The 63,806-nt window shown below is 40.5% G+C and overlaps 3 protein-coding genes across 4 annotated transcripts; all 3 read right to left on the reverse strand.

The window, feature by feature from the left end:
* Nucleotides 1–344: 344 nt before the first annotated feature.
* Nucleotides 345–11,285, reverse strand: LOC120562727 (skin secretory protein xP2-like). 2 transcript variants are annotated; one of them, XM_039806590.1, is made up of 5 exons: nt 10,892–11,285; nt 6,223–6,698; nt 5,154–6,108; nt 2,551–2,616; nt 345–2,288 (listed from the first exon to the last, which is right to left on the reverse strand). In XM_039806590.1, exons 1-4 carry the CDS (start codon nt 10,977–10,979, stop codon nt 2,555–2,557), a joined length of 1,581 nt encoding a protein of 526 aa, XP_039662524.1. In that variant the 5' UTR covers nt 10,980–11,285; the 3' UTR covers nt 345–2,288; nt 2,551–2,554. The 2 variants fall into 2 exon arrangements, with proteins under 2 accessions (XP_039662524.1, XP_039662523.1); XM_039806589.1 differs by having other exon boundaries at nt 5,154–6,698.
* A 281-nt stretch (nt 11,286–11,566) lies between these two features.
* LOC120561543 (matrilin-2-like) lies at nt 11,567–31,286 on the reverse strand. The gene is made up of 12 exons (XM_039804671.1): nt 31,085–31,286; nt 28,273–28,417; nt 27,196–27,768; nt 26,776–26,898; nt 20,089–20,211; nt 19,306–19,428; nt 18,490–18,612; nt 18,186–18,308; nt 15,906–16,316; nt 15,651–15,803; nt 15,207–15,299; nt 11,567–11,809 (listed from the first exon to the last, which is right to left on the reverse strand). The coding sequence occupies exons 2-12, from the start codon at nt 28,397–28,399 to the stop codon at nt 11,754–11,756; spliced, it is 2,028 nt and encodes a 675-aa protein (XP_039660605.1). The 5' UTR covers nt 28,400–28,417; nt 31,085–31,286; the 3' UTR covers nt 11,567–11,753.
* A 1,371-nt stretch (nt 31,287–32,657) lies between these two features.
* LOC120562853 (lysosomal-associated transmembrane protein 4B-like) lies at nt 32,658–49,567 on the reverse strand. The gene is made up of 7 exons (XM_039806771.1): nt 49,265–49,567; nt 47,874–47,985; nt 45,780–45,853; nt 45,274–45,396; nt 44,506–44,604; nt 40,520–40,615; nt 32,658–33,939 (listed from the first exon to the last, which is right to left on the reverse strand). Exons 1-7 carry the CDS (start codon nt 49,358–49,360, stop codon nt 33,814–33,816), a joined length of 726 nt encoding a protein of 241 aa, XP_039662705.1. The 5' UTR covers nt 49,361–49,567; the 3' UTR covers nt 32,658–33,813.
* Between the last annotated feature and the right edge of the window lie 14,239 nt (nt 49,568–63,806).

Here is a 63,806-nt window from a genome sequence, read left to right on the forward strand (position 1 = left end):
TCTTTCCCATTCTGACATTCAGTTTGGAGTTCAGGAGATTGTCTAGACCTGGACCACACTCCTAAATGCATTGAAGCAGCTGCCCTGTGATTGGTTGATTAGATAATTGCATTAACGAGAAATCTTACAGGTGTTCCTAATAATCCTTTAGGTGAGTGTATAATCTTGCTTTCAAAAATTGTGAGATTATATGATGAAAATCATAACTCTCTCTGTCAGTCCTGTACCTTTGGATAATTAAGTGTCTGTCACTCAGCACTCTGTTTAAAAAAAAATGAATTGGGGTATTAGAAATGTGGTGGTTGACTGACATACGGTCTCATTTCATTTAAAAAAACACATAGTATTAGTGATTCAAACTTTATTCTGTACACTAGGTTAGCAGAATCATAGACAAAGCTCAGATAAGGAATATATTACAGAGAAAGAAACGGATGAAAAAAGATAGACATCAAAACAAATTTGTTCCCACAATATCCATCACTACAAAAGCCGAGCACGGTCGCGCATGCAATTGTTATTTTTTTAACGCGGTTGTCTCGAGATCACAAGTTAATTATTTCGTTACCTCGGGATAATTATCCCGTGATCTCGAAAAAACCAAAATCCAATTATTAACTTGTGATCTTGTTGAGATAATGGCATTAAAACAATAATTTAAAGCACGGCCATTCTCCACTTCCGTACATCACATCTTACACAATTGAAATAATTTTCTAAGAACTTAGACTAAGAACTAATAATTAAAAAATCATGTCCTAGGCGATCTCTTAATGTGCGACACATGTATGTAATGCACGCAAACCAAAACCAATGTGCATATGTCATCAGCGTTGCTAGGCCTTAAGAGGCCTTTGAATTAGGCTGTTTTCATCCAACATTCGTACATATCGCTACGAAAAGTAGAGCACTTTAATTCATATGTATTCACAGTATTTTTTGCTATATGCACCTCATTGACTGCTGCTGGATGTCATAAAAAATAAATCATAAAACACAGGGCTTTTAGGCCGTGGAGCAGAGTTTGCGTCCCGGGGAAAACACAAGACATGCACCCAGGAAATGCGTTCTCGTGTCCCATGCAACTAGTTGTTTTGGTGCCTAAACTTAACTGTCACCGCCGCTAAACTTAACTGTAAAGGCTGTTGAAATGACCGGCAGCTCACAGTGTCACAGTGCTCAAAAGTCACCTTTTGTTGGCTAAATTTAACTGCCATGTGACCGGTTGTCACGTGACCAAGCAGCGGTCACCTAATCTCGTAGGATATCATACGAATGGGTGTGAACAAGTTTTTGTACGATATCATACGACCACGTTCGTGAGAATGCGTTGTTGAATTTATAGTTGGAAACGCCTTCATTTTCAGAAAGATAATTAAATGAACATCTGCCAGCTGCGGTGCTGCTTCACAAAATGGCTTCATGGAACAGCAAGACGACATATCAGAACTTGGGTTATCATCTGCATCCTCAACCTGGCAATGATTATGTCATTACTAATCTTTTGTATATGCATCTGATCATCTGCATGCATGTTTCCTTTCTTACTTAAAACAGAAAAGAAACACAGATTTGACTTACAGTAGTGTTTATCAGTATTACACTGTCCACACTGTTACATAACATTTAGTATTGTCATTCCTATTAATTAAATGAACCTTATTAGAAAGGCTTTAATTAAATAATGTTAAAACACCAATTAGAAATGTGGATTTATGGCAGAAATTAGACTTAATAAAACCTAAAAATTCAATCTGTGAAAATGTCATACTTTAAAATCAGTTCAATATAGGGGATACAAAATTAGGCTGGCAGTGTAAACCTAGTTGGTGTGTTCATCCACCCGGTTTGGTGTTTGTGTCACCTTAAACTCTTTGCATAATTTTATTCACAGTTGCGTTTGGCTTGTATTCCTCAGAAGCAGAAGTAATCACACTCTCACAAGAGTTCACAGATTTCACAGAGTATTGCACCCTCTTGTCTCATCTAAGTGTTTTTATAGGCTTTTTTTCTGCATAGGCCTGCGTGTGGAGTACTGTATGTGGCTCCAGGCACTTAAGGTCTCAATAGAAAAACATAATAAAAGGTTTATATTTACAAATGTAGGAAAAATGTCCTAAAGGACATGTTATCAAGGCACCATGCATATTAACATATCTGGTGTACAGTTTGGTAAGTGCTGATGACAATACTGAAAATGTAGCGTTTATTGCTTTGTCTTGTTTTTCTTCCAGTTTCCGTGCAATGGTAGCTTTGGGGGTTTAGTTATTTTGGTGCATCTCTTCAGTCTGAAAGAAGATAAAATTAGACAATTCTTAGACATGTGACATCAATTTCCACAATACACATTCAGAGTAGGTTTGACAGAATTATCGTATCAACAATATTCAACTTTTTTTGCATCAAAATTCACTCCTCAACACCATGTACTTGTTTTTTACCCCCAGAAAAAGTTATTGTATGGGTACTCTACATTCATAGGAGAATATTGAGGATACTGAGTTGATCCTGCAGTATTTGTATTAGGTTTAAGTGTGGTTGTGCTCTCACCGACTCAATCTTCCTTTTTGGCTTTCACGCTGTCTGTATCCTGAGAGGCCTCAGTTGCAGACACCACTGTGAGCACACACACACACACACACACACACACACACACACACACACACACATGAAATCAATACATTATACAATATAAACCACATTATCTTTCATGCTGAGGGAACTTTGAGCTTCAAGAATATGGTTGCCTTGTATGTCCAAAACCGTTTTTCAGGAAATGACAAAAACGCTACTTTGAGAACATTTGATTGTGCTATTTACCTCAAATGAAGTCAGGAAAAATCGCCTCGTCACCGCTTAAATATTTGTAAAACCCATAGACAGCCATAAAGAGTGACCAATAGCATTGATATATGAAGAAAAAAAGAGGAAATATGAAATCTGGAGATACAAGGTTTCTGCCCGAAAGTAACGGTATGACTTCACCATCACCAAACTAAAGACCTAACTACTGTAACAATGCACCACAGAGGAGAAGTAAAGAGCTAACATTTCTTCTTAGCCACATCTGGTTCTACTAGTGATTTACCTGGTGTCTGAGCGAACACACACACACACACACACAGACACACACACACACACACACACACACACACTAACTACTGTGCAGTAATTTGTCTGGCATGCCCACAGCATAGCCTCCAGAGAAAAAGTCTCATAAACGTTATGCAATACTGTATGTCTTTCACACCAGACCAGTATACTACACATGCTGCCTGGAGGGGCGTCTCTTCCCTAAAAGTACACCATATTCTCTGAGAGTCTAGAGTGGGGTGCAGGAGGTACAGAAAACCACGAGCTCTGCCCCTACTACTGGAGGTACTATGCATTTAGTGAGATAATATGCAGAATACACACTTGACTGACAACCTGACTTGTTTTAATAGTCATTGCTTTCTAAATAAAGTCAATAATTGTACACAGTGTATCTCACAGATTTTAACCAGAGAATCCCTGTATTTAAAAAAAGGTGTCAAATTCCACATATTGGGGCCAAGTATGTAAAGGAGTGCTGCTGTGTCTGTATCGGTCTTAAAAACATTAGCTTCAATACTGAGGGAACAAATGGCATCACTAGAACAAACTCTAAATGAAATTGAACAGATGTAGTAGCGTTAAAGTAAATGAGGATCTGAGTAGAATCATACAGAGTAATTACAAACACATTGACGATTTTGAATGATGACTGGGATGCAGTCAGGCTTGAAGGGCATTTACATCGTCTTATGTAATTGGAAGCAGCAGTGCATGATTATTCTGTAGTCAGTTGACAATAGAGTACAATGAGTGAGAGTTGCGTGACTGGATCAGTTGTGCTGACAACATGCTCCTGTTATAATCGACACACTCAAGACAAGCCTTCATTTCTCACTCTAAGAGTGTATGGCTGCTTTCTATATCTCACACAGCGTTGTCTGTTCAGCCTCACAGGCAAACAATATCCTGTTCATCCTGTCAGCTCCAACCAATCACAGGACTACAGACAGGAACCTATGTGAAGGATTGGTTTATTGCAAGAACGGTTGAATGGTTCAGAGAGTTTGGTTTTAATAACCGTATGTGCGTTGGATACCCGCTTATTTACCAATGGCTGGACCTCCGATGTGGTGATGTAAAACAATCTTACTTTGGCCGTATGTTTAACAAGAAGATAGATTGGCTAGTGAAGGACCATTAATTCTTTACCTGAATGTAAACAACATCTCATCTTTGTGCACATCACTTAAGTTTCATCTGTCTTTTTTGTCTTATGTTGTGTCTTGACCTCTTTCTGCCTTTTCACCATTTTTGCTTGTTTGCACAGGCTTAGTGCCTAATGCATGTTTGCATAGATTCCGGAGCTATTTCACCCAGTGGTGATGCTGCATTGTCTGAACTCCACCCAGAGACCCAGCCCTCCGATCTGTCAGTATTGGTGGATTATGCCTAATGAAGCAGGTCAAAACATGATTTGACGCCTTAAAGTCAAAGTTAGCATTTGTCAGGAAACAATTTTGTGTTTAGTCAAGTAAATCACTGAGCCATGAACTCTCTCAAGACATACAGAACTCTCAACAATGGCAGCCATCTTCCAATAGAATCCTATTGTCATCCTTCTTTTAGCTGTTAGTCATAGTCATAGAGGAATTGCAGTGTGTCAACTGAAAATGCACAATGTATGTTGTGTTAATCTATTCCCCCCTTTAAGGCTGATTCAGAGAGAGTACCGACTCTAGAGGCATAGTTGGAGAAACAAAGTGTCTCCCCTGTGGTTTCTGTCAGAAAACTGTAGAAGGAAAAGTTAACCCTCTCCCCGATTTCATGTTGTTCACGGAGAAGTCGAACCCAGAAATGAGTAGGGGGAAATGTGCCGCTACCAAGCCACGGCCAAGTGGACCGATCACAGTTGTTGCGGTCTGCTTCGCGCGACATGTAGTTACAGTTCTGGGGAGCTGCACATCAGGCTACGGCGGGTCCGTATCTACACGTACCTACGTAGTACCTACGGCCGAGATTCAACGCAGAACCATAAATCAAGCTTTATTGTTGTAAAAAGTAAAAAGTTAGTAGATAGGATAGAAAGCAATTCAGATGTGCTAGTCAGAGTTCCATACCTTCAGGTGAGGGCTCAGGGGCTGGTGCCGAGGGTGCTTCAGCTGGGGTGGATTTAACCACAGGAGTCTCCACTGGTGCTGCCGCAGACTCTGAGCTCACAGTTGTTGCTGCTGGAGGTGCTGTTGCCTCCTCAACGGCCTTCTGAGGCTCAGTTTGGGCCTCAACAGTGACTGGAGATAATGGAGGCAACTCTGGAATAGTTGCTGCCGCAATCTTTGGATCTATAAGAAGCTGTGCTGCCTCTATGAGTGCTGACGATTCAGCCGGTGCTGAGACACCTGGTGCTGAAGCCTCATCTGGTGCTGAAACTTCACCTGGGGCTGCAGCTTCACCTGGGGCTACAGCTTCAACTGGGGCTGCAGCTTCACCTGGGGCTACAGCTTCAGCTTGGGCTGCAGCTTCCGCTGGGGCTGCAGCTTCCACTGGGACTGCAGCTTCCCCTGGGGCTGCAGCTTCTGCTGGGGCTGCAGCTTCAGCTGGGGCTGCAGCTTCACCTGGGGCTGCAGCTTCCACTGAGGCTGCAGCTTCCCCTGGGGCTGCAGCTTCCCCTGGGGCTGCAGCTTCAGCTGGGGCTGCAGCTTCACCTGGGGCTGCAGCTTCACCTGGTGCAGAAGCCTCGTCTGATACTAAAACTTCACTTGGGGCTACCGCTTCAGCTGGTGCTGAGGCCTCACTTAGTGCTGGTGCTGAAACTTCACCTGGTTCTGAGGATTCACATTGTGCTGTTGAGGCAGGAGCTGGTGCAGCATTGTCAGTTGGAGCCTCTGCCTCCACAGGAGCAGCCACTTCAGCAGGGCCCTCAGCCGCTACAGCTGCTGCCTCTTCCACAATCACTGGGACCACTGCTGGCTCTGATACAACAGGTTCAAGAGCAGGCGTGGCAACTTCAGGAGAGGCCTCTGCTGGCTCTGATACAACAGATTCAACCGCAGGGGTGGCAACTTCAGGAGAGGCCTCTGCTGGCTCTGATACAACAGATTCAACTGCAGGGGTGGCAACTTCAGGAGAGGCCTCTGCTGGCTCTGATACAACAGATTCAACCGCAGGGGTGGCAACTTCAGGAGAGGCCTCTACTGCCTCAGCGGCCACCTCCTCAACAACAGCAGGGGTCTCTGCCTGCACAGCTACAACAGATTCATCAGAAGGGGCCTCCACTGTAGCCTCAACAAGGGCTTGGACCTCCGGAGCGGCCTCAACCACTACAGTTTCTACAGCGGCAGCTTCTTCCACAGGGGGAAGTGCCTCCACCAAAGCTACAGCAGCCTCAAGTTTCGTAGCGGCTTCCGCTGGAGCAGCAGCCTCCGCTGGAGCAGCGGCCTCTGGGGCTGGCTCTGCAGGGGCAGCAGATTCTGGCAGAGGCTCAGGAGCAGTCAGGAGGTCCTCCCCAGAGCCAAGATCCTCCTGGGCCTCCAGGGCTACCAACACGGCCTCCGCCTCATCATCGGCTCCCGGTTGAAGATCGTCTGGTAAGGCAGTCTGCACAGGCAACTGCATCTGGTCCTCAATGGTTTGTGCATCTTCTGGGATGATACCGTTTCTGAGTGCTGTCAGTACAGGGATGACAAGAGAAGCTGGATTAGGATTTACGACTGGCAAGCATGCGGCACTGATCTTCAACGGTCCCTGTGATCGCGTATCCATTTTCACAGGCCCTGTTAGTCTGTGGCAGTAACTACGTGACAACGCTGCGCAACAGAAAAGATTAAAAAAGATTCCTAACTTGATTAAGCTTGAGCTGAGGGGGTCTTTAAGTGAATCTATGCATTGAATGGTTTTGTGAATAAGCTACCACATTTGTCACGACAACATACTTCCATACATTCATAAAGTGCATCCTAACTGCGACATTCAATAAAAAATCAACTGCTATATTGCAGGGTGTTTCTGTATGTTCCTATATGTTCTTTTCTTGAATAAATAAAAGGTGTTTATTTTAAACTGGTTTCAAAATAATAATGGGTTAAAAATCAAAACAATAGTTTAACTCAATATGAAAAGGCAGGAGATGGGAAATAAGGCACACAGACTGCATGCTAAAGAAAACATCCTTTCATTTCCGTAGTTGGAAATGTGATTTATTGAAGCCTGTTTGTCTAAAGCCCAGAGGACATGCAAGCCACTCTCGGAGGAAATGAAATACTTTGGAAAGACACCCTACCTTTATTCTCATTCCCTGACCCCCTGCTCTTATAACTGTGTGAACAAGCCATCAGCCCTTGGATGAAAATACAACAGATAAGGAACAATAGTGGGCTTGGAAAGTCAAATGTCAGGAATGGCAACGCACATCTCAGTTACAGGAATCACAACGGCCTAACAAAAGCTTTCGACGTGTCTTATTACAGTTTCCCTCAACAGTATTTCACAGTTTTACAAATCTTTACAAAAACACTGTCCGAACTTTGTTCACAAATACCAGAAGGGTTCAGATAGCTGAATGGGTAGATAGTTTGGACGCTGCAGCTTCCTGATTTTATTTGTCTGTCTGAAGTGGTAAAGAGAGCTGAGAGTGATGGGTGGAAGGGAATGTGACGGCCTGGCAAATCAAATTAAATTAGCCAGTGGAAGAACACGTAACGTGGAAAAGTGTTCATGTGAAGTGAAATATTTCCAAAAATCACATTTGAGCTAGGAGTGTAGATTCTAAAAGTAGAAGTGTTTTCAGAAATTAAATCCTTATAATGGCGTTTGACTTAGAAAACATTCCTTAAACCGATTTCAAACATGTTCTCCATCAGTGTGTAGTTCTTTAAGCAGAGATCTACCTCAAACACCAACTATCACAGAAAATACAAAGCTGTTGTCTGCACAGCAGGCCACAACGTGTTGTTGAAAAGTCTGTTTGGGTCGAGACAGAGACAGCTTCTGCAGGCATGGATGACCCGTGTGTAAACATGATTTAGCAGCCAAAGATGCCAGGGATCCCAGTCAAAACAGTGCCATGGCTGGCCAACAGCACAGAGGGGAGGGAGGGGGACAAACGGGGGGCCTGGACAGGGGATGGGACCAGTGGTGGCTTGGATGGCAAAGGCATACAGCTGGTTTGTTAGACAGATGGTACACTGTATGATTTAAACCTCCTCCCATTCAGCCATATTTCGAGAAGCCTGCCAGGGCCAATAGTACAATAACTGCTTCTCTTGTTGGGGTGATGTAAGAGCCTGGAAAGGGACCCGAGCTTCTGCAGGTGACCATAGCTGGCTGGCTGGAGAGAAAATGCCCTGACACAAACATCACACAGTGACATAGTGGAAGGTGGAAATGCTTTACTTAAATACAGAGGACCTATACCAGGTATAATACATAAGTATACCACCAGTTTAGGCTTTGGTCAGTCCCTAACTTTGCTCAAAACTTTTAAGCTACATTTTTTCCTTATTTCAATCCAGGTATTAAATGTACAATATGTAGTTTTTGGCCACTAGGGGTATCTCAATCAAAACAATAACAAAAGACAGACTTTGTGTCGTGTCGTGAAGTAGCGTGGGATCATGGGAGTTGTCATTGTAACGTTTTTCACGTTACGTTTAGTCACATTTATTCATGTTATGTAATTTCATTCTAATGAAACAGCGACAAGTTAACGTTAGCTAATGTCACGTTAAGGTAACGTTAGCTAATGTAGCGTTAACTTTCTAACTTACAATTAGATGAATTGACAACCCATACGGCTACTGTAGTCAACGTTATAGTTTGTGGTGAATTCAATCGTGGGTTAGCCCAGCGCTGTTTTCTGTGGTCAAAACAATCATGCTAAAAATAACTTGATGAGTGTGTTGTAACGTTAGAATGTTACCGTAGGAATTAGCTTGGTGGCTGGCATGAGCCACTTGTCATCGTAGCATATCAAGCTGGATCGATGTTGAAATATATCCAATAACTTGATGAGCGTATTGTAGTAACATTTTAACATTACCATAATAATTAGCTTGGTGGGGGGCATGAGCTGGAGCAATTACATGCAAAAAAGGGACACTTTCTAACAAGGACAGTAACTGTCATGTTGTGTTTATGTGGGGAGATGGAGATGGAGTGAGAACATACTGTACATGCAGCTGTGCCAGGCATGACATAGCCGTCTGCCAGTAGGTTAAACCCATGAATTGACAATCATGGTCTGTGTCAGACCTCTTGGTAGGCGTGTGCACAGGCTTGAACACAGAGAGTCCATATGAAAAGCCAAACAAACCAAGGCGATTACCCACAGAGCATGACCGCATGTTTGGATGCAGAGGAATTTCAGCAGCCTGAAAGGGGTTCTTTTCAAAAGGCCATCAGTCTCCTAGCCCCTCCTCTCTCTCCTTTGCAATCCGGCATCTATTGTTTGTGTGAGTTGTAAATTCCAGGAGCGAATTTCAAACACGCCTCATCATGCATACATAGATGTTCATCTAAGCGACTCACTTTTTGAGAAAACCTTGGCATACAAACTTTGGAAGCATTAAGAAGCAGCACACTAAGGTGACCGGGTTGTCTGGGTGGGTCCCTCAGCTGTGGAACGCCCTGCCTGAAGATCTCAGACTGGCAAACTCAGTATCGTCCTTTAAATCTCTTCTTAACACTCACTTTTATCTTGTGGCGTTTTCTTAACCGATGACATTTGTTGTAACTATTTATATTATTGTCTATAGTTATATCTTTAGTGTTGGATCTTTTTTTTAACCTCTTTATTTTATTGTAAAGCACTTGGTATCTGTTTTTAAAATGTGCTATATAAATAAAGCTATTATTATTATTATCTTTTGTAGGTCTGTCCTCGACCAAAGAAATTCTTAGTCGACGAACACTCATGATTTTATCTATCGACTAATCGATTAGTTGATTTAATCGACAGATCTGTAAACTGAGTTTCTCCACAAAGAGTCATGCAAAAGAACCACTTTAAATATTGTGTTTACCAGAGATGTGCTCATAAGTTTCTTGGAAATAAGTAATTCAGTATTTAAAAAAAAAAAAAAAAATCATAAAAAAATGTCTAACCAACTAAAACAAATCTTAGTCGACTAAGACCAAAACAACCAATTGGTTGATTTAACGAATAAAAGTGGGCAGCCCTAATCTTTTGGATCACATCAGTTTGATCTTGTAGAAGCTATTTTTTGTGCGTGAAAAATATCTAAAGTCACAAATCAGACTACTGTGGAGTGGCGGAAAACAGGTTGGGTTGCAACTCTTGCCTCAGGCTGCAGATGGACTGCTAAACACTCCCAGCTGGTTTTTACACAGTGCTACAGTTAGAGTTGTATGCAGTCTGAGCTAAATTCTAACAATCTAGGTTCACCTACATGTAAATGCCCAATTAGCTTTGTGCAATAAGGTTGAGAGAATTAAACACTAACATACAAGTCAGCTCTCAATTCATCAGTAAATCATGCAATGTAGTTTTTATCAACACATTTTTAATGAACATAACCTAGAAATGGCTGATTAAAAATAAATACCATCCACTTCTGGGCACTGATAAGAAAAAGGGTTAACATGAATAATTCTCTGCATGAGGTACTATAGTATGCTGTGCAGCAGCGAAGAGTGAAAAAGCACACAGTGTTCCAGAGCAACCAGCAGCAGTCACACACCCCTCAGCAAGACTTGACTAAAGGAAAGTAACTTAGAGCAACTACTGTACATATCTTGAGTAAATGTATAAATCATATTTTGTGCTAACCAGTTAAAAAACACACAAACAAATATAAATTTCACTTTTAAACATTTCAATTCTACCTAGGTGATTACTTACCCACTGTATCTCCATTGCTTTCCTCTGGCTTTGTACCTGGTCTTTTCTCTTGATCAACAGTCTGTGCACTGGACGAGGAGCACCCCATGTTTGAAAAAAAAAAATGAGTTGATGAATAAAAAACTTGGAGCCTATTATATTAAGAAAACACAAGTTCCTCTGCCCTCTGTTAGCAAAACCAGAGACTGTCTAGCAGTGAAACATGGACAACTATAGCTCTTCAGTTCCTAAGAGTAGCTGGGCACCATTATCTCCCCTAGTTGTGTTTATGCATGGCCTGCTGCCCTCTTGCCCCAGATCTGTTGCGAGAATGCAGCTTAGCAGTGCAGGCGCTACTGCTGAATGCGTTCCCCGGCTGCCTCTGCTTTGTCACACTATTCGTGCAGGAAGGGAAAACGTGTGTGAATGAAGTGTGTCCTCCCCTTTTGTAGGAGTGTCCCCTCTGGAAAAGATCCACCACCTGGTGGTTTAGGGTAGCACATGTACAATTTGTTCTTTGGAGTGGTTCTATTTTTGTATTGTTTGAGTCAGTGAAGGTATGCAGTTATATTACTGACTGAACAGCTTTCTTTTTTTTTTTTTTGACGTACCATAAGGCTTATCCCCTACATTGATCATAAAGTCTGATAATAACACAACCAACAATTGTGAAGTGTAAAATATTTATTTGTCAGTTTACTGTACAAAGCTATTTATTTGATTTGGCATTACATAAAGAACATTACAGACACAAAGACACTGTTGTATACAAAACGTGTAAAAATAGCTTCAGTAGAAAGCATTGCATGTGTAGCTTGTAGAACAGGATTAAAGATGAATGCTACACTGCAGGTTCGGGGGGAGGGGGATGAGTCTCAGCCTTTCATTTGCGCACAACTTGATTCTCGAGTGACTCCAGCTTCTTCGACATGGCTTCAAGTAGGCATGTAAAGGAAAGATGCAGATACAAATGAAAACACAACTTACCAAGTTTGTCAAAAAGAATGTCACTAGGTCGGTCTTATCTACAAGAGAAATTACATTTTAATAGTCACGTTTTTCTGACCCCAAAAAATGACTATTTTATGAGTGTATACATGTGTGAAGGCAGTCAGGTCTCTTGTTGCATAGGTTGAGGTGTGCTTTCCCAAATCCTTTTATTTAATCTTTATTTTGTCAATAGATGATGCTTATAGTAGTCATTTGTTAGTTAAACCATAGTCTATATCCACGACGTTCCACTTCCGGGATTGCTCCGTTGCTGCTTTCTTTGTGTTGGAATTAAAAAAAAAAAGTTTGCAGCTTCAATCCCCAGACCTGGCTTATCTGGCTTGTCAACCCCATTACCTTGTCCTTGAGCAAGGCCCTTAACCCCGACCGCTGGAGCTGCTCAGTGGCCAGCAGATCAGACTGTGGTTGTACTGGGCAGCTTCCAGGTGTGAATGTGGAACTGTTTGAATGTGACAGGTCGTCGTTACAAATGAGAAGTTGTTCTCAATCGACTTACCTGCATATATAAAGGTTACAAAAAAAACTGTTCCTCAGATCTCTGCAGGGTAAATCCAGACAGCTAGCTAGACTATCTGTCCAATCTGAGTTTTCTGTTTTTCTCCCATCCCAGAATGCTGTGTGGACTAGCCAGACCCTCCTCCGCAGCGCTGTGGAGGAAGGTCTGCGAGACTAGTTAAACCTAGCCTGGCTGACAGCAGACCCTTCTCAGTTGTAACTGAGAGTGGGTCTGGGAAAGGTTCATTGACAGTTCATTTCCAAAGGGGCGTCACCAACGGACGCCGCTCAAATGCCTCTGGGCGCAATTGGATAATCCTTCAACCAATCAGACCAACGATCCGGGTGACGCTGCGATTCGGTAGCCATCGTGTTGAATGTAAACAAAAAGCTGCTCGCCGTCGCTGAGCTATCATCGTTGCGTAAAGCCCGCCTCAACGGTTGTGATTGGTGTAAAGCCCACCTCAGCGGTTGTGATTGGTGCCTCGATTTTGGGGACATTGGAAATGGGTTTGAATGGGCTCTTCGCCAGACTGACTTGCAGAGCAAATCTCAAATTTGCCGGAAGTTCGTCAGGGTTTACCCAGGCTAAGTTAAACCATGACTTTGTGTTAATTGTCTGGACAGACAGGTGTCTCTTTGCCTGTAGCTTGCTTGTTGTGAGTTGAACCTCTGTTCGGAAGCTAGAAACAGCTGTATTATTTTTGCCCTGTTAAAAGTGTTCATGTTTGAAGTTATATGTTTGTCATGGAGACTGATAAAAGCCTTAGATTGTCTTTTGTGTTCGATCACAAATCAGTCAGATTTAAAGGCCCTGACCAGTGTTGGTGTTAGTGAGCGTCCGCACCATTCATACTTGTACCCTTTTTTTAAATGTCTATTGGTCTTTTAGAGAGCAAAAACACAGAGGTTTGAACTATTCAAATATGTATATTTTTGCACATTATGTCCATAAGAGGGAAAACATACGAGACACAAAACTTCTTGTATATATTATATCAACATAAACTTTTTTAAAGATTTGTTTACAAAATAAACAAATAAAATAATGTCCTATACAGTAAAACGTAATTTAAAGACTGTAGATCTCTCTCCCTCTTTCCCTCTGCACCATGGTTGGTCAAAAGACTGAGAACTGAGCACAAGCAAGCTAGCTGTAGCCAGCCAGCCAGCTGCTGCTATATGAGTAAAATGAATCATGGCCATCTGGAATGAAGCAACTGAAGACAAATGGATTAGCATGATTCAAGTGGGCAAACGCTATATCTGTAAAGCCGCAGTCCTGGGTCTTCCGGTTTCCCTTTTTAAATGACGAAAACAGACTACCGCTAGCTGCTAGTATGGAGAATTACTGCCTCTTTCGCAGGCGCAACGCACATGCTAGTTGGCCGTCGGCTGTAGTCAGTGCGGTGTGATCAGTGTAATTTTTTATTGCCAAGCACAGAGGTGAGGTGACGCAACAGTCGGCCTCAGTCGCCACTAGTTCTTTGACGTCGGGTTGGTGTGTCAGGGCCTTAATATTTTTATACACATTTGTTTCTGAAATCATAAAACAAAGGACACTTAGGGCCCTATCTTGCACTCAGCGCAATTGCCTTTGTACACCGACGCATGTATCATTCCTATTTTGCTCCCGACGCACAGCGGACTTTTCCCTCCACAGACGCACGTCGGTAAATTAGGGAATGTATTTGCGCTCCCGGGGGCGGTTCAGCGAAAAGAGGAGGCGTGTTCCGCGCAAACGTTACTTGGTGCTATTCTGCAGTTTCAGAAAACTACGCCCGCCACTGACCAGGAAAACCTGGTCTAAAGTCAGTGGCGCTTAGTCTAAAGTCAGTAGCGCGCTATTCAGATGCTATTTTAGGGGCGCATGCTTGGCCATAATGTAGCGTGTGCACAACGCGCATACACTTCTCTCATCTACAGCAGTTCCCATTTTTAAAAACCATACATAATTACAAAGGAAAATATTACTGAAAATGCGCTTCATGTGTTTGGATAGATCAGGAGGCACTTACAGTCCTCAAAAAGTCACAGCATTCTTTGTGGCTTGTTGTGTTTTACACATTTCCATGAATCATGGATGTGTTGATGACATAAATGAGGAAATATTAATATATAGGATTAAGGAGACGTGATGTTGAACTACGGTGGGATTGGACACCTCGCGGAATCTGGTCCGGGAGGATGTTGATGCGCGTGTCCTGATGGAGCGGGTGGACGGAGATGGAGTGGGGGAGGAGGAAGGGGCACAACAGGTGCAGGTGGTGCGTTTGGAGGCCCACGCTCCATGGCTGCAGCAATCCTCTCCAGACTTGAGGAGATACGCCAAGAGGCCGCAGCAACATCGCCACCCGGCCAAGACGGGCATTTATTACATTTTGCCGCATCTCGCATCGGGAGCTCCCGCTGGCATGCGCCAGGCAAATCGGCCCATAATAGCAATCCGCCATGGAACAAGCGCCCTGCTCTTAAAGGGAATGTGAGATGACGCTCTGATTGGTTTATTGCACGTTACGCCCAAACCACACCTAGCTACTTCAGACCAACCCATTTTAGATTTGCGTCGGGCGCAAGAGTCATTTATCCCGTCGGTATAATAGCAACAGCGCCCGAGATCCGCCCACAAAGCTACTTGCGTTTTGCGTTTCATACTTGCGTTTCAGATCGTTAAAATAGGGCCCTCTATGTGCTGAGTTTTTGCATGTAGCTCTCTATTCATTTGCACTGGAAGATTCTTTGACAGAGACCCAATCGACCCAAGTTTACCAAAAATACATGTTAAATCTTAGTGTAACTGTGGAGTCGACAGTTATTCAGAAAAGGATATTATTCTGCATCAGGTTCGTCAGCTTCTTGGTGACCTGGTTTTGAAATAATATCACGTTCTCACACTGGCACATGTTTTCATCGGACGGTTTGTCTGTGGGGAAAAAATACATGAGATGAGAAGATCTTCCTGTCTTTGAATCAGTTTTATTTCACCCCATCTCTTTTAATCTTTCCCTGCAGGTTTCCCTCCCTGTCTCTGCCTGTAGAAAATGTAGTAGGTGTGAGGAGTACATGATTGCAGAGCAAAAGGACTTATCAGTTAGCCTAGGTGAAACAGATAATTGCACAAGGCATAACAAAGTTATAAGAGGTGCTTGAATCAGTGATCGCCATAGCAGCACCAGGTGGCAGTGATGCACCACTTGAAGGAAGAAACAGTTCTATTAGAAATCTGACATTTTTGAGCACTTCTTTTGACAAATTGCGAGTTAGTTCAATGTACTTTTACATATCCTGGACTTGAGCTTCATTGTAATTTCTCCCATTTTGTCAAAATCTTCTGCGTAATAAAGGTGCTTCTCATCAGGCTCTGAAGCTATTTCTCTCAGCTCCTGTTCAATGGCTTTGCCAACACCCAAGGCATATAATGTGACCCCTGAAAATGACAAAGCAGAATAATGACAGGTAAGGCCTATTAGAAAGAACTTAGTTTGATTTAAAATTTGAATGGCAAGGCAAGACAAGACAATAAGTGTACCAGAGTTCTTTGCTTTATCAGCCCATTCAGAGACGTCATCCTGTGATCTTCCATCAGTGAACACAATGCTGACACGTGGGATGTTCGGCCTGGCTCCTTCTTTAGCTGAAAAGCTGAGCTCAAACATGTGACGTAAGGCTGAGCCAGTCATGGAGCCTCTCCCCATGTACTGCATCCGGGACACAGCCTGCTTGATGTTCTGCGCCGTGGTGTACTGGCCTAGGGTGAACTCTGTGCGCACCTTGGTGGAGTATTGAAGAAGGCCAACATGGGTGCCTGTCCTGGAAATGTCCAGTGAGTCCACAATGCCGTTTACAAACTGCTTGACCAGTTCAAAGTTGGCAGGGCCCAGACTCTTGGAGCCATCGATTACGAAAACCAGATCCATGACTCCATCGCCACACTCTGGCTCTGTCAGAAACAAGGACAACAAGTACATGCTTTATGTATTTTGACTTAGGAGACAGTCTATATCAAAGAAAGTTAAGATCATACGCTTGCAGATCTTCCCATCTTCAGCTAACATAAATCCTTCAAAACATCTGCAGATGTATGAGTCAGTGGTGCTGACGCACTGGTGTTCACAGCCATGCTCCACGGTCTGACACAGGTCCAGACCTGTCAGTGCAATTATACAGACACAAGGATCATATTCTGTATATGCAGTACCTAAAATGGGCCAGTACTCAGCAGCAATGAGTACCAGCACTTTGGATGTTTGTCCCTTACTTCTAATTGTTATTAACTATTAATTATTAATAGGCTAATGTTTAAAGTGAAATAGGCTACATATCATTATTTACAGGGACAAACCAAGCAATTAAATGTAAAATCAGACATTCAGTACCCCCATATGGCCCGAATGGAATGATTTTTTGTTTTATAACCTTTTTTCCTTCGGGCCCCCTACTCATGTCTAGAAAAGCTGAGCCCCGAAACTGAAGTTGAGGTAACTCTCGAGATAGAGCCTTACTTTCTTTTTTGATACAGATGAGTTATCAGCACTGTTACGTTTCTCCACCGTTTCATTCATAAAATAGTGATGCCGTGGCGGCAGGAAAAAACGAGGATGATAGCAGCTAGTAGCTAACAGCTAGCAGCTAACAGCTAACAGCTAGCAGCTAACAGCTAACAGCTAACAGCTAGCAGCTGACCTGATGACAGCAAGGGTCCCAGGTTAAGAGGTCCTGGAGGTTTGGCCTACAATTTTAAGCGAGAATACAAAAATATATAGTTTTCATACAGTCTTTTGTATACATTATATATTCTAGTGTATTATCAAAATTTGTTTAACATGTGCCCCAGGTTGGGAACAACTGCTCTAAGCGATGTTGGGTGACGTCACTTCTTGTTGACGTTCAAAGTATTTTCAAATAAAACAAGGCTAGCTCGCCCCTCCCTCCTCCTCATCCCCTCCCTCCTCCTCCTCATCCCCTCCCCTCACCCTCACTCCCTCCCTCCCGTGCTTCCACGCACTAACCCCCCAACCCCCACCCCCAAATCCTTCTTGTCGGTTATTGGCTGGAACACTGTTTGTTATGTTTGGTGGTGCAGGTTGGCCAGTTTGTTTTTGTTGGCGTTTGTGGAGCCTGGGCTGTCTACAGAGACCGCGTTTTTTTACAGTGTGTTCAGGGGACAGACAGCTAGCAGATAGTGAGGAGATGTTTGCTGTATGTGACAAAAAATGTTGTAGCCTAAAAAATGCGTAACATCACAACTTTAAGTAAAGTTTAGGAAGGAGCAGGCTACTACAAACACAGAATATCCCCTTAATCCGGGTGGAGGGTTAAATTAAAAAATGTTGGCGAGCACTAGGATTAACACTGACCTTATAACTGGGTGGAATTCATCCAAAGTGATGTGACATATACATACCGGAATAGGGGACAGTCAAAGCAACATTTGTAAACATGCTGATTAAAGATATTATTCTGAATTGTGTTTATTTTGCCTCACACAAATATCAAGTCTGTCTTTTTTAAACTGTCAAATAAGTCTTTAAAATCAGGCTTTTTTTCACTTATCTACAGCTTAATATGAATTAAATTGAACATATTAAAATGAATCAGAAGCCTCCAAACTGAAACACTTCAAAACTTACATTATTTACTGTACTGTATGTTATCTATTTTTTGTTTATCTATTTTGTAGTATCCCATCAAATCACTGCATTTACATATTCACATCATATCCTTTGGCTGCAGTACACTATGTATTTATGATAATGAATGAGCTTGGACGCATAACAGGATAAGGAGGAAAGAAGCAATGCACACGTACTCTTGCATGTTTTTCCATCGGGTCGGAGTGTGAATCCATTCCTGCATTTACACACACATGAATCTTCTGTATTCAGAAACTCCTGCTCACAGCCATGTTTACCATCAGCACAATGGTCTATCTCTGCAGGAAACAGTCCGTTTAGCAATACACACAGGACAAAAAAAAAACAATAGTTATTAATGTATAAGCATTCATCACACATCACTGCGAAAGAAATGTCTTACTCGGAAATATATAGAAAAAAAATGTCTTTCTTTGTTGAAACAACAACAAGAAGAGGAAAGAAGCAATGCACACGTACTCTTGCATGTTTTCCCATCAAGTCTGAGTGTGTAGCCTTTCCTGCATTTACACACACAGGTGTCTTCTGTGTTCATAAACTCCTGTTCACAGCCATGCTTCCCGTCAGCGCAATGGTCTATCTCTGCAGGAAATAGTCAGTTTATCAGTACAGGCAGGATTGAATTTGAATCTTTTTATTTTGCACAATAAAATCAAGACAACAGATTGTGCTCAGGATTGGGGAGTAAGTACTGAGAAAATAAAGTTTTGCTCTTAACTGTTGTCTAGTCTGACCCATGGAAAGTATTTATAACCAGTGGTGTTAACAGTAAATACTATATATCACATCTGAGGTACAGTAAGTTAGTACGCTTCTTGTGCTACAGTTAACATGCTTGCAGTCATGTTGAACTGTTGGACAAATTGTGCAATCCTATAGTACTAATGAGAAACAGGTTGGAGGACATGTCCAATAGTTATTTCTTTTTTATTTTAAGATTATTTTTTGGGCTCTTGAATTGCTTTTTTATTGATAGGACAGATCAAGTAAGGAAAGTGGAAGAGAGAGGGATGACATGCAGCAAAGGGCCGCAGGTCGGTACCAAACCCGCAGCCACTGCGACAAGGACTGAGCCTCTGTCCATGGGGCGCATGCTCAACCAGATGAGCTAACCTGGTGTCCCTACAACAGTTATTGATGTGTACCGTGTTACACATGATGTAAATCAATAACACATAATTGTGAAAGAAATGTCTTATTTTGAAATGTTAAAAAAAATCTTTCTTTCTTTGTTGAAATAACAGGATAAGGAGGAAAGAAGCGATGCACACGTACTCTTGCATGTTTTCCCATCAGGTCTGAGTGTGTAGCCTTTTCTGCATTTACACACACAGGCATCTTCTGTGTTCATAAACTCCTGTTCACAGCCGTGCTTCCCGTCAGCGCAATGGTCTATCTCTGCAGGAAATAGTCAGTTCATCAATACAGGCAGGATTGGGGAGTAATTACTGAAAATAAAAGAATAGTCTTAACTGCTGTCTAGTCTGACCCATGGAAAGTATTCATCACCAGTGGTATCAACAGCAAATACTGTTTCTCTATCGTATCGAGACTATCTCTCCACCGTTACATATTCCATACTGTATGTACGGGGAGGATCCCTCTGAGGTCAGGTACATGGATACTTCTTTAAGATAAACCGGCTTGCCCAGCCACGCGCTATAACACACCTGTGCTGGCGTGGAATCACTGATAGTTTGATCGGAACCGTCTCCGAGCAGCCTACAACTGGAGAGATAGTCTCTTTACTCAGAGAACCAAGGTTACAACGTAACCAAGCGATATCATATCTGAGGTAAGTTTCTTCTTGTGCTACAGTTAACATGCTTGCAGTCATGTTGAACTGTTGGACAAATTGTTCATGCAATCCTAAAGCACTAATGAGAAACAGTTTGGAGGACATCTACAACAGTTATTGATGTATACAGTGTTACACGTGATGTAAATCAATAACACATCACTGTGAAAGAAATGTCTTATTTTGAAATGTTGAAGAAAATATGTTTCTTTCTTTGTTGAAATAACAGGATAAGGAGGAAAGAAGCAATGCACACGTACTCTTGCATGTTTTCCCATCAGGTCTGAGTGTGTAGCCTTTCCTGCATTTACACACACAGGCATCTTCTGTGTTCATAAACTCCTGTTCACAGCCATGCTTCCCGTCAGCGCAATGGTCTATCTCTGCAGGAAATAGTCAGTTTATCAGTACAGGCAGGATTAAGAATTCATTTCTAAGAAAACTTTTGTTTATTTGTTGAGTTCTGCTACTCTGCTACTTTTAAAATATTAAAATTCAATGGACATACCAAATCAAATTAAATTTACAAATTTACTGTATGTACCAAAAGATGAACTCCTTAAGTTTTTCAGAATTCTTCATATGGTTCCATTGCACCAGTGAGCACAAACAGACAACATCCAGCCAGCTAAATAAAGTGGAGGCCATTTTCCTGCTCTAAAAGTAAAAAAGAAAATCAAGACGTTCTTTTTATATATACACTACCGGTCAAACGTTTGGGGTCACTTAGAAATTTCCATTCCACTCCATTATAGACAGAATACCAGCTGAGATCAGTTGCATTGTTTTTTCGATCAGGGCAGCAGTTTTCAGATTACATTATGCGCTTACATAATTGCAAAAGGGTTCTCGACTGTTGTAGAAAGAAGTGGCTGATCTTTAATGCAACATCTACATTGTTCATTATCAGCAACCATTCATCCAATGTTCCAAAGGCACATTCTGTTTACTAATCTGATATCATTTTAAAAGGAACTGAGAAAACATTGGAGAACCCCTTTTGCAATTATGTAAGCACATAATGTAATCTGAAAACTACTGCCCTGGTTAAAAAAAACAATGCAACTGATCTCAGCTGGTATTCTGTCTATAATGGAGTAGAATGGTAATTTCTGGAAGTTTCTGCATTTACACACACAGGTGTCTTCTGTGCTCATAAACACCTGCTCACACCCATGTGTGCCATCAGCACAGTGATCAATCTCTGGGTGACATAAACAGCACAGAACAGAGATTGAAGCATTGTTAACACTATTAACAAATGACAATATATTACTGTAGAAGATACTAATTAGCATCTGAGGTAAAAAGAAAGCCTAATGTAGCCTGAAATCATTACTTCCCAAGTTTACAGTGTTCCATTTCTGAGGATGAATCTTAATAATACTACTTATACCTGTCTATCACTAACATTATGTCTTCTTCTACTACTGGTAGTGTAGCTTTAATTACTAGAATATCTATTATTAGTTATGACAAATGTTTTCTGTGTGCATAAGACATTTCAGCTTGACACATATATACCTAGTATACAAGAACACAAAAAGAGAAAACCATCATTTGTTTATCAAAAATCTAAATCCACTCTCAGAAAGACTGGTAAATGTGTAGACATGTGACCCCAAGACAAGAAAGATCAAACAATCGATGTTGTTGTGACTTCATGATAATGACACCCCAGATACACCTCCACGTTTAGCAGCTGCTCTGATGATCGCAAAAGCACACTTCCTTCAGGAAATCTCCCCCACGTTACTTTCTGTCAACATCCTCCAGAGGAGCAACAGGGACGTTTTCCAGCAGTGGGTGGAGGGACATCACTGGTAGGAAGAATGCTGGCTTTCAGCTGGATTGGAAGTGCATCAAAATGACTTTACACAATGCTTTATTCACCAAACCCCTTTGGCTACCATGCCTTCCTCAAAGTGGCCCTTTATCCTTTAAGAATAAATATTGTAGAAAAATATTTTTTAAAGATTATGGTACTGTTGATTTGGTAACTTAGTATTAATAGAGAGCCGAAGTCACGCCCTTCTACTTCCGGTCCATGGGACCTATCTTTCGAAAAAAATATGAACGGGAGTGAATGGGGAAAGACAAATTATTTTTTGATCCCGTTTGAATTGAGCCATGAATTACACATATGATGGTCATCAGTTTAATAGATAATTTTGCAAGTCAAGAAAGTCTCAGTTTATTGTTAAACTGTTGAAGTATAAGACTGTGAAAATACATAATTAGAAAGACTACCCACTTCAATGTTTCATGGATGACGTCTGGCTGAAGCTACGATGTCTCTGTGTATCGTACCGGGGATGTAACGTTACTGTAATGAGCAGAGGATCTCGCTCGTTCTTTTGCTTATCTGCTGAAAACACTTGACTGGATAAAACCCATCAGGTAAGATAACGTTACATGTGTTGTGGTACAGAGCTAAGCTAGCTAGCTAGCGAGCAAGTTGAGCATCAAGCTAGGTGACGTAAATTGTGTGAGACGAGAGATGTAGTTCACTGAGTGGTACTACGACAAACCTACGGCTAACTGAGACTTTCTTTGGTTGAAAAATTATCTTTTAAATTGACGAACATCATATTTGTAATCCATGGCTCAATTCAAACGGGCTCAAAAAAGAATTTGCTTCTCCCCGTTCACTATCGTTCATATTGTTTCCAAATTAAAGTCCCAGGAAAGGTCCATCGAAAGGGGAGGGCCTTCACCTCTCTATAGTGATTGACTGTGTAAAAGGAAACAACAGAACAAACCCTCAGACTTTGTTATGTGTGCATTCTCAAAATTTTCATTTGAACTGAGAGATTAGATAACCATACCAAAAACCAAAAGAAAACATCCACATATGTATGCAACAGGGTAACATTTTTGTTAGGTTTAGTTAAGGTTATTGCCATAAAAGTACCATCTTTACTTCCGGGCGCTGCGCACGCGGCGACCAGCAGAAGGAAAAACTTGGCGTCCTTTGTGTTGTTTTAAAGAGTCTCTGTGCATGTTTTATGTTTAAATAGTTTGTGTTTTCTCATGACAAAGTGTGCTTAACACGAACTATCCGTTGGGTTAAATGGAGCATTTTAATCGCTTGTTGGATTTTGTTTGACCTGAATCCTGCTTGCCATGGAACTACGGTGCCGGCCTCGAGGATTCAGTACACCAGGGAACAATTACTGGCTTGGAACTCACCGAGTCTACTCATTGGACAGTACCCGCTTTCTAAACTTCCAGGCGGCATACTTCGGAGGGAGAATTGTAATTCTGCACCGGGAGATGATGCTGGGAAAGTTAAGAAAAGAAAGCGGGGGAAAAAGGGTGGTGTTCGTCAGCGACTACGGAGTAAACAGCTGACCCGTATCGCTCTGCCGTCATTGATCGTGGGGAATGTACAGTCACTACGGAACAAACTCGACGAGTTGCAAGGAAATGTTCGTTTCCTGCAGGATTACAGAAACAGCTGTGCAATGGCATTCACAGAATCCTGGCTAACTGAGCAGGATCTGGATAATGGCTTGAGTGTTGATGGTTTCGGCATTCCATTTCGCACAGACAGGAACGCGGACATCACAGGTAAATCCCGCGGTGGGGGTGTATGCCTTTATGTCAACAAACGCTATTGTACTTCAGTGACTGTTCGGGAGAACATTTGTACACCCAATATTGAGTTATTGTCGGTATCCCTTCGTCCATTTTATTTGCCACGAGAATTTCCACAAATTTTTATAACTGTTGTGTACATTCACCCAAAAGCAAACAACGTCATTGCATCGAACACTGTATCTGATGTTGTTCAAGGACTTCAAAACATTTCACCAGAGGCGCCGAATTTTATTTTGGGAGATTTTAATCATGTGTCACTTAAAAAGACCCTGCCCAATTTTTACCAGTACATCACGTGCCCAACAAGACAACATAAAACGCTGGATCTCTGTTATGGGAATATAAAGGGGGCATACAAGTCTGTAATTTTGTCAGCACTGGGATCTGCTGATCATAATTGCGTACAGCTCCTTCCTATTTATAGACCATTATTCAAGAGAGAAAAACCTCAGACAAGAGAAGTTAAAATTTGGTCAGAAGACTCTACCGCCCGTTTGCAAGGGTGCTTTGATTGTACAGACTGGGAGGTCTTCAAAGACTCTTGTGAACATATTGATGAACTGACTGATGTTGTATGTTCATACATAACCTTTTGTGAGAATATGATTGTGCCTACACGTACATTTAAGGTTTTCTCTAATACTAAACCATGGATGTCAAAATCAGTCAAATCAAGTTTGCTGAACAAACAATTAGCCTATAGGCAGGGGGATAGATTAGAGAGGGTAACAGCGAGGAAAGAGGTTAGAACAGAGATCTTTAAAGCTAAACAAGCATATAAAGTTAAGTTAGAAAAAACTTGGGTTCAGCTTGGTCGGGTATGAAGACAATTGCAGGAATACACCATAATGTAAATAAGAGCACGGTGTGTATTGACGGTTTTAGATCAAATGATGACTTTTCAAATGCTCTTAATATGTTCTATTCAAGGTTTGAGAGTTTTGATTTTAAAAATGAAGTAGAAGAACTAAGAAGCCTATGTAAGGATGATTCCCATATAGTCTTAGAACAGGCAGCGGTGGAGAAAATGTTTCTCACCACTAAGGTAAACAAGAGTCCTGGTCCAGACCATATATGTGGGAGAATTTTAAAGCACTGTGCAAAGCAACTAACCTTAATATTTTCTGATATTTTTAATTGGTCACTACGGGTACAAAAGGTACCTAACCTGTGGAAAAAGTCTATTATTATTCCTGTTCCTAAATGCAATAAGCCTAAAGTACTTAATGACCTGAGACCGGTTGCCCTCACCTCTTTAGTGATGAAATCATTTGAGAAATTAGTGAAATCTGAGCTTTTAAATAAGACTGGACAAGTCCTCGATCCTTTGCAATTCGCATATAGAGTGAATAGAAGTGTTGAGGATGCTTCACTTATGTTGTTAAACTTACTGACTAAGCATCTAGAGGGTAAAAATACTCACGCAAGATTGTTGTTCATTGACTTTGCGTCCGCTTTTAACACTATTCAACCCCACATATTAGCCAGAAGACTGCTAGAGTATTTTAAGTTGAACCACAATGTAGTGGGATGGTTACTAGACTTTTTAACTAATAGAACGCAGAGGGTAAAAGTAAATGGTAGCTTTTCTGATGTATTATGTTTATCCACAGGATCACCACAAGGCTGTGTTCTTTCACCCTTACTATACATTCTATACACCAACATGTGTCAAAGCTTACATGAAAACAGGATATTTATAAAGTTTGCTGACGATACAGTGTTGGTGAGCCTGCTACAGGGGGATGAGTCTGGCCATGGTCCAGTTGTAGAGGATTTTGTAACCTGGTGTGACGATTCCTATTTAAAGTTAAATATTACTAAAACTAAAGATATGATAATTGATTTTAGAACACGCCCTGTTGATCATGTCACTACGATTATTAAAGGGGAGGATGTGGATCAGGTAGAGAATTTTAAATATCTTGGTATTGTTATTGATTCAAAATAGTCATTCGAGCTGAATTGCGAAATGGTCTGTAAGAAGAGTCAACAGCGTTTGAGTTGCCTTAGGAAACTTGCAAAATTTCACGTTGAGAGACGCATGTTGACATTATTTTATTCTGCTTTTATTGAATCTGTTCTGTCATTCTCCATTGGGGTGTGGTATGGAAGCCTGTCGGTGAAGAACAAAAACTCTTTAAACCAAATTGTAAGGTGGGCGAGTAGAATAATAGGAGTAAATCAAAATAATTTAGGAAGTATTTACACAAATCAGCTGTATCGGAAAGCAAGTACTGTCTTGAGTGATCTGTCGCATCCCTTACGAATTGATTTTAAGTTACTTCCGTCTGGTTGCCGGTTTGCAGCCTCAAGATGGAAAACAAGACGGTACAGGAATACTTTTGTTCCGGCCGTAATTGAAGTTTTAAATAATATCAGTACGAGAGAAGATTTAGTTCTTTCATAATTAACATGGATAGAGAACACCTATGTGTTGCGGTGCAGTTTGTCATGATGAGTATTGATGATTATTAATTATTACTTGTAAATTTGTATGTGGAATAATTGTATGTTGTTATGTTTATTATGTGTGGACGACCAAATTCTTTTTACTGCATAACGAATTTACCTACGGGTATGAAATAAAACGACCTTGACCTTGATAAAGACAAATATATTAAAATGTAGAATACAGTAAAAAATAGTTACTAGTGATGGAGAAGGATGAGAAGTCTCTGGTGAAGTAAGACATGTATTATTACTGTTGCATGTTTTCAGGGAAATGTTGAGTCGATATACTGGACAGCAACGGCACTCACAGCTATCAGGTAGGTTGGAACAGATGTGTTCACAGCCATGGTCCACCACAGCACACATATCCTCATATACATATACATATACAATGTATATTATACATAGAGTGACAGTGGAGTTTGTAGAATTAAAACAATGAGCTGCAGGATGTTAAAACTCTGCAGAGCTGATTAAAACTACAGAGTTTGGTGATAATTCTCTGTTAATTCATCACTGAGAATGACCTTTTTCACATACAAGTATTCATGTGATACATTTTGATATAGAAATTTGGATTATAGCCGCTTTAAAGTACTAGCAGATGACCTGCAGTGTCTCTGGAACCATATAAAGATCAAATCAAAGTTTAGAAACAAACTGCTTGGAATTTTGCAATCCCCTTTAGTCATCTCTTTTGTCATGTTGCCTGAGAAAGTTACGGTGCTTGATGATCAAAGAAGACAGCAGTGGCATTAAGCAACCTTGAGGGAGGAAAACTGTGTAAATGTAAAAAAAACTGCCTATAGCCGAAAAAGAGAACACATTTTTTTCTGGGTAAATACATTTTAAAAACAACAGATGAAATGAGAGAAAAGGAGTTCCTTCACCTTTACATGTCTTGCCATCGGGGTTGAGAGTGAAGCCCTTCCTGCACTTGCACCTGTATGAGGCAGGGCTGCTCACACAGATGTGCTGGCACTGATGGTCCACCACCTCACACATCTCTGAACCTAACACACGCACCAACATACACAACACAGACGCTTAAACATAAGGTCCAGGAATTTTGGACCGGCATACATGAAAACCTATGTTGGATTGCAGGGACCCAGATTCCATTCAGCCCAAGATTATTTTTTCTGGGAGATGGGTCAATCCTAAGCAGCATGGATAAGCACATAAGAAGCTGGGTCCAGACTAGTTAATGATAGCCAGACAGCTTATTTTAAGGCGTAATTGGTGCAAATAAACATGCATGAATGGGGAGGGATACAAAATGGATCACAAAAATAGATTTGATTCATCACCTCCACACAGTTTGGACTGGAACACAGAGATGAGGGTTTCTATCTGGCTAAAGTTGGCCACCAGGTGCACATGCTCAGAGTGTGGCTCGCTCCCTATGGCCTTCAGAGTGTTCATGTCCACCCTGCCCACTCCGACAGCAAAGATCTGGATGCCGGCATGCCTCGCCTGAGCCGCGATCTCCTCCACTGTGTCTTGAGGCCGCCCATCAGTCACAACCATAGCGATTCGCGGGATAAGCAGTTCTGCTGGTCGTGCTCCCTCTTCCTCAGTGAAGGCTGTCTCCATGGTGTACTGGATGGCCAGACCCGTCATTGTTCCTGTGGCGAGGTGCTCCATGTTCCTCACCGCCTGCTCCACCTCAGCCCTGGTGGTGTAGGTGTTGAGGGAGAACTCGGGCTGGACCACGCTGCCATACTGTAGCAGAGCGACCCGAGTGGCATCAGAGCCCACCCCGAGGAACTGCAGCAGGTTGATGATGAAGGTCTTCACCTTCTCGTAGTCGTTGGGGCGGATGCTTCGGGAGCTGTCGATGACAAAGACGAAATCCAGCGGGATTGCTTTGCAAGGTTTCTCTGTGATCAAAGACATGGAGGTTTGTTATCAGGGAAACAAATACTGCAAACTCACAGCTCAGTTCGGGGCAAAATCTGAACTAGATTCAAGAAAATAGTTTGACTTTGTATCTACCATACAGTAGAAGACTCTGAAAAGACTTTGAAAAGACTAAAGTCCGACACCATCTCTCATCTAAATACAATCTTTTTATTTTACTACCAAGACTTAAAACTTAGGATAATATCAAACACATTTGATTTTGTCGGAACGTCAAGACGGGAAAAAGACTGACTTAAGACAGCTCGGACTGAGTTTTATGACCACCTTACACCAAATGATTGAGACGATGGGAGCGCGCCCAAACTCTAGCACAACTCTCATGATTTCATTCCGATATTGGAAATGTGCCTGCAACAGGGAAATGGCTTGAAATGTTGTTTGGTGTAAGGTCAGCATCAGATAGAAACAGACATAAATGCAGTTGACAAAATACACATTTTGGTCACCAACTGATCATTTACCCGCTGGTTTGGTTTGGACAGTAGTCTCATTTCGACCTCTGGCCGCAATGGGTCTGGGACGCCGTCTGTCCAGTCGAACTGCGTTACAGCACAACAGGAAGAAGAGGCTGAGGGCCAGGGACCTCATTCTGACAAGATGTGACAACTGCAGCGTTTGGAGAAAGAGAGAGAGCGAGAGAGAGAGAGAGAGAGGAAAGCACAAGAACTGATATAAACACTCCCACAATGCACTGCAAGCAGAGAACAAACCTGCATGGAACAGTAAATTCAGAGACAGATGAGGAGAGAGGTAATAAAGGAAGAGGGAAACTGCAAGAACATTTGTTATTATTATAATCTAATTTGTTATTTGGAAATTTTTTATCTGCATCAAAATCGATTTATCCTGTTAATTGTCTGACGGTGGCCATGATTTTTAGAGAACACCTCAACCCTGTCTGGGAATATAAGGGTTTGTACAAGAATGATTTTTTGCTAAATTTAATGTGAGTCAGGTAAAACAAAATTTTTGTTGCTAAAATTCAAAAAGCCCCTGAAATAACTATTTCAATTTTTTTTTTAACCATAACCTCAAGCTTCATTACTGAACAAGCAACAATCAAAGTTAAAGCTCTGAAAATCATCCTTTATTAGTTATTATATAATATCCATAAACTCAGTTAATCAACTTTGGGATTTGATCTGATTTGATTGACTACCAGATTTAGTTAACAACATAAGGAAACTACCCGTCATCAGGCATACATGCTGATTGGTTCATGGGAATATTTGAGCCTCGCCCACTTCAAACTGGTGAGACGAGCACAGACAAAAACACAGAATAAAGAAATCTTTCATGTGAAATAACCAAAACTGGTGTGGCTAATTGAAAACATATGTTTCAAGGGATAAGGAATCCAGGAAAAATAAGGTTTAAGGTTCATGAATACATTTTTAATTGGCTTTACAAATGGCCAAATGGTGGTGCTATTCAAATAATAATAAAAAAAAAATCTTCTTTCTATTCCCATGGTTTATCTTTATACTACATTTCACTGAACTCTGTCAATTATTTGTTGAAATATGCCTCCAATTACCAGACCAACTGGAGTCCGTACAGGACTGAAAACATAACATCCTTGGTGTAGGAAACACATATAGGGACTCTGTACCAGGAAGGTAACTAGCAAAGTGCTACATTAAAGTTAATGATGAGGAGGGATATAAATAGGGAGAACTTTCACCTCCAGCATATTTGACCCCCTCAGCTTCAGATTTCACATTTTAGTGTGAATAGATGCAATGCACACAGCATTGCATGGGTTTTGTAGATCTACAGGAAAGAGCACATTCCAAATGGCATAGTCTGATTCTAAATGTGACATATTCACTAACGGCAGCATTACGCTTTGGGTTCTGTTTCTAAATGAGTGTGGGCTACACCGGGCTACACACTAGTATCACGTTTTCACGTCTGCCATCAAGTCCACAAAACTCAACAAATGAGCTTTTCGATGTTTTGGTGCATAGGTGGTTGAAAGTGATTTAAGAGAGGCTGAAAGGTACCACAGACTGTTTCCCTATCATGTCCCCAGAAGAGCCATTAATGACCTGTCATACTCAGACTGCAGGCTCCACTGCCGTCTGAAACCTGTGTGTGTGATCGGTGAAGAAATAGCAAATATATCCACATTTAAAAGCAGAATGGCGCATTGTTCATATAGATCCGATCTTAGTTCTAAGACAGCAGGTAAGATGTTAGACATTTCAGGATTTCTTAATGGAGTTCCAAACGTCTTTCTCTGCTCTGTTCAGGGTGATGACACTGAATCAGCCCAGGCAGATGAACAGTCCCACACACATGTATACGGTAGCAGCTGACCTGAGACCTGCAGGAGTCACATATCCAGAGCTGTCGACCTCTGACCTCACATGTGTTTGATGTCTCTCTGCCACAGGTCTAAAAGTGTTTTCTACATTAATTACCCAACAGTATAACAAATGTACTATCTATTTAAGGGCCACAGACCTCCATACTAAATGTCCTTCACTTTCCACTAAGCCTGTGTATTACTGTGCGTCCTGAGCGTGTTTTCACCTGTACTTAGAGCTGTCCACTTGTGATCCAATCACTCAGATCCGATTTGATACCATATCATTTGTCGACAGATGATTCCTTTAATATGTACACCATTTGGAAAACATTAAAGCTATAGTGCATAGTTTCTGTCGCCCCCATGAAGAATTCTAAGCAATGACAACAAAACTCTTGGTGCATCCATATGATACAAGCCTTCCGTGATCACGCAGCCCCCAATAAAAAATACAATAAAAAAAATACATAATAAAAAGAGGTTTAAAAAAAAAAAACTGAAGCGTTAGTGACAAAGAAAGCACAGAAACATGTAATTATCCTTTACATTTGATTTCAAATATGAGTTATTTCAGTGATTTCACAACTTGTGTGTTTGAAACAAAAATGGGGGGAATTCACTCACAGACCAATCCCTCTCACATTTCCTCAGGAATTAAAACCAAGGCTGTGTGTTTACTATGAAACACTAAAACAGTGTGTACCTAACCATGTTTTATGGGACCTGAGCTCTGTTTTGCACATTCCCTGCCTTTGATGGCTTTTCATGATGCAGGTGATGGAAACTGTTGTCCTGTAAATATTTAATTCATAAAGAATACAGGTTGCAGCTGGTGATTGCACTTTTTCACCACGTTTAAGAAAAGTTACTCATTATCCGAAAAGAAAAAACATAATTGCAAGTAGAGCCTGCAGTGCTTCAGCAACTAAACAGAGGAAAACATATCAAAAGCTACTTACCCTGTTATCAAAACCAGCTATTTCTCCTCAACTCCTGGAATCAAGGTTTCTCAATAAATCCCAGGAATACGTCACGAAAAGGAGTTCCAGCAGGAAGAGTCAGTCAATGGCAGCTCCAGACAGTAAACATGCTTACATATATCCCAGCCCTCTGGCGTTTTGTATCTGCCCAGGCACTTGCATTGCTCTGCCCCTTACTCCATCCACTCTCTGCTTACTCCCCCCTCTGACTCCAAGATGGAGACGCCTTCTTGCTCGGATCAGTCTGTTGGTAAAACAAGAACTCTGTGGATACTTTTACGAACAGCACTAACTGAACCCATTCATTTTACAGCTTTAACGTTTCATAATAAGATCTGTGTGGAGCGGGCGTGAGTTCTAAACCTTGCTCATGTTCAGTTTCTTTTCTCGAGTTTAATGACTTAATTTGTTAAAGCAGCTTGCCCTTTATGTTTTCATGTTAAGGGACATTGATGGCATTACATTCAGAGATGTAACGGTTCAATTACATATTTTAAAGGGGGTGTGTCTTTGGAAGTTTGTATACTATCCATTGGGTAAAGCTTTTGATTTCTTTGTTTGACATTCAACTTTGCACAAAAATTGAGGAATAGTTTCTGCTTTTATTTGGTGTAAAGGCTTAAATAAGTTTGAAAAAGGCAGCCTACACTCGCGTTAGATTGTGTCCACTTATTTCTACGTGTTGTAAGCAATGAGTAATTTATTAAAAGAATCAGAATAAGCTTTTACAAGTATTTCCTCCAAGAGAAACTGCTGTTCATTTATATTGTCCTGCAGTCTAAGAGGTGTTTTGTAATTTTATAAGTGATGCTTGGATGAACTTCACAGCTGTGTATGGAAAGACCTGGTAAGTAAAGTTACCTGCCTGCCACACAATGAGCACCCTTATACACAGTCACCTCTTACCAATAGTTTCCAGGGCCACATCTGCCCCTGGCTGAGCTGACAGTGTCAGTGTCAACAAAACAAACCCGTTTTCTAACTAAAGAGTTTATGCACATGCTTGCAGTGTTGGAAGAAGTATTCAGATTATTTACTTAGGTAAAAGTACTAATACCACACTGTAAAAAAAACACTCTGTTACAAGTCAAAGTCCTGCATTGAAAATGTTAAGTAAAAGTTTGTAAGTATCATCAGGAAAATGTACTTAAAGTATTAAAATAAAAAATCCTCACATTTTAGAAACTGGAAACGATCTGTCAATCAACTAAGTTTTCAATCAGCTGATCATTTCAGCTGTACTTGTAGGCCTGTATATTGTTTGGTAGTTTAATTTATAATAAAACATTGTATTCTATATGTGTTTTGTGTGCAAAAACCTGAATTTGTCAAGTAACTAGTAACTGTCAGATGAATGTAGTGGAGTAAAAAGTACGATATTTCTCTCTGAAATGTAGCGGAGTAGAAGTAGAAAGTGGCATGAAGAGAAAAGACTCAAGTAAAGTACAGTACCCTCCAATTTGTACGTATGTACAGTAGTTGAGTAAATGTACTTAGTTACATTCCACCACTGCAATCCTGTACCTCACGTTTGAAATTAAACACAAACATCTGTCAGTGAAATTACATTTTAATAGACAAATAAATGTCACATCTTTATTTTTCATAGAGCAGCCGCCCTCAGGTTTGACATTTGTGTCCTTGCAGGATAATTTGTGTCCAGGAAGCAGCTTGCCAATAACTGCATCTGGTGGAGCAGACTTGTGTGTTTACACAGACCAGAAGCTCCCATTGGTTTAATTGAAAAAACACAACCAGCGTCCATATTTATTGAGCTCCTGAACATTGAGAGGCCTGATCTCCAGTCATTGTACCGGGGTCCATCGAGTGACTTCAAAGAGCAAACTGATTCCAGATCAGAGCTGCTTCTGTGCTCTCAAAATAGATAAATATCAGCCCAAGACATTTCTCATCAATCAGTAGAAACACACACACTTACATTTAAAAGTTATGAAGCTCAACCAGCACAACTCAACAACTGATTTTTTAAAACACAGGACAATTCTGTCTGTAGTTGAACAAAAGAGTAAAGGAAGGTGATATGTTCGATATACACGAGGTTGCTCTTTGATCATGTCAGAATACAGGCAGATGCATTTCTTTGGAAAAAAAACTTCAAGTCAGGGTGACACTTCCTTCACACACATAGGTCTATTAAGGGCAGACCATCAGAGAGAAAGTTATTATGAATAAAGGCAATCCAACCCTGATCACGAGCAGAGACGAGACAAACAGGAAACACATGACTGTTCACTCATTACTGTGGGCTTTAAGATCGTCATTTTTGCATTTGTGCGTAAGTTACACGTGACTATCAAAGGTAGGACACATAAAATACTATTACAGGTACACACAGAGCGTAAATAGAATTAGTACAAATATATAGAATCCACCTAACGTTCTAGTGCGTTATTGCACCCAGGTTCAAATGCATTAAAATGCACATCATGCCTGGAATTATAGGAGTATAGGAGGAGGAATAATAAGAGTTACAGTAAGAATATATAAGGTCATCAATAAATAACAGGAAGGGATGAGAGGTCACGGTGGTGGTAGAGGGTGTGTGCATGTGCATATGTGTGCGAGATGATTTTGTATGTGTCAGTGCATGCATGGGTGTACTGTAATGTTTGTGTAGCTACAATATATCCATGAATATACTGTACACTGGAGAGGCAGTGTGGTGCATGAATCTTGCTGGGGTTTCATTAGCAGCAGGATCCATTCAGCAGGATGCTGGGAATTTTTTCATGCTGTGGCGGTGTGGTAGTGTATGGCGGAGGAGCCTGCTTGGGAGGGACGCTCACACTGTCATCATATGGAGGTAGCAGCACCTGGAGTTAAAGAGGAAAGAAAAAGAAAGCAATTAAGTACGCCCTGCAGTGCCCTGCTACGCCATGAAATACTACAACTACTATTTCTAGTCATAGTTCCATTATCTTTATTGCCACTCTTCATCACACCCCCAACCGGCACCATCAGACACCACCTACCAAGAGCCTGGGTCTGTCCCAGGTTTCTCCCTAAAATAAGTTTTTCCTCGCCGCTGTTGCACTAAATGCTTGCTCTTGGGGGAATTACTGGAATTGTTGGGTCTTTGTAAATTATAGAGTGTGGTCTAGACCTACTCTATCTGTAAAGTGTCTTGAGATAACTCGTTATGATTTGATACTATAAATAAAATTGAATTGAATTTATAATGTGTCAAACTAGTGCAAACATTTTGCAAAATGAAAATTCTGCCAATGTCTGCTTTATTTAAGTCACATAATATTGCACCAGCTTTGGCAATTTTAAACAGAAGAATGAAACAGACAGAAAGTGATAAAATGGAAGAGAGAAAAATATGATGTCTTAATTAATAGGCTAAACTACAGGATTTCAACCAAATGTGATCATATAACATGTACAAGTACAAGTATGTAAGGCAAGGCAACTTTATTTGTATGGCACATTTCATATACAGACAGAATCAAAGTTTTGGACAGGAAGGACTTTGAAATTAAAACAAAAGAATACATTACATGAAGTGAATAGAATAACATGGCCAAAGCAGGTCTTAAAACATCCTTAAGACGAAAAGACTTAAGAAAATAATCAGCAGGTAAGTCAATAATGAAAACAATGGCTAGTTGCATGCTTATGACCAATCTCACATGTTGTGTGGGTTGAAATGATCAGAGATGTATTTTGATACTAAACTGGGATGAAGCCAAGCAGTGAACAGTCGAGGTAGAGAGAGAGTACTGGAATATTGTACTCAAGTGAAAGTACTGTTACTTTAAAGACATTTTTTAAGTAAAAGTATGTGTACAAATTTACTTAAATAAAAAGTCAAAAGTAGGTCAGTTAAAAAATTTACTCTGAGTAAACGTTACAGCATTACATTTTCTTAACTATGCTGTATCAATCAATCAATCAATCAATCATCACATGAAATCATAGAGGCACGATTCCAATGAAATGTAATTCCATCAGCTCCTTAAACTTGATTCATCATAAAGCAGAATGTGGCCGCCGTCAGATCGGCACATCAGAATCTGAATCAGAATACTTTATTGATCCCTTCTGGGAAATCATTTAGGGGGGGGATCAATTAAGTATTCTGATTTTGATTATGATGTGCCGATCAGACGGCGGCCACATTCTTAGAAAAAGTTTTAGACAGGTGAATGGCACCAGCACTCCAGGGCCCAGCCAAGTCCGGGCAACAGGACGCCACAGCTCCCGATATCCTGCTGGAAACCGACGCAGGCACGCAGGCCTTCCACCCAGCTCACCGCCCAACACCTGCACAGTGACCAGCAGGATGCCCAGCAGAGAAAACGCAGTCTACGCTTGCCTCTGTGCCCCCTTTGATGTAGAGATTACGAGGGACGCAGAGATGGTCTTGCTTGTCCACATAGTCGGGATCGTAGCCATAGGTCGTAGCTGAAAGCCATCTTCACATTTCCTCTGGGTTTACTCTGATGTTTACATTTGAACACTTTGACCGGCCACGCTAGTGGAGTCAGCAGGAGACTGGTAAATTGATTCCCCTATCAAGATGAGAGACTTGTAGTCACGTGGTGTCCTGAATAAATGGGGGATGAATAAGATGGGACACTATGCCACGTAATAAAAAAAACTAATGAAGGTGTCAGCATCCAGATTTAGTTTTAAAGCTGTACACAGAAGGTCTAACTAGAGAGGGCAGATTTGCAATCATCCTTTACACCTAAAGTAAGGATGTTTCCATGTTTACACTTTTACTTTACTTTTAGATTTACACTACCAAAAGCAGAATCTGTTTGTAAAATAACGTCATTCAGCAAATTGTCCATATTACCATGATAAATCTGTTCAACATTCATAAGAAAGCCTTTCATTTAATCAAATGTGTGACTCTAAGCTTCCTCTGTGCCGTCTGTTTCTTGGGTAATCAACCAGGAAGTAAAGCTGAGACTGTGCGGAGTCAGAACATCTTAGGTGTGACTCAACATTCTGGTGTTGCTGTAAACACTATGGCTAACACAAATGTAGGCTCTCTCAATGGTTCATTTGACTTCATATACAACAACACCATGTGTCTGATGTGCGTCTTCTTCCATGTTTTAAACAATGAGTCACTGAGAGTTTCAGTCCATGCAGACAGACTGATTCTTTACTTTGTAATGGGACATCATTCGGATCTTTTAAGGATAACATGGACATTAAATCTTTAGTGCGTAACTTTTTGATATTAATGAACGTCCGTTACATTCAAGCCATCGCCAAATGAGTTGCTACAAAGCTAATTAGGACTATCAGCTCGACACAACTCTCTCTGGATTTCTCAGTATGGCTATGTTCAGAAGATCGTGGTGTCCGGTGACTTTCCCGCGCAGAAACTCGGGTGAAGATAATGACCTCTTCTGAAAAGTCCATCATGTTTTTTTTAATCCTCCGTGTCCTCCTTAGCGGCTAGCAACTGCATCAAAGAGGGGTGAGGGCGTGTGCGCGATCACGGAAGATGGATGCAACAGTGTTGTTGTCATTACTTAGAATTCCTCATGGGGGAGACAGAAACTACGCACTATAGCTTTAAGTAATCAATAATCTTTAACAGACTAGATCCTCCTACATGGATCAATGCCCACTTGAACTGTAGTGGCCTGTAATTGATGGAAACAATTCAGACACAGTCTGATTACGTGATAGATAAGAAGCTGGCTTTTGAGGGCAAAGATCCAACACAAATATCGAGTTTAGTGGATATATCGGTGTTCATATATTGTAATAACTATGCCTCTTTATGAACAGCTTTTTTGGGCCCCAGTCCAAAAATAGGTTTTTCACTTCCTTCACTTCTTATACTGATGTTGGGAAGTTGAAAACACAAGTAGAGATATATATATATATATATATATATATATATATATATAGATAATATTGTTCCAATATAGGCTAGATATTGACTTTTGAAACAAATACTAAAGCTTAAATGAAACCACTGTGTTGCTTGTCCAAGTATGGTGTTATGTTTGAACAAATCCCATTTTTAATTATAATACTAACACTAGGGCTAACTAGCCCTACCCTCCAATTCAGAAACAATGCTGCACCTTTATATCCATGCCTTCTATAGATCATCAACTGTTGAGGATTATGACTTTCTACCGGGAATATGTAGCTTAGGCATCAGTCTTTATTTATTTTTTTTAATAAATCTGCCAGAGTTTTCACTGTCAACTGTTTGTGGGTGTGAGTGTGCATATCTTTTTACATTTTATCTTGTATTTTAATGCTGCAAACTGGACTGCTCCATCAAAAAAAAATTATGTAAATATATGCAATGACAATAAAGATCTATCTATCTATCTATCTATCTATCTATCTATCTATCTATCTATCTATCTTATGAAAACTGGACAGATTGACAGGTTTAGCAACAGTAATTACAGGGAGCGGGGATTGGCAAACTGTTCTATTTTATTCTATGAGGAATTTCAAGGGTTACTTATTGTTGTTCCTTTATTGCCAAAAAGAAACACCTGACTTTTTACCTTGCACGGCAGCTGGATTCTCGCAATATCATGAGATCACAAGAAGCGCGGATCACATATCACATGGAAATTCATCTTGATGTGCCTCAAGTAATGCATTTGTGTCTAAACTACCAGCTTACCGAACCAATCAGCATCCGGTGAGGGGCTACTGGCAGCTACGGGCGTGGTTTAGGTGTGACGACCGCATCTGTTTGATTAAAACTACCATGATAGACAGATGGTTCATCCCATCACCTGCCAGGTATTTTTTCCAAAGTGCCTGCCCTTTTCAAAGCAGTTTCCAATGACGTCTTCTCAGATGGTAGTGTGTAACAAATCATCTGGCGAGTCAGTTTACCTGACCGTGTGGGTGTAAGGGACTTTTCTGTATGTGTAGGAATTCAGCTCATACGGAACACATTAGTGGACCTTTGACCTAACTGCTGTGGATCTGATGTAAAGCCATGCAAGCTGCTAACTAAAAGCCACAAACCTAGCTGTGGTCTGTGGGGAGCTCTAACTGAATATGTCAGGCTCTAATTGATAAAGCATACATGCAGAGGTGAGGCTAATGTTAGGGAATAAAGGGGCAAACTGCTGTTTTTTTAATGAGGTCAGTGAGTTAGAGAGCGGCCTTCTGTTCCAACAGGAGTCTCTGTTTCTTAAAAGCCATGAACATGATCACATTAAGCCACACAGTGTATAAAGCTGCCGAGTGTGGTGGATTGTTTCAAATTGTGTGGAATGTTACACTCAGAGGAGTCTTAAGCAGCAGACTGAGGAGTACAGGTTTCTCAAAATACCTGTGAAACCCCAAAATACTGCAAGGTCAGTAATAGAGCCAGCTACTGACAGATCCTTATGTGTTCATGCTGAAAAACCCATTTTGTGATCGTCAAAACAGATCATTAGTGTTTCTACAGCCTACTTTTTCTTCTCCAAAGTATGAGTAGTTATAATATGTGTGTGGGTAGCAGTGTAAGATCAGTTAAGGGGCAAGGCCTGAACAACAGGACACCAACAGGAGACCCAGACAAAGCACACTTACTTTACTGGGCCTCCGCCACCATGTTAATGGCTTTGCAAGCATGGAGCCTCATCTCTCTGTCCAAGTCTGTTCATTGATCTGTGCTATCCTGTGTAAAACTAGTCTACGACAGCCCATTTTCATACTTCCTTCCTCCCCCAACATGATGACTTTACAGTTGCCAGACTGGCCTGAGCAGAGGAAACCTACGCAGACGGTGAAAACGTGACTTACAGTCTGGATTGAATAAGTAAATCATTTTTCTGCAGGTTGTTTTGTTTCCTTTGGAAGTGGAAGAAAGCAACAATTCAAGATCAGACCTTGTTTTCTGTTGGATCTCTAGACGGCAATATAGACTTGCTTGATGGACTGTAAATTTGTTAACATATTGCACAGATGGACACAGAGTGATGATTTTGGTTATATTCTTCTCACTACTACATTTCATCATTTGACATTTGAATCTGTTAATCTGTTTTTATTCTGTTTTTAATGTGTTTTAACACTGACAAAAGTATTTGTTCAGCTGTACACTACACATGCGGAATGTCTGTAGTATTATCTGTCCGTAGTAAGTAACAGCACATTGTAAAATGTTATTAGCATTCACACAGGTGGTCTGACAGGGAAAAGAAATTGGTAGAAAACTATTTTCTACTGGTTTTCTTTAACTGTAGTGCAACAGCTAAAAACAGTATAGACTCAGCCCGGGTCAATGCTGTTCCATGCATCTTCTTTGTCCAGAATTTAAAATCCCCAATGTGCCGTTGCACATTCCCGCTTTGCCCTAAATGTGGACATTGTACTTTTTTTGGCTCAGTTCTACATACACCATCCTGCTGCCCGCTGAAAGTAGTGCCAGACTCTACTTTTGTAGTTGTTTTTTTTTTTGCAAACTGCTGTTTTAGGCAACTACTGAGCCTTTTCAAAACTTTTGTTTTTTAAGATTTACTTTTTTTCACTAAAAGCCAATGGGATTTTTTTGGGGCCAGTGCAAACAGATAGTTAGGGCTGAGTATTGTTCAAAATGTTCCGATACAGATACCAGTACCGTGACTTTGATACTGATTATTAAACACTACCAGTTCCTAAACAATACTTTTTTCAATACCAATTTTATTAAAAATAAATTACATTACAGCAACATTATTACATTATAAATTTTTCAGCTCCTACTACATGACTCTGTGCATAACAAAGAGTTTTTCCTGCCTGTCTCTACAACATGTAACGTTAGACAGGCAATCAGCAGCATTATTAGATCTTGATAGAAGCATGATGCATGCTTATTGGCTCACTGATGCTGATGATTTACTCCTTAGGTATTAAAATTGGGTATTGAATGACATTGAATGAACGTTTTTTAAGCCAAGGACCCCTTATCTGAGAGAGACGGAGCAGGAACCCCCTACTACATATTATATAAAATTAAGTTGCATTTGCATTTTAAACTGGGTGTACTATAACGTGTGGACGGCCTAAAGCCTTAATACATACCTTTTTAAGTGCATAGAATAATAAGCTATTAAATTAATTGTTGGTATGATTTACAAATCATGTTTTAATGTTAAAAATACATCCTTAGGATTAACTGTATCTGTGGAGAGCTACCGTAGTGACTATCTTACCTATAGGCCAGTAAGCCTATCATCAATGTGTTTTTTTTACAAATAGGCTGATTTATATTTGCCAACAATATGTTGGACCCCCCACACACACACACACACACACACACACACACACACTGCCTGTAAGCCTGTTTATCAATATTAAAGTTTCTTCACTGAATCTGCCTGCCTTTGGGTCTCCATTTGGGTCCTCCCCCCTGCCTGTGCTGCTTCTATCAGCCGCGACAAACACAGATCAGTAGAGGTGACTTACCGTGGTGTCATTGGTCGTCACATAGAGCAGGATTTCAGACGTACCCCGGCCGCTCACATATCTGTAGCAGTTCCACACACATGCTATCAGGTAGGCCTGATATCAGATAGAAAGAGAACAACATGACAGATAAGAAGCTTGAACTGCATGACATCCATCCCACCTATTATTTAGCAAAAACCTCTTAGGATTATCGTAAGTAATACATACATTTAATACAATACATTTAATTAATGAGTCTAAGTAAACATATTTGTGTGACAACTTACAAATGGTTGTTAACCACGCTAGTGGTATGGCTCTATGGATGGCACAACTTTGGTTAAGATTCAAAAATGGAAATGGAATCTTGTACAGACGTCCATGTCCCTCTTCGGATTAATTGTAGGGGTGTCGCGATTCTCCAAATCCACGATTACATTTTTTTTTTCATTTTAAGGTCACGGTTCAATTACATTTTCAATTTAAACATTATTTTTTAATAGGGACAGCAATAACTTCAGCGAAAAAGGAGTACTGTCCAGTTTTGTTGTTTCTCCTTTGATAGTCAAAATCGAACGCTTATTTCGGTCAATTTAATCGAAATCATGAAACCCCTAATTAACTGTAATACATTTGGTGATTCCATTACTTTTTTAGCGTATGATGCTAAATATCCAGAGAGAGTGGTAAACATTATAACTAAACTTTCAACTGGGAGCATGTTAGCATGCTGCTGCTTGCATTTAACTCAAAGCATCACAGCCTCACAGTACATAGTCTTGTTACAGTATATGAAACGCTTTTACATTAGCGTTTTAAATTAGTATTGTAGTTTAAGCAAGCAAGCTTTTTTCTCATTATTATGTAATATATTTAGGTAATCTCATCCCCAGAGAAGCTGTGTTGTAAGTGTAAACATTTACTGCTAATTTACTAATATATTTAGGTCATCTCATCCCCAGAGAAACTGTGTGTTGTAAGTGTCTATATTTACTGCACACAGACACAGATGGCACCATGATGACATGCACTTTATGTAGGCTGTGATAAAAAATTATATTATTCAAAGAAACTCTCACTAACACTGAAGATAACTCCCATAAAATACTAGACTGACGTCGTCACACTCAGATTCCAGTCAGAATATGAGTCTGATGCTGCTCCATTGGGCTGTGATTATGGGGCGTGTTTCAACCGAACCAGGAAAGAAAATGCCTCTGCATTCAATTGGATAGACCTACAACCAATCAGAGCAACGGAGTATGTGACGTTGCCGAATCCCATAGGAAGGATGGAAAAAACATATTTCCGATCGATAAATGCCTTGATCGCTGTTCTCTGTTCCTCTTTTAAAATGAATGCGCTGACGATATCTTCTATAACAGACGCGATGGCGGAATCTACACGTCTCAAATCTCCAGCAGCAACCATCTTTGTTGTAAACGAATTCAACCCAAGCGCTCTTTGGTGACGTGGTTGATTACGTTACTGTTGATCATCTGTCCATCATCGTATAAAGCCCGCCCTGACAATTTGATTGGGTCCGAACAGCTCTGGTTCGAACATAGTTGCTCCACAAAGAATCAAGTCCAGACCGAACTTCCCGACCTCAAATGTTGTGGGCGGGGCTAAATTTGGCTGGCATCCAGGCTAATAAAATACAGATAATTATCCATTCACACACTTGCTGAATTCAAACACTGTTTTCAGGGTTATACATCACTTAAGAGTATCAAAACAAGTTCCTGTTGTTCTCTGTCATCCTGGAACTGGCTCTCAGCAGGCAGCTTGCTACTGTAACGCCCGGGCCAAACACAACACCATCTGCTAAATCCATCCCCAACACAAACCAAAGACAGACGCAGCTCTCTAACTTCTATAATAAACCAATTACGAAGTCACTCTAATGCTCTGACAGCTAGGTTATTTTAACCACCTCCACGGGAATAAGCAGAGATCTATTTACAGTAACAGAGATCACTCAATTTAGCTCCCAGTCCACTGCAAATGACAATGTGATAATGCTAAGCAAATTATTCCATTAGTCAGAAACATCTCAACAAAACTACTACTACTACGTAGTTGTTACGTACGGGCAAAAAATTGTGTCTGGAATGCAGGATGAGTCTACAGTGATGCTAGCAGCTCTGTAAGGCTGTTCTTGGACACAGCATTGCTTCAGGCTAAATGCTAATGCCAGCAATGTTAATGTTTAGGAAGTAGTCTGGATCAATGAAAGCACATTTCCAGGATAAAGCCTGATATCAGGTCCTTCCTTTAACCCCTCACCTTCCGCTCTCTGTGTGTTGCTGTTCTCAAACTCTGTTTGCTTCGGGAATCAACAACAAACAACACGCTGAAAATGGCAAGTTTTGAAGAAAATTTGGATCGTGCAATAAGGCCTGCTTGGTTCTTTCGGGGAATGATTGTAAAGATTTACGAAGAATTTGTTTACGGCATTTACTATCGGACGTTATGGGACCGATTGGTGCAGATTGCTGTGGACGAAGTACACACAGATATACACTGGTAAGAGCAAATTACATTTAACCATGCATTCAGCTAGTTTAAATAGCTCACCTTACTGTATAGTTTGAACAGTTAACTTCATTTAAAGGTCCCATGGCATGAACATTTTTTAACATTAATATGAGTTCCCCCAGCCTGCCTATGGTCAGTGGCTAGAAATGGTGATAGGTGTAAACCGAGCCCTGGGTATCCTGCTCTGCCTTTGAGAAAATGAAAGCTCAGATGGGCCAATCAGGAATCTTCTCCTTATGAGGTCATAAGGAGCAAGGTTACCTCCCCTTTCTCTGCTTTGCCCACACAGAGAATTTGGCCCCCCCCCATGAGAGAGAGACATCATGGCTTTCAAACGAGCAAAGTGGCAGTTGGTCAAGGCCACACCCCCACCCTCCACCTTGCCCCCTCTCTCTCCTCCTCAATAGCTACAGACACAGAAATGGCACATCCTAAGGAAAGCTCATTGTGGGACTGGCTCTAGTGGCTGTAATTCTGCACCAAGGCTGAATTTTGGGAAAGAGACTTCAGATACAGTATTAGGTGACCACTAAGGTCTATATAAAAGAGACTTCAGATACAGTATTAGGGGACCACTAAGGTCTATATAAAAGAGACTTCAGATACAGTATTAGGGAATACTAAGGCCTATATAAAAGCATCCAAAGAGCACCATGTCATGGGACCTTTAATATTGTATGCGGCGTTTTCTTTTGCGGGGTGCAAATGTTCCACCAAAACAAGTTCCTTCCCGAGACTATTTTGCAGAGCCACCCAAGATGATTGCGATTGGTTTAAAGAAATGCAAACAACAGAGCATGTTTTTTTTCTCCTATGCTGGAATGTATGTGTGGTGTAGCCAGACCTTATTTCACAGCGCTGTGGAGATAGGTCTGGCAATACAAGACTATTTAGAAAGTAATGTTTACTAAGATCACTATCTTAGTTTGGGGTGTTAGGCTGATGGAAATCAGTTTAGCAGGTATTTGAATGATTGTATTCATGGTAATTCATCCAATATTTGGTAGGGATATATTACACTTAAATGTCAACCTCATAGTGGCGCGAGAGGAAAGGTCAGGGGATCATCCAAGTGAGTAGGATTAATCATCTGGGAACCCTGAATGTCTGCACAAAGCTCAGATGTAGATGTTGAGATATTTTATTTCATTATGTCTCATTCGAACTACAGATCGGCTACCCGATCTGGCAAACTTGCATAATGTAATGTAATGGACAATTCCGCTTCCAACCTGTAGGGGGACCGAAGCGGGAAAAGTGCTTTAGTGTTGCTTTAAGTCTTTCCAGGAATGTGGAAAAGCCAACAGCAACAAAACAAAGTATTCGTAGATACTATTTATTATTCATATTAGTTGTAAGACAATTTGTTGTGCTGCAAATATTAGCCTGGTAGGCTTGCTAAGAACTATCAGTGCTGCTAAACGGATGAAGAAGATATGCAAATTAAGATGAGAAAACATTACCTTGAAGCCAAGAATAGAGCTGATGAAGAGCAGCACGATGAGGACCAAGCACACATTACTGAGAGCAGCGATCTCCTCTTTGTAGGGGAAGTTATCAGGCTGCATGGGAGTCAGAGAAACATATGCAGCAGACTTTTACAGCAGTCATTAGATAGTAGAGGCATCTGTAACATAGTAACTGTACATCAGCAACACTGACATGTGAAATTATAAATGACAAGTCAAGCGCTTAAGGCCGTTTTATGCTTCTGCGTCGAATCGACGGCGTATCCCCGCAGACCCCTCTGCATCTATGCCGGACCCTACGCCGTAGCCTGACGTGCACCTCTCGAAAAATGTGACTACACGTCGCAGCGACCATAACATTACATAAATAACATGAGATCAAGGAGAGGGTTAACTTTTCCTGCTACAGATTTCCCTCCGTGGTCAGAAAGAACACGGGAGACACTTTGTTTCTCTCACTAGGACTCTAGAGTCGGTACTCGCTCCGAAGCTAATCGCCGTCACTCTCTCACTTCTCCCTCGCTCTATCACCCACTCCCCACACACACACACATACACACACATGCCAGCTCGACGCACACACCGGCGCACAAGTATAAACATCAGGCCACTTACGTAGGCTACGGCGAAAGCTCTGCGTGGAGCCTCCGCACAACCATAAAACAGCCTTTAAAAAAACCTTTGTGAACCACAAAGAAGTCAATAACATCGTGCTGTTAAATGTCACTGACTTTTAAAAGGAAAACACCCAAAGTTTCTTACCAGTTGTTGCAGGTAATCCTGTATGGTGTTTGGGTAAACCACAATGCTGACAGCCACCAGGGTGTTGAGGGCAAAGTCAAATATTTGGTAGCAGAAAAATGGGATGATCCAGGCAGCACGCAGCTGAAACAGAGTAATGTCTTTTAGATATTTAGGATAGGAGGTACAAGCTGAGCTCTTTAACCAACACTGCAGACAGAAAGCTTGAATTGTTTCGCATGGAGATTACAGTGTGTATATTAATAATAAAAAAGCAGGCATGGTATTTGAATTTGTTGTGTTTTAAAAGACTTCAAAAATAGATGTGGTGTTAGTGCTCACAAGCAGTAGCGTGGCAACATTAAAACCTTTTTTTGAACAGTCTGAAAACCCTTTATATTATGGAAATGATCTGATCTCACTAACACAATCAGTGAAGAGCAAATGCCCCGTACATTTAGTTGTAATCAGCAGCACTGTGAGAGTACAGGAAGGTGAAGAAAAGTCTAATGAATCATTTTGTTTACCTTGTATGCGCCATACGTTGCCATCCCACATATAAGTATCATCAGCAGAGAGATCGCTGAGGCAATGCACATGTCTGAAGCAGAGAAAGGTAGTAGTTAAAAGTCAGTCGTAGTCAGTGCATGGTCAAAACCAAAATACTGTACATGTGGCACTCCTGGGAAAGAGAGTGAATTCAATTTAACATTTCTCTGTCATGTAACCCATTAAAATGCCATGTACACCTATTATAAATTGACAATGAATATGTTGCAGCCTATGTTGAGTCATAGGATGAATCACATTTGCCTATAAATTGACTTGAAAGTGTACAGAGAGGCAATATATCACTTCTTTTTCCCCCCGGGTATAACATAGCTTAGTGCGGGAGGGCCAGAGTCAGACTCTAATCAAAAACCAGTTATCTAAAACACCATCAATAGAAGATAGTTCTAAACCTGTAACTGAGTTGTTTGGCCACTGCAATCAGTGAGAAAAATCTGTGAACACAACACTGACATACACTATTATCTCCTTTAAAGTTGATATGTGAGTTGATATATATAACTTGTTAGCAAAAAATTGCCTATTTACACATCCAGCAGATTCGGAACAACATCAGCATTTATTTGGAGTTATGTGGCTACTTAGTGAATGTAAGTCTGCCTACCAACACCTCTGAAGCTCACTAATTAACACGGTTATTATTATTATTATTATTATTTGGACACAAAGAGAAATGTAAAAACAACAATTTGTAGTTTTCTTAGTAGGGGTTATGTGCTGTAAATATTTCCTGGCAAACTGTTAAACAGGCAGCTTTAGAAAAACTGACAATAAATAACTTTGAAATCTCCTCATCTACCTCGGCATAGACATAATCCCTCAGGGGTCAGTATTAGGTCCTGAATTGTTTATTTTGTACATAAATGACATATGCAGAGTATCACAAATACTCATAATTGTTTTATTCGCGAAACACTACTATTTTTTGTTCTAGGAAGAATGTTGCAGCAGCTTTTATAGGTAATCACAACGGAAATGAGTAAATTAAAACAGTGGTTTAAAACATACAAATTATCATTACATTTGAATAAAACTAAGATTATGCTGTTTGGAAACTGCAAAAAAGCATTAATGTACAAGTTATGATTGATAATGTTAATATAGAAAGAGTTCATGAAAATAAATTTCTGGTTGTGATGTCAGACAAAATCTGTTAGAACCTCACACAAAACATGTGTTTTGGCTCTGATGCCCAGAATGCAATTTCAATTCAATGCCCCAAAAAATGACCAGTGTCAACAAAAGCACAGCATCCAACATAGCATACACCAAGCGCAGACAATCACTATGTTGCGTTACGTTATTATTGTTAGGTAGCGCCATATGTGCGCGCACACTAAAACGCATATGAAGCGCGGCGCATAATGTCAAAAAATTCAAAGAACACAAAACAGCTGTCACTACAACTTGTTGTTTGTCCAATCTAAAAATTCAACATTGCTAAAACAACTGAGCAACATTATAGTCATTTTTCAAGTTGAGCGTGTTCCTAATGCAGGGGTGGCAGCGGCTGGCCCAGCCTGCAGTAATGCATCACAGGTCACCCTTATCCCTTGGAACTGGGACAATACAGTCATTCCCAATCAGAGGCTACCAGCAGCATATGTGCTGTGGCCCACCTCCAGTCAGACTGTTCCAGTGTACACCTGCTCTGTTAAGAAGGCTTTTCAAATGCTCTGCACAGATGGACATTAGGCTTGCATGTCTGCGGCTTTGGGCGTTTGATTTAAAAATAAGTGCTGACCGTCGTCTAGACAAATGTGTGAGGTCCCTCTAACAACACAATAAATCATTCCATTAGTCAGTTGACAGCCCTATAGAGGGTGTCACGCAGCAAGCAGAGATTAAGTCATTGAAGGAGACTTAGTTTCAGGTAGAGCAGAAACACTACAGAGGCCAATGGAGGTTTCCCACACAATGCACAAAAGCTGTGTATGTTATAAAAAACTGTTAAGATATTGGAATACATAAATAGTAACACCCATTCAGTGGTATTGTGAGAGTACACATGGGAACTTTACTGTAATGTACTGGCCTTCTGGGCTACTTACTGGCGTCATCCATGACATCTAGGTCATTAGCCAACTCAGCGCTGGTCAGGTGGTACTGCTCAGGATCACTGAGCGCTGTAAGCAGGATGAGTAACACCACCGCATTGATGAGCTTAGAAACAGAGGACATATGGGTAGATAAAGGGCAACATTATGAACAGAGGTAGGGGGTCAAGATGGACAGGAGACAGTGGAACCGTGAGAACAAAATGGCAGATGCTCTAAGTATTCTGAAATGTAAAGATGTCCAAATTGAACGTGCCTAGTAACAAAAGGAAATCCAAACACAGTGACTCTAGAAAGCCCAAATACTAATAATTACACCTTATCCTAGAGATGGTGTAGCTATGGTAAATGAGCTCTATGTCCAGGCACATACATAAGCCTTTGTATTGTTCTGGCCAGCTCAGTTTATTGTGCTATGACTCATACATCCCCATTGATCAGATGAATGTAATGGAAAATTCTCTGCAGTCAATAGACCGGACACAAAACCTGCTACCTGAAGAGGCCAAGTGCTAATTTATTCATAGGGAGTGGAGAGAGGATTTTTCCACATGTGGTGTTTGGTTTAGATAACCGTCTCCTGCACATTTAGATTAACAAAGGGATGCATTCAAGACTCAAGAGATATCCCACATTGATCTTTACACAAAACAGAGTGTATATTTGTATTTGATTTAGCAATATAATGTTGTAAAAACCGAAAAGGTTCCCCAAGCATAATCATACAATCAATTACATAGAGGACAAATCCAACTCAAACTCAGTCAGGAGACATTTTTATAAACAGAACCCTCCTCTATGCCTCTATACTGTAACTCATCTCAGTAACTTACAGTATAACAAATGCATACTACTTTAAAGTTTGGTGGTAGGCCGATTTGTTTACATACATATATATATACATACATATATACATATACATATATACACATATATATATATACATATATACACATATATATATACATATATACACATATATATATACACATATATACACATATATATATATACACATATATATATATATATATATATATATATATACACATATATATATATATACACATATATACACATATATATATATACACATATATACACATATATATATACATATATACACATATATATATACATATATACACATATATATATATATATATATATATATATATATATATATTAGAGAATAATTAAATAATTTTCTGTAAATAAGAGTTTAGGTTTCTAATAATAATAGAAATCATTACAAAAAAAACACAGCATAATCATAAAATCTTGCACACAGTAGGCCAAATAATGCCTTCTGATGAGGTCATGTTTTCACTCACGGTGAGTGTCTGAAAGCCTACATGTACGCAGTGAGTGGCTTAACTGCTTACCATGTACCAGACCCCCAGGATGATGGTTCCTGTGCGGACATGACAGCACAGACAGCAGCTTGTGGAGTACCAGCGGTCCCACGGGGAGATCATCATCTTGTCCGCTTGTCTGCTTACAGCTGCCCGAGCCTTAAGAAAACGGTGTCGGTGTTTAAAAGAAAGAGCCCTTGCTTTCCTATCACCGTCCGCTGAGCGTCCAGTCTGTCCTCACTAATGACAGACAGGATCCAAATGCTGTCGGACCTGTCAGTTAGTTTTTTTTTGTTTTTTTTTTAACCGTGAGCAGCTTACCTGAGCTGCTAACGTCAAGCCAGCGTCAGGGAACTTCGACTTCCCGTTTCAAAATAAAACCCCGATAGTTCATTTGTTGTTTTACTATGAATATAGGCCAACGGTTTGCAACCTTTTCAATATTAAGTGCCATTTTAAAATGTTCTTGTTAAGAAGTGTGCCATATCAGTTATGTACAGTCTGTGATTAAGACTGCCATCATCATCTACTACTAGTGTTATTTTTTTCCTTTGCACCGGTGAAAAAGGCAACAATGTGATGTAGAATTTTATTTTAGTAAAAGTCGTCAATCAATACAAGCAGTCATGGAGACCACTGCAGCCAGAATTGATGGGATTTTTAATAATTATATTTTTAATTATAATAATTTTTTATTCTTCCTTACATACAGTCGTGGCCAAAAGTTTTGAGAATGACACATATTAGTTTTCACAAAGTTTGCTGCTAAACTACTTTTGGATCTTTTTTTCAGTTGTTTCTGTGATGTACTGAAATATAATTACAAGCACTTTATACGTTTCAAAGGCTTTTATTGACAATTACATGACATTTATGTAAAGAGTCAGTATTTGCAGTGTTGGCCCTTCTTTTTCAGGACCTCTGCAATTCGACTGGGCATGCTCTCAATCAACTTCTGGGCCAAATCCTGACTGATGGCAACCCATTCTTTCATAGTCACTTCTTGGAGTTTGTCAGAATTAGTGGGTTTTTGTTTGTCCACCCGTCTCTTGAGGATTGACCACAAGTTCTCAATGGGATTAAGATCTGGGGAGTTTCCAGGCCATGGACCCAAAATTTCAACGTTTTGGTCCTCGAGCCACTTAGTTATCACTTTTGCTTTATGGCACGGTGCTCCATCGTGCTGGAAAATGCATTGTTCTTCACCAAACTGTTGTTGGATTGTTGGAAGAAGTTGCTGTTGGAGCGTGTTTTGGTACCATTCTTTATTCATGGCTGTGTTTTTGGGCAAAATTGTAAGTGAGCCCACTCCCTTGGATGAGAAGCAACCCCACACATGAATGGTCTCAGGATGCTTTACTGTTGGCATGACACAGGACTGATGGTAGCGCTCACCTTTTCTTCTCCGGACAAGCCTTTTTCCAGATGCCCCAAACAATCGGAAACAGGCTTCATCGGAGAATATGACTTTGCCCCAGTCCTCAGCAGTCCATTCACCATACTTTCTGCAGAAGATCAATCTGTCCCTGATGTTTTTTTTGGAGAGAAGTGGCTTCTTTGCTGCCCTTCTTGACACCAGGCCATCTTCCAAAAGTCTTCGCCTCACTGTGCGTGCAGATGCGCTCACACCTGCCTGCTGCCATTCCTGAGCAAGCTCTGCACTGGTGGCATTCCGATCCCGCAGCTGAATCCTCTTTAGGAGACGTTCCTGGCGCTTGCTGGACTTTCTTGGACGCCCTGAAGCCTTCTTAACAAGAATTGAACCTCTTTTCTTGAAGTTCTTGATAATCCTATAAATTGTTGATTTAGGTGCAATCTTAGTAGCCACAATATCCTTGCCTGTGAAGCCATTTTTATGCAACGCAATGATGGCTGCACGTGTTTCTTTGCAGGTCACCATGGTTAACAATGGAAGAACAATGATTTCAAGCATCACCCTCCTTTTAACATGTCAAGTCTGCCATTCTAACCCAATCAGCCTGACATAATGATCTCCAGCCTTGTGCTCGTCAACATTCTCACCTGAGTTAACAAGACGATTACTGAAATGATCTCAGCAGGTCCTTTAATGACAGCAATGAAATGCAGTCGAATTTTCATGGCAAAGAAGGACTATGCAATTCATCTGATCACTGTTCATAACATTCTGGAGTATATGCAAATTGCTATTATAAAAACTTAAGCAGCAACTTTTCCAATTTCCAATATTTATGTAATTCTCAAAACTTTTGGCCACGACTGTACACTAGGCTACTGTAACTCTGTATGGGGTCGTCTCACTAAACTTTGTCTTCAGAAAAGGGCGTTACGAATTATTTACTGTGTGCATCCTCACTGTTTATCAAGTCAATCAACTACAGATTGCTTTATTTGTATACAGATCTTTAAACAAGATACTTCCTTCATTTTATAATGAACAGTTTTTGTACTGTTACCAACTTCATAATTATGCCACTCAAAATAATTACAAGCTCAGGCCTCTTATCTGTCGGACATCTTAACTTCAGTTTGGTTTAAATTACAGAGGTTCAGTGGTATGGAATACTTTACCATCAGATTTTTCAAAGCTAACACTTTGATTTGATATTTTGTGTAATTTTAGTTTTGGCTTTTTTCTCTTTCTTCTCTTTTCTTTTCATATAAGTATTTAACATTGGAGGGTTTTTTTGCATCTCTCAATTTTTTTATTAGTTATGTGTATATTCATTTTTAGTATGTGTATATGTGTAAATAAATAAAATAGAAAACAAGTAGCCTACCAATCAGAGGCAGAGGAGGGCGGGTCTTCGTGGAATGCAGATGGCAAAAAAGGTTTTACTACGTAAAGGATGCCTAGCACTGCTACTGTATAAGTCAATAAAAAGAAATCAATGCAGAGCCATAGATTGTATAGGTTACATATAACCAGATATTAAAGTGTACTATTACATCAGTATTCTATAACAGTGGTTCCCTATTTTTTTATATGAAGGACCTAAACTGACACAAATTAGACCACAACCCCTTATCTGATAAGATTTCATCTAAGGGTCCCCCATCTCATAGGATTTTAGCTTTAAGATGTTTTGCATACACAGTAAAATAAGGGACGAAGCTTCAAATCTGAGTCAGAGCAGGCTATTTTTAAGCATTCCACTTATTTTTTCCTGCAAGCACCACAGTGACTGCCTCTGTATAAGAACGCTGTGGACCGTAGGCTATAGTGAGCAGGTCGGGATGGATGGCTGGGTCATAAAACACAGCGCTTTCAAGCCCCGGAGTTGAGTTCGCTTTCTGGGGATAACAAAAGACTTTCACCCAGGTTGTGTTCCTTGGGAGTGTTTTAATCCAAACCACAATCTTTTCCTAAAAACTTAACGAACAGTTTCAGTGCCTAAACTTGACTGTCGTCGCCGCAAGACGCTCACTTTTAGTCAGCTTGCGGTGCCCTGTACCCGGCTCAAAGTCACCTTTTATCGGGTAAACTGAGACTGTCGCTGATACGGCGACATATCACAGAGCTCTGTAGCCTCAGTGACATGAGACCGGGCGGCGGGCACCTTTTGTGTGCATATATTTTTGTACATTATTGTACGAACCCGTTCATGAGAATACATTGACTTTACAACCATATTTATGCAGGTTTTGATGTCTTTGACCACAAATCACCAAATGAAGGCTTAAAGGTCCCATGACATGGTGCTCTTTGGATGCTTTTATATAGACCTTAGTGGTCCACTAATACTATATCTAAAGTCTCTTTCCCGAAATTCAGCCTTGGTGCAGAATTTCAGCCACTAGAGCCAGTCCCACAATGAGCTTTCCTTAGGATGGGCCATTTCTGTGCCTGTAGCTATTGAGGAGGAGAGAGGGAGGGGCATTGTGGAGGGTGGGGATGTGGCCTTGACCAACTGCCACTTTGCTCATTGAAAGCCATGATGCCTCTCTCTCATGGGTTGGCCAAATTCTCTGGGCAGGCAAAGCAGAGAAAGGGGAGGTAACCTTGCTCCTTATGACCTCATAACAAGCAAGATTCCAGATTGGTCCATCTGAGCTTTCATTTTCTCAAAGGCAGAGCAGGATACCCAGGGCTCGGTTTACACCTATCACCATTTCTAGCCAATTGGGGACCATAGGCAGGCTGGGGGAACTCATATTAATGTTAAAAAACCTCATAAAGTGACATTTTCATGCCATGGGACTTTTAATGGCATTTATTCCTTATGAATGTGTTGCACGATTATTGTTGGAGATTCATTTTTCAGTTTGTATCGTAACTGTTAATCTCTGGGAAGGTGAGGACGTCCGATGGCCGATGTTGTGCAGATCTCCCAGCTGCCCGGAATTATCTCCCCCTTCACTTTTTTGTAGTCTTAACTAGTCGTTTTTGGTGCCTAATGACCATGTTTTGTCAGGTACCTTTAACTGTTAAGACAGCTAAACGCCAAGGGGGGAGAATTTCGGCAGGGAGGAGATTTTCGGCACGAACACCGGTAACGCTAACGGAGATGTATCGTTATGGATGGCCGCTGTTCTGACTCAGAGGCCTAGGGTCTGATACGGTCTGTTTCCTGACGGTTCATTAAACGTCCCATGGCATGAAAATGTCACTTTATGAGGTTTTTTAACATGAATATGAGTTCCCCCAGTCTGCCTATGGCCCCCCAGTGGCTAGAAATGGTGATAGGTGTAAACCGAGCCCTGGGTATCCTGCTCTGCCTTTGAGAAAATGAAAGCTCAGATGGACCAATCTGGAACCTTCCCTTTATGACGTCATAAGGGGAAAGGTTACCTCCCCTTTATCTGCTTTGCCCGCCCAGAGAATTTGGCCCACCCATGAGAGAGAGACATCATGGCTTGCAAACAAGCAAAGTGGCAGTTGGTCAAGGCCACACCCCCACCCTCCACCTTGCCCCCCCTCTCTCCTCCTCAATTGCTACAGACACAGAAATGGTACATCCTAAGGAAAGCTCATTGTGGGACTGGCTCTAGTGGCTGTAATTCTGCACCAAGGCTGAATTTCGGGAAAGAGACTTCAGATACAGTATTAGGGGACCACTAAGGTCTATATAAAAGAGACTTCAGATACAGTATTAGGGGACCACTAAGGTCTATATAAAAGAGACTTCAGATACAGTATTAGGGGACCACTACGGTCTATATAAAAGCATCCAAAGAGCACCATGTCATGGGACCTTTAAACTGCCGTTAGTGTCGTTCGCACCCGGCGCTGGAGTTAAGTGCTGGCCGGGTTCAGATTGCTGTAATGATAGTGGCTGGCTGCTAGCTGGCTGGGGGCTGACTGTGGATGTCTCCACGGGGCTGTTGTCAGCTCTCATCCCAACTGAAGTCTCTTAGCGCTGGGGGAGTGAGGCAGACAGACCGGGGTGTGCTAGCTGGCTGAATTAGCATTAGATTAGTCGTCTATATATACAGCTAACGTTACTGATGAACATATTCGTGGGTTAGCCCAGTGCTGTTAACCGTGGTCAAAACAATTATACTAAAAATAACTTTATTAGCGAGTTGAACAATGTTGTAACCTTATAATGTTACCCACCAAGCATCAGCATTAGCTACTGTCAACCAGCACATTGTAGTAACCATTGTAGTAATGCTAAGCTGGATTGATTGATATTAAAACGTATCAATAAATAAGGTAGTATTGCTGTGTTGAAAAGTGCCATATGAACAATGATAAAATGACACTGTGTTGAAGAAAAAAAAACAGTATTACGTTTACTGAGTATAACTCTTTCTGGGACTTTGTATGATTTACAATTACTCTCGAATGTAGCATCTGGGTTCCGGTGTTTTGACGGAATTTAGAGTAACTAGAGGGGTCAAAAGTGAAATGACACAACTGACAGGCGACTAAACAAAACGCCCCGTGTCACAAAAAAAATTACAGATTTCTCTGGGTTTGAAAATTGTTGGAAACATTTGGGGTAGTGTAAGTACACAGCTCAACAAAATATATAAGATAGGAATAGTCGTCTTTAGAAATTTTAATGCAGAAATGTTACAAATTGTACCTTTAAACCTCTTTATAGGGCACTCATTGAAATATTTGGAAATTCAGAATTTCAACCCTAGAGTGTTATTGGAGGATATTACATGACTTTTAAACATTTGTTACTCTTTGAATAATTTTTCATTTTTATGTTGCAAATCAAGGTCAATGAAGTAACCATATATGGTTCCTCGCCCATCTAGAGTAATGTTTTAGTTCTTCACGTGTCAAAGTCCATAAAAACCTTAAAATGAACATGTAAAATTATAATTTAGTAACATTTTCTTTTATTTAGGATTTTTTTTTCTTTTTCTTATCCATGTAAAGTCCAGTCACTTACAGTAGACAACTGCTTCACAGTACTCTATGAAGCAGTTGCACTCAGCATTGAGGCAAGCCACGTTTGACCTAAAAAATAAGTATAGGCAAGGCAGCTTTATTTGTATAGCACATTTCAGCAACAAGGCAATTCAAAGGGATTTACATGAAATATTAAAAAGCATTTTAAAAACACATTCATTGCTTTATAAACCAACAGTAGTATTTTGAAATCAAGTGAGAAGCAGGGCCATTTTCCCGTATACTTCTATAGAAACAGACATTTTATTGCAACCAGTGGAGTCACCCCCTGCTGGAAATGAGATAGAATGCAGTTTTTAAAGAACTTCTGCATTGGCTTCACTTTTCTGATCTGAGCATTACTGAGCAGCCTCCAACTGAGCTTGACGACGTAGATGTGACGTGAGCAACCTGTCTTCGGATAGCTGTGCCAAGAGAAATCTCAATCATTCCCAATCTCGCAGAGACGGAGAGCGTAGCGTAGGTATATGTAAGGAGATAACATGGGCACAGGCTAATTATTGCTAACTAAAATGCTAGTTAACATTAGTAATTAAACTTAAACGGCTTATGTAAGCCGAAACTGCCTGAGAGCTTCTCCTTTACTGTACGTAATTTCTCCACTGTCGCGACAGAAAGTCGTGGTTATGACACAATCGTTAGCCTATTTTTACAAAAACGTCTGCTACGGAGCCATAACGTGAGATACAAGGTAATGGAGCCTTTTATGCATTGTCGTGTTTCTTTAGAAATAAACAATGGAGCACGTTCTGCCAACCTGAACAAACTGGAACTTTCCTGCACATGGTCTGGGAGTGCATGAGTTTTGGAATAAAACAACATCAATAATATCAATAATAATAAAATACTTTTCTGATCTGAAAGCCTAGTCCATTATTTTACAGTCTATGCATAGACTGTAAAATAATGTTCGAAGCTGTGAAACCAGGCTGGTTTTCTGACTCAGATTAGTTAGCTTTACATGTTATTGCAATGACCGCGTTTTTGTTGTAACACATGTCAAAATGTGCTGTGACCAGCTAATAAGATGGAATGTAGCAGGCGGCCTACATACCGGAACGAGTTGAGCACAGCTTTCCCAGGGCCCGGTTATTGCACGCCAACCGCTATCCCCAGAGGGGGGCAACTCTGGGGACCGTTGGGGTGACTCAACTCGTTCACCTCTGAAGGTGTGGGGGAGATCCACGAGCAGCATTCCATCGAAGGTAGCCGGCTCGGCACAGCTAGATCGATTTTATGTTTTCCACTCCTACTTATAAACTTTCAGTACACTGTTCTATGACCTCTTCTGTGAGTTCACAGAACATGCATTATGGATCATAAACTATGAGGGAGGAGCCTAAAATAGAATTCCAAATGTGACATCACCAGTGAGGTAAGGCTGTTTTTAAGGCATTTCCGCATTGGCTTCACTTTTCTGTCCCGAAAGCCTAGTAGACTGTAATTTAATGGACGAAGCTTTGAATCTGAGTCAGAAAGCCAGGTGGGTTTTTTGACTCAGATTAGTAAGCATTACATGTTTTTGCAATGACTGTGTTTAGTTTTAACACGTTAAAATGTGCTGTGACATCTTGAAGTCCTAGATTTCATCGACACTGTGAACACCTTTAAAGTTAATTGGTTAAAAAGATGTCTTAAAAACCCTGAGTCAATTTGGTATTTTATCCCAAAATTGGAGGTCTTTCTTATATTTGTAATGTAATTTTCTGCCAAATAAATTGCCAATTAATTTATCAAAATTCCATCAGCAAGCCCTAGCTTCTAGCTTGGAAGCTTTTGTCCACAATTTTTCACCGCACAAGACTTTCCTATGGAACAATTGTAACATACTTATTAGGAAAAAAAATCCTTATTTTTTCCTAAATGGTTCCAAAGAGATTTAAATCACATTCTTAATCTTTTCGGTGAATCTGCTATCCTATGAACAGTTTATGAATGTACAGTTTTGCAATTCCTTTCAGAGAATTTAACTCTTTAACTCATGCAATCCCAAATGGTTTAATTCTACTTATAAAAAATGACTTAAGTTATGGTGCACACGATATATCACAGCCTTTACTATCATTGGATGGAACTGAACTAACACACATAAAGTGTAACAATAAGCATATTTGCCAGATGTTTCAGAGAAAGAATACAGTTTTTGTGGAGATCTAAAATTGAGAACATAAATTGGAAAAGGGCTTGATTCTACCGTATAAGTACTGTTTCTAACAAAGCTAAGGAAGTACATTACATTACATGTCATTTAGCTGACGCTTTTATCCAAAGCGACTTCTAATGAAGTGCTTCCAACCCTGAAGGTGTAAACTCCAGACAACAAGTAGTAAGTGCAAGTACATTAGCAAAACTACATTAGAAAAACTACAAAGAGCCATATGAAAGTGCAGCTTCAAGAAATATATATATTTTTTTATTGGCCAGTACACCTCAACATTTGACATAACATATACCCTACTAATCACCTTGTTGCTAAATTTGCCGACATTGACTCTTCTTGTTCATTTTTCTAAACAGAATATTGAAACAATATCGCACCTTTTTTTATTGTGAAATATCCAAAAGATTTTGGACAGATTTGGAGTCTTACTTTTTTTAACTCAACAACTTTGTCTACACCTTTAACCTTAAAGATATCATCTGTTTCTACGATAATTCAGGAAATGGTGCTCTTGAGTATCCAATTAATTTCATCAATCTGTATGCCAAATTTTATAGTCACAAGCGGAAATTTTCTTATTCATCTCCTAATTTTGTAACTTTTTGGAGAAAAAAATTGACAATTTTTGACTTTTTTTCTGATATTTTAGCCCAAAGTCCACAGAGGCAGATGGTTGGTAACTTAACTTCAGAGTCAGCTGTAAATGACGATTGCATTTCATTGGACAATTCTGTTGTGTAATGACAAAGCCGAACCTTGAACCTTTTAGCAGAAACATTAGAGTTGGGTTGTGTCTCACTTTACTCTGATGGAGACAAAGGTTTGTTTTCTGACAGCTGGAGAAAGGAAATGAAGATCAGCTGTTTGATTCCAGTAAATCACCAACATGTAGATTAATCTTCCAACACAAGAGTCGTCCACACTTTCTCAGGAAATAAGAAGTGAAGTAGAAACATTATATTTAACATTACAGAGCCAGAAACAAACCCTGAAGAGACAAAATGTTTTGTTCAAGTATCAAACAGAAACTTACAGTTTCTTCAAACAGTCCAAAGAGTTGATGAAGAAGAGTGTCATTTTCCACCTGGAGAGAAATCTCTGACACAGGTGAGCTGTTCTCTGGAATGAGTCACATCCATAGACAGTAAAATGCTGCGTTCATAGACATCGGAAAAACATTTTTCCGAGTGAAAACGTCACCATTCACGTCACTTCCTGTGGGAATCAGAGGTGGGAAACTCGGGCTGGATTTTGCCAGTTGGTGACGCGTTGTTGACAACTGACGTTTGATGGAGGCGACTTTGGTTCACTGAACTACGGTGGCCGGGAAGTGCAATGCAACATTACAAAGAATGAAACACTTTTACATTTTGGAAAACAAATTTACATTTTGGAAAACAAAATAACATTTTAGAAAACAAATTTACATTTTGGAAAACAAAATAACATTTTAGAAAACAAATTTACATTTTGGAAAACAAAATAACATTTTCGAAAACAAATTTACATTTTAGAAAACAAATTTACATTTTGGAAAACAAAATAACATTTTAGAAAACAAATTTACATTTTAGAAAACAAATTAACAAGATGCAAAACACTTTTACCAGTCCCGAAACAAATTTACAAATGACAGATTCTTCACGGAAAGGGAATGTACCACATACCGGAAGTGATGAGGTGTTGTATACATGTCGCCTTGACTACGGCAGTTATGGATCGAATGCGTCAATAGAGCCGCCATCTTGGAACAGGGGAGGCACTCCCTTATATACTGTCTATGGGCCGTCCTTAATGCATCAGCGTCAATGTAGGCAAAGGTCTAACGGAAATAAAATCACTATAAATCGTCAAAATCTCATGCGATGTTCTAGTTTTTTTAAACAAAAAGACAAAGAGACTAATTAATGTGTTAATACAAAGAATATTTATTATAATCAGTTCACAGATATGAGTACAAACGGAAACTTCACCCTTCTGAACTAAGAGGTTCTGCTTCAAAGTGAAGTTTAAACAGACTGAAATGTCCAGGCTCACTCCCCCACTAATGATTCATTTATTTCTGCATGTATTTATTTATTTAACGAGACTTTAAGTCGTGTTTCGTCGTCCACAGTCTGAGTCCCGCCAGACTCCCTTTAGGAAACCTGTGATTTAAACTTCAGCAGGCTGTGACAGTCCGCTCCGTTCAGTCCTGGATCTGATTCTCCCGGGCTTCCCTTCCCTCCAGCGGGCCCAGCAATACGGCCTGGGTCTCCAGCTGCGTGGTGTCGGTTTTGGCTCCCAGGAATGGACAGTGAGCTCCAGGTCCTGCAGCTGCAGACACTGCAGTCAAGCCAGCCTCCACTTCAAAATGAGCGGTCAAACTAGCCACCCCTATATTTCGCGGTGCGCGTATACACTTGCTATTACGGTGAGACCGTCAAAACTAAAAACAGGGAATTTTCCGACGAAGGCAATTTCCCATTCATTTATTCTGTCTGCCTGCCTGTCTGTCAGAAAGAGAGAAAGAAAGATTTTAGCACACCTCACAACCTGTCATTGCATGATATGCTGAATTCCAAAATAAGAGCCCCCCCCAAAACTCATATATACGCTGTTTTGTCTACACATTCAGAAAATTATAAAAATAAAAGTCCTAGCTTCCACAGACCAATTTCACATCCGATGGATAGGACACCTTCTCAAGGTGTGATCTACAATGTTTCAGGACATTCTGATGTTGTTTTCCAAAATAAGAGCCCCCCAAAACTCATAAATATGCTGTTTTGTCTACACATTCAGAAAATCATAAAAATAAAAGTCCTAGCTTCCACAGACCAATTTCACCTCAGATGGAGAGGACACCTTCTCAAGGTGTGATCTACAATGTTTCAGGACATTCTGGTGTTGTTTTCCAAAATAAGAGCCCCCCAAAGCTCATATATTAGCTGTTTTGTCCATACATTCAGAAAATTATAAAAATAAAAGTCCTAGCTTCCACAGACCAATTTCACATCAGATGGAGAGGACACCTTCTCAAGGTGTCAACTACAATGTTTCAGGACATTCTGATGTTGTTTTCCAAAATAAGAGCCCCCCCAAAACTCATATATACGCTGTTTTGTCTACACATTCAGAAAATTATAAAAATAAAAGTCCTAGCTTCCACAGACCAATTTCACATCAGATGGAGAGGACACCTTCTCAAGGTGTGATCTACAATGTTTCAGGACATTCTGATTTACAGTTTCAAAATAAAAGCCTGTCAAAGTCAAATATGAGACAAATTAGATAAGATTTTGGATTCACTTCAAAAGGAAACGCCCTGTTATCAAGAATAATTCCACTTGAGGGTTATAGTACACGACCCCATAGTGTGACCCAGTAAGTATCAAGACATTCTGATGTATAGTTTCAAAATAAAAGCCTGTCAAAGTCTCAAATATGAGGCATAGAACATATGATTTTGGATTCAATTTAAAAGGAAGCGCCCCGTTATCACAGACTATTTCCACTTGAGGGTTATAGTACACTACCCCTTGGTGTGACCCATTAAGTATCAAGACATTCTGATGTGTAGTTTCAAAATAAAAGCCTGTCAAAATGTCAAATATGAGACTAATTGCATGATGTTGGATTCACTTTAAAAGGAAACGCCCTGTTATCAAAGAATAATTCCACTTGAGGGTTATAGTACACGACCCCATAGTGTGACCCAGTAAGTATCAAGACATTCTGGAAAGCTGGAAAGCATGAAGACATGCTGGAAAGCATCTTCTGTTGGGGGTAGATTTGCTGCTGACGAATCTCTGGTAGATGCTAATCTGTACCCGCACATCCAGGTTGGATGTCCATCCAACTTTTCTTTTGGCCATACAGAAGGAGGGCATACCTTCTTGCCACAGGCAAAGCCTCTTCCAGGCTACCAGAGAGTCCACATTTAGTAATTGCCTGTAACTTACAAAGATGGGTCTTCAGTCTTGTGAGGGCAGTGGCCTTCCCAATTCTGTACAAACTGCTTGTGGTGTTACAACCTGTGAGGACGTGTCATGCAGGTAAACAATCACAAAGCACTGCTCCAAGCTTCTGAGCGATCAACTAGGGACAAATCTTTCCTTAAGGCCATGTCCCGAGTGCATAAACACTGCTGAGGATCCAAACATCCCTTTGCTTGAATAGTATAGCAGCAAAACTATTACATCTGTATCATCACATTCAACAATTAGACAAGAATGTGACTGTGCAAGGTGTATTGCATGTACAGTGCCTTGCAAAAGTATTCACCCCCCTTGGCTTTTTATCTATTTTGTTACATTAGAGGCTTTAGTTCAATGTTGTTGTTTTTATCTGAATGTTATGTGATGAATCAAAACACAATAGTCTAAGTTGGTGAAGTGAAATGAGAAAAATATACATACAATTATTTTTTAGAAATAAAAAACAGAAAAAGTCAATGTGCATAACTATTCGCCCCCCTAAAGTCAATACTTTGTAGAGCCACCTTTTGCGGGAATCACAGCTCTAAGTCGCTTTGGATAAGTCTCTATGAGCTTGCCACATCTACATCATCCCATTCCTCCTTGCAAAACTGCTCCAGCTCCTTCAAGTTGGATGGTTTGCGCTTGTGAACAGCAATCTTTAAGTCTGACCACAGATTTTCTATTGGATTGAGGTGTGTTTGGGGTCATTGTCCTGCTGGAAGGTGAACCTCCGTCCTAGCCTCAAATCACGCACAGTGTTACAGGTTTTGCTCAAGAATATCCCTGTATGTAGCTTTGTCAGCACCTACATCGCCAGCATGGGCCAACAAGTGCTGAGAGCCTTGTACCAAACAGCAGTGTGGCGTCACAGCCACCTGGTCAAAACCTCTCTCTGGAACCCAGTTGGAGGATGGAGGCTCAAAGAAGATGGGTGCATTGAACCTGTGATGTTACAGAAGACACCAGCACCTAAAGAAGTTAGAGACATCACCCACTACTATACTGTAAAGACGGAAACTGCAACGATGCTACCAAATGCCAGTGTCTTTCAGTGGGTTTGACCTGCACAGAGTCTTGCTCTTGCCCTTTCCCAGGCTATCCAAATATGACCCACTTTGTCACTGATGACAATGTGGATGAGTGACAGTGGTGTGTTGCAGTGGTAACATCATGGGGAGCTGACCTCCCCAAAGTGGCCACTGGAGATGGCCTAACCCCCAGAATGACTACCAAAAGCAGTTCATGTTCCAAATGGTTGCTGCTAGAAAGAGCTTGAGATTCAGTGATGAGGGGGGTCATTCCCCCTCACAGTGTTTCTTTTGTTAGATTGCCATTTGTTTGTTTAAGACAGTCATTTAATTTGTATTGTGTTAAATTATAGTTTTATTAAAAGGCTCATTAAGGTCAAACTGCAATCCTGAATCCTGGTCTCCTGTTTGTGCTATGGTAAGGTGTTATCTTTCGATTTCAATCTTTGTTTCCATATGGACTATATAGTACAAGGTGCCATATGATACCACTGATAATGGGCTTTGGACTTGAGACTAAATTATGTCAGTGTTCCATCTTCTTTCATTTTAGACACATCATACATTGAGTGAAAGAACACCCTGATTTGTCATGCTATATTTACACATTTGGTATTGCTGGATTAAGCACAACCCCACTTTTCCAACAAGAAATCATATGTGTTTCTATTATAATCCCTGGCAAAGTAACCACAAAGTAAATGAAAACATTCTGCATAGATATTAATTTTTTGCATGTTCGCCTATTTTAGGTATGTCTTTATTTATTCCATACATCATGATATTCACATCCAGTCTTTTCTAGGTAAAGCAACTTCCTGACTACAAACATGCTAAGTTTCAAAGCTCTCAGAGCTTGTGTGATTGATCTGCATTAGTTTAGATGCCTTAACTCCCATGGACAGGCTATATTTTAGTCCTTCTTTGGTTTTGGGTTGTGTAACAATATCTGTTAATTTAACAATCTTAGCAGTAAAATATCTTTAGCCAAGAATCAATTTCATATATGGGAGACCCTAGGGATGAGGAAAAACATTGTTGGGTTTAGTTCTACCTCTAGTAGGGGTAT

This window comes from Perca fluviatilis, chromosome 7 (assembly GCF_010015445.1).
Source record: "Perca fluviatilis chromosome 7, GENO_Pfluv_1.0, whole genome shotgun sequence".
Lineage (NCBI taxonomy): Eukaryota > Metazoa > Chordata > Actinopteri > Perciformes > Percidae > Perca > Perca fluviatilis.

Bases quoted from the DNA above. Each gene is read 5' to 3' on its own strand.
- LOC120562853 (XM_039806771.1), bottom strand. From the start codon at position 49,360: ATGATGATCTCCCCGTGGGACCGCTGGTACTCCACAAGCTGCTGTCTG. The intron at 44,605-45,273 runs GTAAGAAACTTT...ACTCCCATGCAG, and splicing joins AGGATTACCTGCAACAACTG to CCTGATAACTTCCCCTACAA. The intron at 40,616-44,505 runs GTAATGTTTTCT...ATCTGATATCAG, and splicing joins GCTCTATTCTTGGCTTCAAG to GCCTACCTGATAGCATGTGT.
- LOC120561543 (XM_039804671.1), bottom strand. From the start codon at position 28,399: ATGAGGTCCCTGGCCCTCAGCCTCTTCTTCCTGTTGTGCTGTAACGCA. The intron at 15,300-15,650 runs GTACATTGAACT...TTTTCCCCACAG, and splicing joins CAAGTCCAGGATATGTAAAA to ACAAACCGTCCGATGAAAAC. The intron at 11,810-15,206 runs ATATCCTTTTCT...TTACATGCCTAC, and splicing joins GACGAACCTGATGCAGAATA to TTGAAGCCATGTCGAAGAAG.
- LOC120562727 (XM_039806589.1), bottom strand. From the start codon at position 10,979: ATGGGGTGCTCCTCGTCCAGTGCACAGACTGTTGATCAAGAGAAAAGA. The intron at 6,699-10,891 runs GTAAGTAATCAC...CTGTACTGACAG, and splicing joins AAGCAATGGAGATACAGTGG to CACTCAGAAACGGTATCATC. The intron at 2,617-5,153 runs GTATGGAACTCT...GTGTGCTCACAG, and splicing joins CCCTGAGCCCTCACCTGAAG to TGGTGTCTGCAACTGAGGCC.